This window comes from Ranitomeya variabilis, chromosome 5, assembly GCF_051348905.1.
Source record: "Ranitomeya variabilis isolate aRanVar5 chromosome 5, aRanVar5.hap1, whole genome shotgun sequence".
Lineage (NCBI taxonomy): Eukaryota > Metazoa > Chordata > Amphibia > Anura > Dendrobatidae > Ranitomeya > Ranitomeya variabilis.
Window position 1 is genome coordinate 209186249 of NC_135236.1, and position 60948 is coordinate 209247196.

Here is a 60948-nt window from a genome sequence, read left to right on the forward strand (position 1 = left end):
CAAAGTCTGCATACCAAAACGTCACTCCTTCCCTTCCTAGCGCCCTAACGGTGGTTTTCCCTAATATATGGGGTATCAGCATACTGGGTTGAAATTGCACAACAATATTTGGGGTCCAATTTCTCTTGTTACCCTTGTGAAAATAAAACATTTGGGACTAAAATATCAATTTTTATGGAAAAAAAATGTTTGTTTTTTTATTTTCTCGGCTCTACGTTATAAACTTCTGTGAAGCACCTGGGGGTTCAAAGTGCTCACCACACATCTAAATAAGTTCCTTGTGGGGTCTAGTTTCCATAATGGGATCACTTGTAGGGGGGTTTCCACTGTTTAGGCACATCAGGAACTCTTTAAACGCGACATGGCATCAACTAATGTTTCCAGTAAATTTTGCATTCAAAAAGTCAAATGGTGCTCCTTCCCTTCCAAGCACTGCCATGCGTTCAAACAGTGGTTTTCCCCCACATATGGGGTATCGGCATGTTAAGAAGAAATTGCACAACAAATTTTGATGCAACAGCAGTCATCAAAGCAAAAGGTGGCTACTTTGAAGAACCTAGAATATAAGACATAATTTCAGTTGTTTCACACTTTTTTGTTAAGTGTATAATTCCACATGTGTTAATTCATAGTTTTGATGCCTTCAGTGTGAATGTACAATTTTCATAGTCATGAAAATACAGAAAAATCTTTAAATGAGAAGGTGTGTCCAAACTTTTGGTCTGTGCTGTATATATATATATATCTATATATATCTATATATATATAGATATATATATATACACCACATTTGCTATGCGACAGAGCTGTGGTATATGGAGATTGTAGATTGTAAACTCTTATGAGCAGGATTGGCATTGTCTTTGCTTTAATTATTGAAATATCTATTGTAGTGATGAGCGAGTATACTCGTTACTCGAGATTTCCAGAGCATCGTCGGGGGTCCTCCGAGTATTTTTGTAGTGCTCGGAGACTTAGTTTTCCTCACCTCAGCTGAATGATTTGCATCTCTTAGGCAGCTTGATTACATGTGGGGATTCCCTAGCAACCAGGCAACCCCGACATGTACTTATGCTGGCTAACAGATGTAAATCATTCAGCTGAGGTGAGGAAAACTAAATCTCCGAGTACTAAAAAATACTCGGAGGTCACCCGAGCGTGCTCGGGAAATCTTGAGTAACGAGTATACTCGCTCATCACTAATCTCTAACGTTGTTACTTATGACTTGTATATGAACTGTTGAAGCGTAAAGCGCTGCTAAATATGTTGGCGCTATATAAATATAGATTATTATTATATTGAATCTGTGAATATTAGAAGTAATGTTTATCATGGTACTTATTTCCTGTAGTATTTGGGGTGTATGCTATCCTGGCCCGGTGACTTGTCTACTTTAGTGTTTTTGTGGTTACACCGCACTTGCTGCTGGGTTAAACAGGTGAAATTTAATGGAAAATGTAGGCTATTCCTGATCATGTCATCACTCATGAGAATATCATGTGTAAATACCATAGAGAAGACTTTTAATAAATTGACTCTTTCCTCATCCTCTTCCGTTATTTCGCTTAGTTTTTTTTATAATGAGGCCATTACTCATTTTTTAATCTCTTACTGTTTATGTTGTTGAAGAATATTTTTGGATTATTTTTACTTTCTTGACCCCCAATACATTAGTATTGCCTCTTTTTGTGCCCTCATACAGTATTTAAAATTAGTTTACTGTCCATCATAAATTAATAATCTATGGAGGGCCCAATTTAGAGGACTTGTAGGATCTTCTGCTGACGTCTTGCTCCAGATACCACAAGACTCGCTCAGTAGACAGTCTTCAAACAAAGCTTTTTATGTCATTTTTGAAGTTAAAGGGAACCTGTCACCCCGTTTTTTAAAGATTAGATAAAAATAGTGTGAAATAGGGGCAGAGCTGGGCTTTACATTAGTGCCTTTTTGGTGCCTTTACACCCCCGTTAGGCTGCCGAAATACCTTTGTGAAGTGGCCGTTTTGTCCTGTCACTCAAGTTGGTCAGGTCGGATGGGCGTGGTCACAGCGCTGTTTCTCCCCCAGATAAGGCTCATCATTACGTTGGTGGCGTAGTGGTGTGCGCATGTCCAAAGAGAAGATCCACTGCCCAGGAGATTCAAAACAGCGCGGTCTACGCTATTCGCCGTTTACCGGTGGGCGCGGCCATCTTTCCTGTGGCTGCGCGTGCGCAGATGGAGCGCTCTGCTGCCCGGGGCTTCAGGAAAATGGCCGCCGCGATCTCCATCTGCGCACGCGCGGAATCCCGCGGCCATTTTCCTGAAGCCCCGGGCAGCAGAGCGCTCCATCTGCGCACGCGCGGAATCCCGCGGCCATTTTCCTGAAGCCCCGGGCAGCAGAGCGCTCCATCTGCGCACGCGCGGCCACAGGAAAGATGGCCGCGCCCACCGGTAAACGGCGAATAGCGTAGACCGCGCTGTTTTGAATCTCCTGGGCAGTGGATCTTCTCTTTGGACATGCGCACACCACTACGCCACCAACGTAATGATGAGCCTGATCTGGGGGAGAAACAGCGCTGTGACCACGCCCATCCGACCTGACCAACTTGAGTGACAGGACAAAACGGCCACTTCACAAAGGTATTTCGGCAGCCTAACGGGGGTGTAAAGGCACCAAAAAGGCACTAATGTAAAGCCCAGCTCTGCCCCTATTTCACACTATTTTTATCTAATCTTTAAAAAACGGGGTGATAGGTTCCCTTTAATGGCGCTTTCTTGAAAATGCAGAATGTTCTAGGTCTGCGTTTTTTTTCTTCTGGTGTTTCTTCCATGGTCTTCTCCATAGGAATTGATTAATACATGTGCAAAATGTTTACAAATAACTAAATAAAAAGCTGCAAAACACATTGAAGTAGCCCTCTAGTTTTATATTTTCGTAGAACTTTTCCAATGTTCCTGTAATATAACCTAGGGGTTAAAATAAAAATATCCTTTACTATAAACTCATTTGCTCCTTAGTAAATATTAGCAGAGTGGAACACACCTAAGAACCTTGCTGATTTGCCAGTCTAATATTTGGGTGGTTTCTCAAACAGTTTTATGGGAAAATGCCAATGCAATTTTTGTTCCAAAGTCAAAAATGTATTTAGAAGGAAGACATAGTAGTAGTAGAAATGCTTCCTTTATGTTTTCCATTATAACAAATCCACGTTTAGTTTTGGCTGTAAAAATAATGTCGTAAAATTCAGTATAACTTCCAGTTACGTCACAAATAAAACTATGATGGGAGTGTTGTTTTTTGCCTTTCTAAGAAAAAACTAACATTCTTCTGCATAACATTGAAAATAGCAATCAATAGCCAAATAAATTATTTTATTTGTACTTAGTATTAAATAGCAAGCGCTATGTTACACCTGAAAATGATGCTCAAAAAGGCCGTACTTCCTGATAAAAGGGGCATATTACAAAATAGTTCCCAGCAGAATGAAGAACAACGTCCCATTCCTTTTCAGTACTATGAAACCGCAGGCCAACACTGATGGGCAATTTTCCGAATGTATGTGGCCAGTGGTCTTGTGTAGTATCACTCTACTGTAGTTGCAAAATACCTTCATAATCCTATTACTAATCCATTTCTGTCCTCAAGTTAGATAATAGTGGAATACTATGGTAGTTGAATACATGTGTTTATCAACATCAGCTTTGAAGTTGATATTTCCATCTTTTGTTGAGAATTCTCCATACACTGGGCGAACAGCACAGATACAAAGCTTTGGCACCTTCTCTGCAGCTATTAATCGCTGGTGGCCAATTGAGAGTATGTTTATGACAGATAGACTACACTACTCCCAGTCCCACCCCTGTAAGAATTTATTGGGCATAAAAACAGAGCAATAGAACATAATGCAGTAATGATGGCTGTGAACAATCTTGAATTAGTTTGCTTGTTTCTCAAAGTCAGCTAGTTCCCAGCAAGGGACACCAGGCCTACTTGCACCAAGATACTCAGTGGGAAGGCAGTAGAAGTAAAAATGAAAGAACATCTACTCTGAGAGGGTCAATGCAAATATGTGCCCAACAAGGGAGGAAGATGTGACATCCTATGCAGACTAATTGAAATAGACTTAATGGTACCAAAAATCCTCTTTTCTTTGCAGCCTCACTGGGGCATTGCCGAAAGCAGACCTTTCAGGCTGACATTCGAGCGACTAGTGCTTTAAGTAACATTCTGCCAAGACTTGCGTCTGCCGACGAAAAGCTAAGTCATCTATAAAGCTTTAAAAATATGTGGACTGAACACAAAGTCGCAGACTGTTACAGAAATGATGAACTGAAGCCAGATGTAAAACTGCCTAGAAGGCTCCCACCGCCTGGGTGGAGCGAGCTATGACCTTGAATAGAGGAGCTCTGGCTTTAACCCGATATGCTTCTAGAATTGAACCCACAGAGCAATAGTAGCATTTGAGGTGGCCAGACCTCTGCAATGACGGTTCGGAATAATTAACAAGTCTCTGAATATTTGAATGGGGTTGTGAAAGACAGGTGGAGACACAAAGCTCTGATCACATCCAGCCTGTGTAAGGACCTCTCAGAAGGATGACAGGGCTAAAGGTAGAAAGAAGGATGGAAAGAAGCAATCCTCCCATGAAAGTTTTTATCCTCTTAATATATTGCAATCACCATGCCATATGGCACTATGTACTTACAGTTGCTCATTTTGCCTTTCTACCCAGATAATTCTTCTATTTTCTCTGTGCTATGAAGAAACACGAAGTTTCTTGTCCCTGCAAAAATCATCCCCCTCTTCCCCCTCAAAACCTCCTTGTCTGGGTGAAAGACAAGGAACCTGTGGGCCACATCCGGCCCTCTGGCTGTCTCAGTCCGGCCTACGAACCTAGACAGCCGTGGGGCTGAAAACCTGAGGTCCGTGGGCCGCATTGTGCCCGCCCGCTCACTGTCTCCTGCAGTCAGCATTGGTGGAGGAGGGGCATCCGGCCACTTCCACCAATCAGCGTGTGAAACAGCTGACGCGATGACGTCATGTCATCGCGTCAGCTGTGTACCACCGGAGAGTCAGCGCATCGGAGACAGAAGCAGAAGCAGGGCGCCTGGGAACGGGACTGAGGTGAGTATGTGGTGTTTTGGTGTGTGTATGTGGTGTGGTGGTTTTTTTCATGTGTATGAACATGGGGATTCTATAGGGTGAACATGGGGATTCTATGGTGGTGAACATGGAGATTCTATGTGGGTGAACATGGGGATTCTATGGGGTGAACATAGGGATTCTATGGGGGTGAACATGGGGATTCTATGGGGTGAACATGGGGATTCTATGGTGGAGAACATTATGGGGGTGAACATGGGGATTCAATGGGGGTGAACATGGGGATTCTATGGGGTGAACATGGGGATTCTATGGGGTGAACGTATGGGTATTCTATGGGGGTGACATGCAGAACATGGGGAGGCTATATGGGTGACATGCTGCACATGGGGATGCTATGGAGGTGTCATGCTGCAAACGGGGAGGCTATGGGGGTGTCATGCTGCACACGGGGAGGCTATGAGGGTGTCATGCTGCACATGGGGAGGCTATGGGAAGGCTGTATACTGCCATGCAATATATGGGGAGGCTGTGTGGGGCTCAATCCGTATATGGGAGGCTGTATGGTGCCTCATTCTGTATGTGGAAAGACTGTGGGGCTCATGCTGTATATAAGAAGGCTGTGTGGGGCCTCATGCAGTATATGGAGAACGTGGGACTCATGCAGTTTATGGGGAGGCTGTGTGGGGCTCATGCTGTACATGGGGAGGTTTTGTGGGGCTCATGCTGTACATGGGGAGGCTGTGTGGGGCTCATGCTGTACATAGGGAGGCTGTGTGGGGTTCAAGCTGTATATGTTGAGGCTGTGTGGGGCTCATGCTGTATATAGGGAGGCTGTGTGGGGCTCATGCCGTATGTAAGGAGGCTGTGCGGGGATCATGCCGTATATAGGGAGGCGGCTGTGTGGGGCTCATGCCGCATATGTAGTAGGCTGTGTGAGGTTCATGCTGCATATAAGGGGCTGTGGGGGGGGTTCAAAGATATATAGGGGGTGTCAGAATTCTTAATTATGCTCAATATTGATACAATTAATATTAATAAATTAATATTGAGTAGAATTAATTTCAAGCTATTAGTTCGGCCCTCCACAACAGTCATGGTCTCTCATGTGGCCCCTCGGGAAAATTAATTGCCCACCCCTGGTCTAGATCACTGTTCTTCAACTCCAGTCCTCAAGGCCCACATCAAGATTCACATTCAGCATTTCCTTAGTGTTGAACAGGTGAGTTGGGGAACAGGTAAGTTGGAGAACACTCGCCTTAGTATGTGTCCACGTTCAGGATGGCCGGCGGTATGGACGGAGCGGCAAACCCGCTCCGCCCTAAGCCCCGCCCCCTTCTGTGATGCGATGACGCCGGATGTGTTCACTGCACACATCCGGCATCATCGCACCCAACTCATAGGGCCCTGTGTTATACCTTGCGGCGCCGCAAGGTATACGGACATGCTGTGATCTAAAAAGACGCGCAGCATGTCCGGAATCGCAGGGCTGCCGGGTGCGTGTTACCACGCATAGTGGAGACGGGATTTGATAAAATCCCCTCCAGTATGCTGTAACATCTGGACGCTGCGTGTTTGACGCTGCGGCTCTGCGCAGTGTCAAACACGCAGCGTTTCCTGCACGTGGAAACATACCCTAAAAAACCTTCAAGCCGCTAATGAAATGGGCCTGCTCAGGATTAAACAAAGAAGGTGAGGAGATCAACAACACCACAACTATTCTCTGACCCAGACATTCAGGATTCTAGGAAGAAAATGGTAAGATTAGGTGGAGATCGCCTTAGAAGCATAGATACAATGAAGGCTGAATGTACACACAGACAGAGCCATTCTCCTCAAGGGGAGGCCTCTTCAGGAAATCAATGCATCTGTTAAACATACCTTAGAAAAGGGACACAGCATCTATACGAAGGAACAGTTGTGGAGACCCACCCAAAGAAAAGGCTAACTAGGTACAGTAGTGTTCAAAATAATAGCAGTGTGTTCAAAAACATGAGTTAATCACAAAATCTTTATACTTGTTTTTATTTCCAGCATTGGGAACATTGCACACTGTTTTATAATTTAAGACATGAAGAGAAATGTATATAATTTTAACTACTATACAGAAAATAACAAAAAATTTACATTGGGCTGATCAATAAAATAGCAATATCTGCATTTGTCGTTGTAAACTCGCAATATGTACTATTTTGTGGATTTAGCATTCCTGAGAATTACTAACCTAATATTTAGTTGTATACCCACAGTTTTATAGAACTGCTTCACAGCTATGTTGCACAGAGTCAACAAACTTCTGGCACCTGTCACCTGTTATTCCAGCCCAGGATGCTTGGACGACATCCCACCATTTTTTGCCATTTGTTAGCTTTGCCTCAGAAACTGCATTTTTGTAGTCACCCCTCAAGAGTTCTATCGGTTTAAGGTCCAAGCATTGGGCTGGCCACTCCAGAACCTAACATTTTCTTGTTGAAACACCCATTTCAAGAGCATATCCTCTTCAGCGTAAGGCATCATGACCTCTTCAAGTATTTTAATATACACAAACCAGTCCATGATCCCTGGTATGTGGTAAATAGGTCTGGCACCATAGTAAGAGAAACATGCCCATATCATGATGCTTGCAACACCATGCTTCACTGTCTTCAGAGTGTACTGTGGCTTGAATGCAGAGTTTGGGGGTCGTCTGATGAACTGTCTGTGGCCCTTGAAAGTAAAATTGTTCTTTTTCGGTCCATCAGTCCACAAAAAGTTTCTCCATTACTCTTTAGGCCAATTGATGTGTTCTCTGGCAAATTGTATCCACTTAAGTACATGTCTGTTTTTTTGTTTTTTTTTACTTAAGGCCGGGTCACACTTGCGAGTGAAATGTGAGAAACTCGTGCGAGTCTCTCACATCAATACCCATCACAAACGCCGGCACTCAGGACCGGAGTGTGCGGCTGTATGTATTTCTATGCAGTTGTGTTATGGAAATTTGGTTTGGATAAATCTATCCCTGTGTGTGTTGCAGCCGTTCCCAATAAGACTGAGTATTTTGAGCGCTCATCAAGAATGGACTGTACACCATTGTGACAGAAAACATTCCATCAATACTGATGATTTATTGTACATACATGGATTTATAATTGCATATAGAAAGGAGGTGGTTAGGGTTGGTTAGTTAATTACCATATTGTCTAGCTCCTCTGTTATTGGTTATCTAAATATATATGGAATATTGTGGTTAATGCACATATGAATGCTGATTAAGCAACTAAAATGTAGCTGTCACATTTATCCTGCTATTCAGCAGGATTCTTAGACATTAGTTCAAGACATCTGGCCTAAGTTCCGGTTTTTGGGTGTCTGGAAAATACCGAGGAACCATCTGGCCTAGCTCATGTGGTCAAGTTGAGCAATTGATTATAAACTAGCTGAGTATATATATATATTTGCGTTTATATGATTATAAAGGAGTATACATGCAAGTGAGCTCTACATGATATATATATTTCTATCACAGTTGAACGCTCCATTCCCGAGTGCTGGCGGCAGTGCCAGGTATTGATGCGAGAGACTCAAGCGAGTTTCTCGCATTGCACTCACGAGTGAGACCCCGGCCTAACAGTGGGACTTTGCGGGGACTTCTTGCTAAGAGATTCGCTTCATTTAGGCGTCTTCTGTCACAGTACTCACAGGTAACTTGAGACTGTCTTTGATCATCCTGGAGATGATCATTGGCTGAGCCTTTGCCTTTCTCGCTATTCTTCCATCCATTCGAATGGTAGTCTTCCTTCCATTTTCTTCCACGTCTCTCTGGTTTGCTTTCCATTTTAATGCATTAGAGATCATTTTAGCTGAACAGCCTTTCATTACTTGAACTTCTTTATAAGTTTTACCCTCTTCAATCAACTTTTTAATCAAAGTATGCAGTTCTGAAAAAGGTCTCGAATGACCCAAATTTCTCAGGCTATCAAGGAGAAATGCAGGTACAACATGTCCTGTCCTCCCCTCTGAATAAGGGCCACCTGATTCACATCTGTTTCTTCGCAGAATAATTGACCTCACTATTTGAACACGCCCTTCAATTAACCCCTTCCCAACCTGTGACGCCACGTAGGCGTCATGAAAGTCGGTGCCAATCCGACCTGTGACGCCTATGTGTCGTCATGGAGGGATCGCGTCCCTGCAGATCGGGTGAAAGGGTTAACTCCAATTTCACCCAATCTGCAGGGACAGGGGGAGTGGTACTTTAGCCCAGGGGGGTGGCTTTGCCCCCACGTGGCTACGATCGCTCTGATTGGCTGTTGAAAGTGCAACAGCCAGTCAGAGCAATTTGTAATATTTCACCTATGAAAAGTAGTGAAATATTACAATCCAGCCATGGCCGATGCTGCAATATCACCGGCCATGGCTGGAAACCCTGATCTGCTCCCCCCCCACTGCCAACGATCTCCTCCCCAGTCCTCTTTCCTGTGCTCCGCTTCCCTCCGTCCGCCTGTCCGCTCCTCCGTCCTCCTGTCCGCTCCCCCGTGCTCTGATCCCCCCCTCATACTTACCGAGCCTCCCGGTGTCTGTCCGTCTGTTCCATGGGCGCCGTCATCCAAAATGGCGGGCGCATGCGCAGTGCGCCCGCCGAATCTGCCAGCCGGCAGATTCGTTCCATGTTCATTTTGATCACTGTGATAAAACCGTATTCTGGTCCTCTGCGGATTTTTCCGCAGCGGATTTGATAAATCCGCAGTGCAAAACCACTGCGGATTTATTGCGGATTTACTGCGGTTTTTCTGCGGATTTCACTGCGGTTTTACAACTGCGGTTTTCTATAGGAGCAGCTGTAAAACCGCTGCGGAATCTGCAGAAAGTGACATGCTGCGGAATGTAAACCGCTGCGTTTCCGCGCAGTTTTTTCTGCAGCATGTGCACAGCGTTTTTTGTTTCCCATAGGTTTACATTGAACGGTAAACTCATGGGAAACTGCTGCGGACCTGCAGCTGCGGAAACGCTGCGGATCCGCAGCATGTGCACATACCCTTAGAATTAGGCTATGTGCACCCGCTGCGGATTCGTAGCAGTTTTCCATCAGGTTTACAGTACCATGTAAACCTATGGAAAACCAAATTCGCTGTGCCCATGGTGCAGAAAATACTGTGCGGATTCCACAGCATTTTACACCTGTTCCTCAATAGAAATCCGCAGGTGAAATCCGCAGAAAAAACACTCAATCCGCGGTAAACCTGCAGGTAAAATGCAGTGCCTTTTACCTGCGGATTTTTAAAAAATGCTGCGGAAAAATCTCACACGAATCCGCAATGTGGGCACATAGACTTCGGGTTAGGGTTGGAATTAGAGTTAGGGTTGGATTTAGGGCTAGGGTTGGAAATAGGGTTAAGATTAGTGTTGGAGACAACATGAACAATGCACGTATCATAGAAATCACTGAGATATATTGAATTATGAGATAAACCAGATACAAGACTGTGTAAAACGTATTTTGCAGTCAGGCCTGTGTTCTTTTGTGTGATGTCCCTTGTTTTAGTGATAAGGCAGAGGTTCATCTACATACTGAATGAATATTGGCCCTAAAGCCTAATGGAGGATATAGGTGTACACTGTGAAAATCTTGAATGAATAGCCTCTGTCCTGTTTGTGACCCATCATTATCTACATATGTACACAACTCCTGTGGGTTTCCATTATAAGCCAGTGGTCCTGAGATAGACATCCTGTCTTCGGCCTATGGATATGTATATTGATATACAATGCCTGTGGTGTTTGGGTGATAAACCATTGTTCTTTGAATGGACATGTTGGAGCCAGCCCAAATTGAGTTTAACCTGTCCTACACAAGAACTTTCTTCCCAAGTATGAGGATGCCATCTGCAAGAAGGTGATGATTACTGCAGCCAATGACAGTGTTCACATTGCCAGAAGACGATTGGACATTTGCCACAGAAGATACCAGAAGCAAGGGTGGAGTCATGGCTTGTATGTGGGTGTGGATGTGTATTGGTTTAATATATATGTAAGGATCAGTTATGATCCTCTCTCCTTCCCACATCCCAGTTTCCTCTACCCTCTCCCATTACCTTTTCCCTTTAATTTACCCTTGTCCCTTAGTTAGACTTCCCTTATGTATGTCATTGTAAATACCCTGTTTGTAATAAACCCCCTTTTAAAGATCCAGTAGTTCTTGTTAATTAGTATTAACTGGCACCCCAAAACTCAGCAGATTCTACATTTGGCACCCCCAGACGGGACTGTGATTAAATTCCACAGAGAATCCGCAAGAAATTAATCTGCTTTATTTCACATTTGGAAAAAGTGTGGAATCCAAAGAATCGAGGAGTCTGGATCTTGATTTAAAAGAAATATTGGTGAGTAAAGAATTTCCTTGAAGATTATTTTGTGTGCTTGTGTATATTGTGTTGTATTGACAGTTTGTTGTTGAATGCATTTAGCAAAAGAGAAATATCTTTTGTAGATAGGACAGTATTTTAGATCAGAATTGGATCTGTGTTTTCTAAGTGTAGTAGTATTGGAGCAAAGAGTTTAGACTTTTGGGAAGATTGTAGTGTAAGGTCTAGTTTTTAGTTCTTTTCACTTTGTAATTTTGTTTTGTAAAGTATTTGCAGTTTGTTGCTGAAAATGGAGTTTGTGGAAAAGTTTGTGATGAAGTATGCCTCTGCTGTTTACCATGTCAGTGTCGATAAATCTTTGGAAGACCAGTACAATGACTTGATAGCCCAATGTAAAATCTTTAATAATAAGTTGAATAGTAAAGTGCTGAGCAAGAATTTGAAAAAGGAAAAGTTAAGCAATGAAATCTGTGTTGCTGAAGATGAAAGAGTTGGCTGAATTAAAAGAAGCAAGTTATTTGATGCAAAAGATACAAGTCAAGGAGGATATAGACAAAATTAGTGATTCTGTTATTGGAATTTCTGATAAAACAGCTAGTAAAATACATGGTTTGCAATCAGATGTAAATGAATTAGCTGTGAGAAATAGACAGTTGGAGGAACAATTGAAGGAGTGTAGACTGAGCCTCACTTCACATGCTGCTCAGGTTTATTCTTTAGAACTGAAAAATAGTCAAATGGAGAAGTTAATTGCAACACTGGAGGGTCAACTGGATAAAGCTAATTGTCAATTGCATAACAAAGAGCAATGTATACAGTCACTTGCGTCAGAGAAATGCAGCACTGAGACAGTCAATGTATGTACTCTTTCTAATGAGGGTACAATGGATGCCAGATATAGATCTCCATTGATTGATAATTCTCCATTGCTCACTATTTCTGAGAAGCTTCATCTGTGTCAACTTCTTGGTAAATTTGAGTCACATATTTCTCCAGTCATTCTGTCCAATAGATTTGAACATGTTGTCCAACAGTATAATCTGAACAATAAAAATGCTTGGTCTCTATTACAAGTTTGGCTTCCAGGGCCAATTGCAGGGCAACTAAAAACAGAACAAATGGGTGATGGTTGTAATGGTGCAGAGATAAGAAGGAAGGAATTACAACGCATCATAGGTGGACGAGACATTAGAGGTGAAAATGCCCTAGCAATGACCAGATTCAGGCGATATGATGATCCGTTGCTCTTTTGTAATAATTATCTGTCCCTATATAGGACTGTTTACAACTGTCTGGAAATGTCTCAGGATGATGCTAATTTCCTATGTTCAATGGCAAATCATTGCAATGTAGATTACGCCACAAGAATGACTCTAAGGAATACTAGCTCCTATGAAAACTTTGTGAATATACTTAGGGACTGGTGTAATGAGTCTAAAGAGCAATATGAACCGTCGGAAAATGTATCTGCTGTATACAGACCCAGGAGGCAAGGATATGTTAGGTATTGTTATAAATGTGGTCAACCAGGACACATTAAACGGTATTGTAATACACCTAACATGTACCCAGAAAGAAAAAGTCATTTGTTGCACCAAGAAATTGATAGTGTAGAAACTGAAGAGGAAAGTATCTCCTACAACACAGAGTTCATAGAGACATGTGAGGAGATAGGTAATGTAGAAACTGACCCTGATACAAATGCACCAAAACCAGAAACATTGCGGAGCCCAAATGACAAAAGTAAGACAGGAAAACGCCAGATGTCACATAATAAACAACAAAAGGAAGGTGCTAATATCCCTATGGTCGATCCATGGGTATCTCTACCATTCTGGTTATTTTGGAGTTGGTCACAAATTGCCCTACCGCTGTTGCTAAACTGCCCAGCACCATTTGCCAATATGGTTAGGTAAACATAGAGGGACTTTGGCTGCCATGTTAGATGTGAATCAATTAGGATATGGATAATGGACGGGATAAAGTTATGTTTTGTGTATGGTTTGAATTTGTCTTCTAACTATGTCTGTGTTTCTTTTTAGACTGGAGACCATGTATCACGTGATATTAAAGCAAGGAGATTAACCAATGTGTTTTGTTCAACAGGCCATATACAGCACTGTATCCATAAATGAAACAGGCTATTTCTCTGTAATAATTAACTACATGAATGCATTCATAAGGCCAAATTTAAATCCACGTGGTTTAGACAATGAGCTCAAAGTTAAAGGTTTAAGTAATTGTTTGCAAACAATTAAACGAAGTAGTCGTCCCATTGTGATGACTGTGTATTGTATTTACCTAATGCATGATTGTTTGTTGTGTATGTATGTTCTTTATCTTGTTTCACAGGTAATAGTCTTCAATCAGCACCTGAAGTTGGATGGTTAATTTACATGATAGTGCCAACTAGTGTAAAGCTGAGGTTTCTATATGAAATCTGCAGATCCAGCCTTGACCACTTTGTTCATCTTTAGTACTCATGAGACAGATATAAAGTTGAGTTGCCCTAATTGTTTTATGTTTGTCTGTTTTATGTCGGCCTGTGCAATGCATTGAATCACAGTATTATTATTTTTTCTTTTAAATATTCTTGCTGCTCAGAATTTTTTTTTTACATCCAGAATCATTATTTTGAAAATTTTCTTACCTCACGTTTAAATTCTATTTTTTGGTTTTTTTCTATCCCTTTCTTTTTGTTTGATACCAAGATTTGGTATCAAAGGGGCGTAAGTGTAACAATTACCATGCAATACCATAAATGCAATGGTGTTCAAATTTTTGTAATTAAGATTTTATATTTTGGAATTTATTTATTTTTACACGTTTGATATTTATTTATTTTTTTTATTCTTGTAAAAGAAACAATATATAGATTACAACTGCTAAGAATCTGATACTGCTCTTGTTCTTTATTTCCAGGATCTATGATGGAGCATAAATTTGCATCCTGGATGAGCTATGATTTGATGGCAATTTGATTCATAAACAAGTTTTATGGAACATCTTCTTGACATGGATTAACCTGTATCTAAAAACTCGTGAAAGGCCATGTTTAACCGGGCATTGGATACCCCTCATATACTGATACCATGTGCAGCAGCAGAGTCTACATTGGCAGCATGAGTCGCATGTGATATATTGTTGTAAACTATTCATGTTCTGAATTTATTAGATATATTCAAAGCACAAGGGGATTATCTAAAAGTATGACTAGCAAACATCATGATCAAAATGAATTAAAGGAGGTTACCCATCTATTGGAAAACAATGCTAAGGGTTATTGGTGGGGGGTAATATTTTGTCATTCAAATGCAGCAAACGGCATTCTGAATTATTTAATCCATCTGATTTTTTGTACTATTCATTATTTTTCTAATTTTTCCCTGCTACTTCTGATTTTTTGTACTACTCATTATTTTTCTAATTTTGTCCCTGCTGTAAAATATACATGTGCTATATAACCTGTTACTTATATAAGACGATTCAGGTGTTAAATGTGAATGAACAAACCGCTGTTAAAATTGCATCATGGGAGACAAAATGTACAAAGTCCCATTGAGTTAGAGGAAATTGTAGTATCTGAGAACTGTGACAGAAGAGGGCACAGTAGGAAAGACTGTATGATTCCAGAATGAAACAAAATAGGAAAATCCTAGTGGGAATAGAAATCAAGCTATAACAAAGTAAATTTTTTTTGAGTGAATGTTGACAGATTGTGAAGTGAATGTGTCAAGACTCCTTGCCCTAAGAAGAATTGACTACAGTGGTGAAGAGGATTATGGAATGGTAGACTCTTACAAGTTATGTGTCATTCAGACACAAAGGGGCGTATGTTGGAGACAACATGAACAATGCACGTATCATAGAAATCACTGAGATATATTGAATTATGAGATAAACCAGATACAAGACTGTGTAAAACGTATTTTGCAGTCAGGCCTGTGTTCTTTTGTGTGATGTCCCTTGTTTTAGTGATAAGGCAGAGGTTCATCTACATACTGAATGAATATTGGCCCTAAAGCCTAATGGAGGATATAGGTGTACACTGTGAAAATCTTGAATGAATAGCCTCTGTCCTGTTTGTGACCCATCATTATCTACATATGTACACAACTCCTGTGGGTTTCCATTATAAGCCAGTGGTCCTGAGATAGACATCCTGTCTTCGGCCTATGGATATGTATATTGATATACAATGCCTGTGGTGTTTGGGTGATAAACCATTGTTCTTTGAATGGACATGTTGGAGCCAGCCCAAATTGAGTTTAACCTGTCCTACACAAGAACTTTCTTCCCAAGTATGAGGATGCCATCTGCAAGAAGGTGATGATTACTGCAGCCAATGACAGTGTTCACATTGCCAGAAGACGATTGGACATTTGCCACAGAAGATACCAGAAGCAAGGGTGGAGTCATGGCTTATATGTGGGTGTGGATGTGTATTGGTTTAATATATATGTAAGGATCAGTTATGATCCTCTCTCCTTCCCACATCCCAGTTTCCTCTACCCTCTCCCATTTCCTTTTCCCTTTAATTTACCCTTGTCCCTTAGTTAGACTTCCCTTATGTATGTCATTGTAAATACCCTGTTTGTAATAAACCCCCTTTTAAAGATCCAGTAGTTCTTGTTAATTAGTATTAACTGGCACCCCAAAACTCAGCAGATTCTACAATTAGGCTTGTGGTTAGGGTTATGGTTAGGGGTGTGTTGGGGTTAGGGTTGGGTTAGGGTTGGGAATAGGGTTAGGGGTGTGTTGAGGTTAGGGTTGTGGTTAGGGGTGTGTTGGGGTTAGGGTTGTGATTAGGGTTATGGCTAGAGTTGGGATTAGGGTGTGTTTTGGTTAGTGTTGGAGTTAGAATTGAGGGGTTTCCACTGTTTAGGCACATCAGGGGTCTCCAAACGCAACATGGCGCCACCATTCATTCCAGCCAATCTTGCGTTCAAAAAGTCATATGGTGCTCCCTCCCTTCCGAGCCCCGACGTGCGCCCAAACAGTGGTTTACCCCCACATATGGGGTACCAGCATACTCAGGACAAACTGGGCAACAACTATTGGGGTCCAATTTCTCCTGTTACCCTTGCGAAAATAAAAAATTGCTTGCTAAAACATCATTTTTGAGGAAAGAAAAATAATTTTTTATTTTCACGGCTCTGCGTTGTAAACTTCTGTGAAGCACTTGGGGGTTCAAAGTGCACACCACACATCTAGATAAGTTCCTTGGGGGGTCTAGTTTCCAAAATGGGGTCACTTGTGGGGGGTTTCTACTGTTTAGGCACATCAGGGGCTCTGCAAACGCAACGTGACGCCCGCAGACCATTCCATCAAAGTCTGCATTTCAAAACGTCACTACTTCCCTTCCGAGCCCCGACGTGTGCCCAAACAGTGGTTCCCCCCCACGTATGGGGTATCAGCGTACTCAGGACAAACTGGACAACAACTTTTGGGGTCCAGTTTCCCTTGTGAAAATAAAAAATAGCGGACTAAAAAATCATTTTTGAGGAAAAAAAAACGGCTCTGCGTTATAAACTTCTGTGAAGCACTTGGGGGTTTAAAGTGGTCACCGCACATCTAGATTAGTTCAATGGGAGGTCGTTTCCAAAATGGGGTCACATGTCGGGGAGCTCCAATGTTTAGGTACACAGGGGCTCTCCAAACGAGACATGGTGTCCGCTTGGAGCTAATTTTTCATTCAAAAAGTCAAATGGCGCTCCTTCCCTTCCGAGCCCTGCCATGTGCCCAAACAGTGGTTTAATGGATCCTAAAATTTATTGGGCAATTTCTCCTGAGTACACTGATGCCTCACATGTGGGGACATGTGAGGCATCAGTGTACTCAGGAGAAATTGCCCAATAAATTTTAGGATCCATTTTATCCTGTTGCTCATGCGGAAATGAGCAAATTGAGGCTAAAAGAAATTTTTTGCGAAAAAAAAAGTACTTTTTCATTTTTCCGGATCAATTTGTGAAGCACCTGGGGGTTCAAAGTGCTCACTATGCATCTAGATAAGCTCCTTGGGGGGTCTAGTTTCCAAAATGGGGTCACATGTGGGGGAGCTCCAATGTTTAGGCACACAGGGGCTTTAAAAAATGCGATATGGTGTCCGCTAACGATTGGAGCTAATTTTTCATTCAAAAGTCAAATGGCGCTCCTTCCCTTCCGACCCTGCCGTGTGCAAACAGTGGTTTACCCCCACATATGAGGTATCGGTGTACTCAGGAGAAATTGCCCAACACATTTTAGGATCCATTTTATCCTTTTGCCCATGTGGAAATGAACAAATTGAGGCTAAACTAAATTTTTTTGTGAAAAAAAAAGTACTTTTTCATTTTTACGAATCAATTTGTGAAGAACCTGGGGGTTCAAAGTGCTCACTATGCATCTAGATAAGTTCCTTGGGGGGTCTAGTTTCCAAAATGGGGTCACTTGTGGGGGAGCTCCAATGTTTACGCACACAGGGGCTCTCCAAACGCGACATGGTGTCTGCTAAAGATTGGAGCCAATTTTTCATTGAAAAAGTCAAATGGCGCTCCTTCCCTTCCGAGCCCTGTCGTGCGCCCAAACAGTGGTATCGGCGTACTTAGGCCAAATTGTACAATAACTTTTGGGGTCCAGTTTCTCTTTTTACCCTTGTTTCTAAAAATCATTTTTGTGACTGAAAAGTTAAATGTTCATTTTTTCCTTCCATGTTGCTTCTGCTGCTGTGAAGCACCTGCAAGGTTAATAAACTTCTTGAATGTGGTTTTGAGCACCTTGAGGGGTGCAGTTTTTAGAATGGTGTCACTTTTGGGTATTTTCAGCCATATAGATCCCTCAAACTGACTTCAAATGTGAGGTGGTCCCTAAAAAAAATGGTTTTGTAAATTTCGTTGTAAAAATGAGAAATCGCTGGTCAAATTTTAACCCTTAACTAGGGTTGAGCGAAATGGATCGGTCAATTTCATAAGTCGCCGACTTTCGGCAAAGTCGGGTTTCGTGAAACCCGAGCTGATCCCAGCGTGGCATCGGCCATGCGGTACACGATCTTCGCGCCAAAGTCGTGTTTCGTATGACGCTTTAACCGCCATTTTTTCAGCCAATGAAGGAGTGTGGGCAGCGTGATGACATAGGTCTCGTCTTGCTTTCTGCGGCGTCACAGGGGGTGGGGGTATAAACGCCATCTTACCGCTTTGGATATAGCGATTTACACAGTCCGAGGGAGAGGGAGGGGGAGGAGGAGGAGGAGAAGAAGAAAACCCCATTGACTTGCATTGGGTTTCGGTCGGCCCCCCGACTTTTCACAATAATCGGCCGATTTCACACGATCCGACTTTTGAGAAAGTCGGGTTTCACGAAACCCGACTCGATCCTAAAAAAGTAAAAGTCGCTCAACCCTACCCTTAACTTCCTAGCAAAAAAAAAATTTTGTTTCCAAAATTGTGCTGATGTAAAGTAGACATGTGGGTAATGTTATTTATTAACTATTTTGTGTCACATAACTCTCTCGTTTAATAGAATAAAAATTCAAAATTTGAAAATTGCGAAATTTTCAACATTTTTGCCAAATTTCCATTTTTTTCACACATAAACGCAAACATTATCGACCTAAATTTGCCACTGACGTGAAGCCCAATATGTCACGAAAAAACAATCTCAGAACCGCTAGGATCCGTTGAAGCGTTCCTGAGTTATTACCTCATAAAGGGACACTGGTCAGAATTGCAAAAAACGGCCAGGTCATTAAAGGGAACCTATCACCCCGTTTTTTAAAAATTAGATAAAAATAGTGTGAAATAGGGGCAGAGCTGGGCTTTACATTAGTGCCTTTTTGGTGCCTTTACACCGCCGTTAGGCTGCCGAAATACCTTTGTGAAGTGGCCGTTTTGTCCTGTCACTCAAGTTGGTCAGGTCGGATGGGCGTGGTCACAGCGCGGTTTCTCCCCCAGATCAGGCTCATCATTACGTTGGTGGCGTAGTGGTGTGCGCATGTCCAAAGAGAAGATCCACGGCCCAGGAGATTCAAAACAGCGCGGTCTTCGCTATTCGCCGTTTACCGGTGGGCGCGGCCATCTTTCCTGTGGCTGCGCGTGCGCAGATGGAGCGCTCTGCTGCCCGGGGCTTCAGGAAAATGGCCGCCGCGATCTCCATCTGCGCACGCGCGCAATCCCGCGGCCATTTTCCTGAAGCCCCGGGCAGCAGAGCGCTCCATCTGCGCACGCGCAGCCACAGGAAAGATGGCCGCGCCCACCGGTAAACGGCGAATAGCGTAGACCGCGCTGTTTTGAATCTCCTGGGCAGTGGATCTTCTCTTTGGACATGCGCACACCACTACGCCACCAACATAATGATGAGCCTGATCTGGGGGAGAAACAGTGCTGTGACCACGCCCATCCGACCTGACCAACTTGAGTGACAGGACAAAACGGCCACTTCACAAAGGTATTTCGGCAGCCTAACGGGGGTGTAAAGGCACCAAAAAAGCACTAATGTAAAGCCCAGCTCTGCCCCTATTTCACACTATTTTTATCTAATCTTTAAAAAACGGGGTGATAGGTTCCCTTTAAGGTCAAAATAGGCTGGGTCATGAAGGGGTTAATTATTCTAATACACAGACTCAAAAACATGCAGATCATGAATGCTGAGTGTTGGTTTTCCTAGAATCTACTGCACCAACTGGTAAATTGTTTGACATGTGTCAATATACTTTATACCAAAAACAGTGATTAATCATCTGGTTAGTTATAATGGACTGCTATTTTTTTTGAACACTACTGTAGGTCAGATGGAAAAGAGGATATGAGCGGATCTGAAAACAGGGACCATTTATTCTGGTATCTTTAATCTGTGGTCAAAGATCCGACAAATAGAACTCTTAAAAGGTTATAGAAGCCTCTAAGAGCTCATGACCACTCACTGCCAGGTAAAATAATTGAGTGAGACAGGTGCCCCTGTTCTTAGAATTAGACAAATGGACCCTGATAAAGCCAGAATGAATAAAACAAACAGGATTTATCCTATGCCAGCAAGAAAATTTGGAGCAAGGCTACTTTAACTGCTCGAGGGCTTCTCAATGCAATGTCTAATGAAGGAAAAGACTCACGCTGGTGGTTAAGGATTTGAACTTGTCTTGTGGATTCACCAAACTGAGAGGTCTCTGTTGGTAGGTCCGACTTTTCCCTACGAAATAGTCAAGAGTTCTGACTGGTCGACTTGCACGGTACACCCAAATGAGGGAATTCTGTTTGTTCATCTGACCCACTGTGTAAAGTGTACTGTCCTGTCTAGATTGCTTATTATGAGCAATTTAAGAGCAGGTGCTGTTGATGATACTAGTTGAATGTTTATAGGTGTCAGAGGACATCTGAAGTGAAGAGGATTTGCCCTGGATTCCAGGATCTAGCTCCTCCAGACAAAGCAATGCTCTGGGAGGCCATGTGGGTGACAAAGGCAAAAGGACTGTCTATCCAAGTACCCGAGCACCAACTATGTCAGGCAATAAGATTCTGCCAACCAGACGAGAGAGGATACAGCTCTACCACTGTAGACTGTTATCTTTGTCAACAGTGATGTAAAAAGAGTGGCCAAGGTGAGGGTAAGAACAATGCAGGAAAAAAATTAATAGGTAAAAACATGTCAGGATCCAAGAAGGTAGAGGAAGAGCTGACTTTTTTTTCTGGTTGGTGCTACGACGGTGTTAACTTCCTGGTGGCAGCAGACTCCGCCAAAAGGTTTCCTGTGTACAAGGAGACAAGAGAAAACCTGTATTGTCTGATACAATCTGACACAGTCTGTCAAAAAATAAAAGAGACCATTTACATTACAAATGATCAAATAATGGATAATTCAAGGTCATGGTCCTCTGTCTAAACATTCATCTCTAAAATTGATTACTAGTCAAATAGACAGCATTTGCAAACGTATAACATTTTAAATGTATGTAATTCACAACCACCACGCCCATGGAAGAAGCCCTGTCACTCATGCAAAAAAAAAAGGCAAAAATACCATACCGTATATACTAGAGTATAAGCCAACCTGAGTATAAGCCGAGGCACCTAATTTTGCCATGGAAAACTGTGTAAGCTAATTGACTCAAGTATAAGCCAGGTATGCATTGTCCACTCATCCCTGTCCTGCTACGCATGCTTCCTAATACAAAAAAAAATCCTACACACCTTCCTCCTCTGCGCCATCACAGTATCTCGTTCCGGCTTCCAGCAGCTCTTCCTGTGCTGAGAGATAACGTGGGACCGCTCATTAATCCCTTTACCCCCAAGGGTGGTTTGCACGTTAATGACCGGGCCAATTTTTACAATTCTGACCACTGTCCCTTTATGAGGTTATAACTCTGGAACGCTTCAACGGATCCCGGTGATTCTGACATTGTTTTCTCGTGACATATTGTACTTCATGATAGTGGTAAAATTTCTTTGATATTACCTGCGTTTATTTGTGAAAAAAATGGAAATTTGGAGAAAATTTGGAAAATTTCGCAATTTTCCAACTTTGAATTTTTATTCTGTTAAACGAGAGAGTTATGTGACACATAATAGTTAATAAATAACATTTCCCACATGTTTACTTTACATCAGCACAATTTTGGAACCAAATTTTTTTTTTGTTAGAGAATTATAAGGGTTAAAAGTTAACCAGTGATTTCTCATTTTTCCAACAAAATTTACAAAACCATTTTTTTAGGGACCACCTCACATTTGAAGTCACTTTGAGGGGTCTATATGGTAGAAAAAAACCCAAAAGTGACACCATTCTAAAAACTGCACCCCTGAAGGTACTCAAAACCACATTCAAGAAGTTTATTAACACTTCAGGTGTTTCACAGGAGCAGAAGCACCGTGGAAGGAAAAAATGAACATTTTACTTTTTAGTCACAAAAATGACATTTCAGCAACAATTTTTTTTATTTTCCCAGGGGTAAAACGAGAAAATGGACCTCAAAAGTTGTTGTCCAATTTGTCCTGAGTCCACTGATACCCCGAATGTGGGGGGGGGGAAACCACTATTTGGGCGCACGGCAGGGCTCAGAAGGAAAGGAGCGCCATTTCACTTTTTCAAGCTAAATTTTGCTGGAATTGAGATCGGACGCCATGTTACGTTTGGTGAGCCCCTGATGTGCCTAAACAGTGGAAACCCCCCACAAGTGACACCATTTTGGAAACTAGACCCCCTAAGGAACTTATCTAGATGTGTGATGAGCACTTTTATGCCCCAAGTGCTTCACAGAAGTTTATAATGCCCGGGCGTGAAAAAAAAAATCCTATTTTTTCCACAAACACGATCGTTTAGTCCCCAATTTTTTATTTTCACAAGGGTAACAAAAAATTGGACCACAAAAGTTGTAGTCCAATTTGTCCTGAGTACGCCGATACCCCATATGTGGGGGGGAACCACTGTTTGGACGCACGGCAGGGCTCAGAAGGGAAGGAGCGCCATTTGACTTTTCCAAGCTAAAATTAGCTGGAATTGAGATCGGACGCCATGTCGCGTTTGGTGAGCCCCTGATGTGCCTAAATAGTGGAAACCCCCCACAAGTGACCCCATTTTGGAAACTAGACCCCCTAAGGAACTTATCTAGATGTGTGATGAGCACTTTTATCCCCCAAGTGCTTCACAGAAGTTTATAACGCCCGGGCGTGAAAAAAAATAAATCCTATTTTTTCCCCACAAAAATGATCTTTTAGTCCCCAATTTTTAATTTTCCCAAGGGTAACAGGAGAAATTGGACCCCAAAAGCTGTTGTCCAGTTTGTCCTGAGTATGCTGGTACCCCACATGTGGAAGAAAACTAATGTTTGGGCATACGTTGGGGCTCGAAAGGGAAGTAGTGATGTTTTGGAATGCAGACTTTGATGGAATGTTCTGCAGGCATCATGTTCCGTTTGCAGAGCCCCTGATGTGCCTAAACAGTAGAAACCCCCCACAAGTGACCCCATTTTGGAAACTGGACCCCCTAAGGAACTTATCTAGGTGTGTGGTGAGAATTTTGAACCCCCAAGTGCTTCACTAAAGTTTATAATGCCCAGGCATGAAAATAAAAAATCCTATTTTTTCACACAAAAATGATCTTTTAGTCCCCAATTTTTTATTTTCCCAAGGGTAACAGGAGAAATTGGACATCAAAAGTTGTTGTCCAAATTGTCCTGATTACGCTGGTACGCCATATGTGGGGAAAAAAAACTGTTTAGGCACACGTTGTGCCTAAACAGTAAAAAAAAACCACAAGTGACATCATTTTGGAACCTAGACCCCCAAGGAACTTATCTAGATGTGCCCCCTTTTTGGAACTAATGTACGGTTTCCTGTGAAGTAAATTAGTAGTACATGGAGGTGTGGTACAATTTGAAGCAATCCTTCATACACAGGCCAGGTTTTTCGGGGCAGGTGTCGCATTGATAAATGGTGTCCTTGCGTATTCCCCTTTTGTAACACACTCGGCACCTTTTTTGCGGCTTACCTTTTCTGCCAGTTGGCGGGACCACCCCCGGAAAATGCTGGCCTGGTACGATACGAGCACCTTCAGTTCCAGAAGTACTGGGGCCCTCTCCTGCCGGAGTGCCAAATATCAGGGCCTTAACCACTACCTCCTGGAACTGAAGGTACAACGTATCGGTGTGGCGTGCACATCGTGACATCAGGAAAGCGTTCAGCATTGCCATTTGTACAATGTGCACGGCCAGCTTTTTGTACCACACCTTGGCCTTTCACAAAGCACTGTACGGTTGGAGTTGATCAGAGAGATCAACGCCCCCCATGCTTTTGTTGTACCCCAGTACACAGTCCGGTTTGAAGACCTGTGTGGAGGTACCCCGTACAGTGCTGAGGGCGCTACCATCACCATGTATGGTGGTCAAGAGAAGGACATCCCTCTTGTCCTTGTACTTGACCACCAGCAGGTGGTCGCTACATTGGGCTTTGCTCTCACCTTTTCTGAGCATCTGCCCAAGTAGCGTCTTTGGGAGGCCTCTCTGATTTTTGCGGACAGTACCGCAGGCTGCGGTACCTCGCACAGAGGGATTTGTAGAGTGGGATGCTGGTATAAAAATTATCGGTATAGAGGTGATAACCTTTATCCCGCAGTGGGTGCACCAAATCCCACACAATCTTCCCACTCACTCCCAGGACAGGAGGATACTCAGGGGGTTCAATCCTGGTGTCCTTCCCTTCATACACTCTAAACCTGTGGATGTACCCTGAGGTACTCTCACACAGCTTGTAGAGTTTGATTTCGTACCTGGCCCTTTTGTTGGGCAGGTATTGACGGAATCCGAGCCGCCCCTTAAAATGGACCAAGGACTCATCCACGCAGATGTCCCTTTTGGGCACGTACACTTCAGAAAATTTTTTCTTGAAGTGTTCGATGACCGGCCGAACTTTGAACAGACGGTCAAAGTTGGGGTCATCTCGTGCGGGACACTGTGCATTATCGGAATAATGCAGGAACTTATGGATGGCCTCAAAACGCTTCCAAACCATGACCATTCGGAACACTGGAGTGTTATATAAAATATCTACACTCCAATATTGCAGAATTTCTGGCTTCTTCACGATCCCCATGTGGAGGACCAGGCCCCAAAACTGCATCATTTCAACTGCGTCTACAGGAGACCAGTTGGAAAATGATGAACCGGGGTTTTGCTCCAAAAATTGACAAGCATACCATGAGGTTAATAAAATCCTCAGAGAAAAAGACTTTGAAAAAGTCTGTTTCTGTGAGGCCGGCGGTGTCAAACTTGATTCCTGATTCTGCCACAAAATCAGGAATCAGTGGCTCGTAATTTTCAGGGGGCGAGGTCCATATGGGGTCCGCAGTGGGGAGCGCTGGTTCAGGAATGGTGGGCGATGCCTCATCTTCTGTCCTGGGGCGTCTGCGTGGCGGTTCCGCAGGACCCAAGGAGGAAGATGGAGGAGGGGAAGAGGATGAGGATGAAGAATCAGAAAAGTAAAGAAAAGTGGGATCCTCTCCCTCGCTATCAGTGTCGTAGGCAAGGAAAGCATATGCCTCCTCCAATGAATAGCGCTGTTGAGACGAACGGAACATTTTTGTGTGAATATGGTGCTTGGGTGCACTTTGATAACTGTATGTGTGGGGGGATAGTGATTTGTGCAAACTATTATCTGAAAAGAAAACGCTAAAAGGAGAATAAAAACCTTTGAAAAGAAAAGTCTAAAACAGCAGGCCCTAGCTCTGATAAGTGATCTTGCGTCACTTATCAAAATTCGGCGGCTGCTGGATGTGCGCACGGAGATGACAAAAAAAAGTAAAAAAGTGTCTAAAACAGCAGGCCCAGCTCTGATAAGTGAACTGTTTCACTTATCAAAGTTTGGCCACTGCTTGATGTGCGCACGTGGGTCGGGCAAGGGGGGGGGGGGGGGGGGTAAAAAAAAAAAAAAAAAAAAAAAAAAAGAACGGCAGGCAACAAAGTTTGGCGGGTTCGGGATGTGTGTACGGATGTTGCACAAAGGGGCTGAGGGAAAAAAAGGGAGCGCGAGAGTTGATCGGTGAACTGCTTCACCAATGAACGCTCGGCGGCTGTTAAATGGGTGCACAGAAAGAGGTGCAAAGGGGGGTAAAAACAGGGGGAAGGGGGATGGGGGTGGATGTGGGGATTGGGCAGGGATCAGTGATCAAAACGTACGGTTGTAGTCAGGTGGCGCAAAGGGGAGTGAAAAAAAAAAATAAGGAAAACGGCAGGCACAAACTCTGGTAAGTGAACTGCGTCACTTATCAAAGTTTGGCGGCTGCGGGATTTGAGTACGGAGTTGGCACAAGGGGGCTGAGGAAAAAAAAGCGAGCGCGAGCGTCAATCAGTGAACTGCGTCACCAATCAACGCTCGGCGGCTACTAAATGTGCGTGCAGAGGCGGCGCAAATGGGGGTGGAGTGGGGTAAAAAGAGGGGGATGGGGGGGATTGGGGGGTATGTGGGGATTGGGGTGGATGAAGGGGGATTGGGCAGGGATCAGGGATAAAACTTACGTTGAGTTGTCTTCTTTCTTTAGCAGGGATTGCGGTGCTACAGGCTGCTGTGGCACCACAATACCCAGCACAGCAGGGAGATCCAGGCACAAGATCCAGCAGTATGACCGCTCTGTAGGAATCCTCAGCTAGAGTGAGGACCCCTGCAGAGCGGTCATACACAGGTCAGGCAGGTGACGAGACAGGTCACAGAGCGGTCATACTGCTGCTGTGACCTGTCATTGGTGGGATCGACCATAACATCGATCCCATCAATCAGGGCTTACCTCGTCACCCTGGCAACTGCTAGTGACCTGGCTGTGACCTGCCTGGATCGGAGCTGCTAGCTCCGATCCTAGGCAGGTCACAGCCAGGTCACCTGCAGGGCACAGAGCGGTCACCGCGTGACTGCTGCAGTGCCCTGTGATTGGCGCGATCGACGATTACATAGATCGCGCCAATCAGCTCCTGCAGGCCCTGCTGGGCCTGTGCTACATTCTATCCTAGGATCGGTGCTATTAGAGCACCGATCCACGCAGGTTTCGGCAGGGCACAGCGCGGTAATACCGCGCTGTGTCCTGCGATTGGTACTCGATCCTAGCCTGTGACCTCATTGTTTCAGCAGCTCCGATTGGCTGAAACAATGAGAATGGCTGTGATTGGCTGTTCAGAATTGAACAGCCAATCACAGCGATCGGGAGGCCGGGGGGGGCGGTCACAATGCCCTGGATGCTGACACCATCTTCCCTAAGGTAAGATGGCTTCGGAATTTTAATGCGATCACCGCGACTTAAGTCGCGGTATCGCATTAAAGGGCATGACGTACTATCCCGTCGAGGGTCAGATAGGCCCAGGTCACCTCGACGGGATAGTACGTATAAGGTCACAGAGGGGTTAAGGTAATGAATATGCGCTCCACGCCTATGGGAGTGGAGACATGTGCATATTCATTACCTTAATGAGCAGTGGCAAGTGATCGCTCAGCACAGGAAGAGCTGCTGGAAGCCAGAACCAACGAGATGCTCCGATGGCGCAGAGGAGGGCGAGTAGGATGTGTTCTGGAAGCTGTCACTGTGCGCTATAAGAGAAATGAATATTCATTTCTCTTTAGCAGTTGCAAAGTTACAGTTACAGCTCCCTTGTTTGTAATTGGACAAAGATCTGTAAGGGTACGTGTCCACGGTCAGGATGGCCGGCGGTATCGCCAGAGCGGCTAAGCCCCGCCCCCTTTCTGGGACGCGATGATGCCGGATGTGTTAACTGTACACATCCGGGATCATCGCACCCTCGCATAGCGCCCTGTGATATTACTTGCGGCGACGCAGCGTCGCCGCAGGTAGCACGGACATGCTGCGATCTGAAAAGACGCGCAGCATGTCTGGAGTCGCACGGAAGTCGGATGCGTGTTTCCACGCATAGTGGACACGGGATTTCATAAAATCCCCTCCACTATGCTGGAACATCTGGACGCTGCGTGTTTGACGCTGCAGCTCTGCGCAGCGTCAAACAAGCAGCGTTTACTGACCGTGGACACATACCCTTAGGCTCTTTTAAGGTATGTGCCCACGTTGCGGATTTGTGTGTGGATTTTTCTGCAGCGTTTTTGAAAAATCCGCAGGTAAAATGCACTGCGTTTTACCTGCGGATTAACCCCGGATTTCACACCTGTGGATTCCTATGGAGGAGCAGGTGTAAAACGCTGCAGAATCCACACAAATTGACATGCTGCAGAAAATAATCCGCAGTGTTTCTGCCCGGTATTTTCCGCAGCATGTGCACTGCGGCTTTGGTTTCCCATAGGTTTACATGGTACTGTAAACCACATAAAAAACTGCTGCTGGATTGAATGTATATTGCTTTTATTTTGTTTTTGTATCTTATTTATTGTATTGATTTTTGTTTCCATCAATAGGTAAATATGTGTATATATACAGTACAGACCAAAAGTTTGGACACCTCATTTAAAGATTTTTCTGCATTTTCATGACTATGAAAATTGTAAATTCACACTGAAGGTATCAAAACTATGAATTAACACATGTGGAATTATATACTTAACAAAAAAGTGTGAAACAACTGAAAATATGTCTTATATTCTAGGTTCTTCAAAGTAGCCACCTTTTGCTTTGATGACTGCTTTGGTAGTCATCGGGAATGGTTTTCACTTCACAGGTGTGCCCTGTCAGGTTTAATAAGTGGGATTTCTTGCCTTATAAATGGTGTTGAGACCATCAGTTGTGTTGAGCAGAAGTCTGGTGGATACACAGCTGATAGTCCTACTGAATAGACTGTTAGCTGCTTTTTTCTTGCCATAATACAAATTCTAAGTAAAGAAAAATGAGTGTCCATCATTACTTTAAGAAATGAAGGTGTCAGTCCAAAAAAATTGGGAAAACTTTGAAAGTGTCCCCAAGTGCAGTTGCAAAAACAATCGAGCGCTACAAAGAAACTGGCTCACATGAGGACCGCTCCAGGAAAGGAAGACCAAGAGTCACCTCTGCCTCTGAGGATAAGTTTATCCGAGTCACCAGCCTCAGAAATCGCAGGTTAACAGCAGCTCAGATTAGAGACCAGGTCAATGCCACACAGAGTTCTAGCAGCAGACATCTCTACAACAACTGTTGAGAGGAGACTTTGTGCGGCATGCCTTCATGGTAAAATAGCTGCTAGGAAACCACTGCTAAGGACAGGCCACAAGCAGAAGAGACTTGTTTGGGCTAAAGAACACAAGGAACGGACATTAGACCAGTGGAAATCTGTGCTTTGGTCTGATGAGACCAAATTTGAGATCCTTGGTTCCAACCACCGTGTCTTTGTGCGACGCAGAAAAGGTGAACGGATGGACTCTACATGCCTGGTTCCCACCGTGAAGCATGGAGGAGGAGGTGTGATGGTGCTGTGCTGGTGACACTGTTGGGGATTTATTCAAAATTGAAGGCATTCTGAACCAACATGGCTTCCACAGCATCTTGCAAGCGCATGCCATTCCATCCGATTTGCGTTTAGTTGGACCATCATTTATTTTTCAACAGGACAATGACCCCAAGCAGCTCCAGGCTGTGTAAGGGCTATTTGACCAAGAAGGAGAGTGATGGGGTGCTACGCCAGATGACCTGGCCTCCACAGTCACCAGACCTGAACCCAATCAAGATGGTTTGGGGTGAGCTGGACCGCAGAGTGAAGGCAAAAGGGCCAACAAGTGCTAAGCATCTCTGGGAACTCCATCAAGATTGTTGGAAGACCATTTCCGGTGACTACCTCTTGAAGCTCATCAAGAGAATGCCAAGAGTGTGCAAAGCAGTCATCAAAGCAAAAGGTGGCTACTTTGAAGAACCTAGAATATAAGACATTTTCAGTATGTATAAATATATTATCCTGGAATGCCAAATTTACTTTATTCTATTACGGGATCTAACTCAGGCTCTCATTCTCAGAATTGCCGTGTTAATCTTAAAACACTCTCCCCCCGCCTTTCCCCAGCCTCTGCTCTCTGTCAATCCCTTCACTGGCTCCCTATTACCCAGTGATTCCAGTCCAAAACCCTAAGGCTATGTGCACACGTTGTGGATTGGGGTGCAGAATTTTCTGCACAAAATCTGCATCTCTTGGCAGAAAACGCAGGTGCAGATTTGATACGTTTTTTATGCAGATTTTGTGCATTTTTGTTGCAGATTTGAGGCACATTGTGCGTTTTTTGCCCCTGCGGTTTTCTATAATGGAAGGGTGCAGAAACGCTGCAGATCCGCACAAAAGCAGCGACATGCTCCTTCTTTCAATCCGCTGCGTTTTCCATGCGGAATTTTCTGCACCATTAGCACAGCATTTTTATTTTCCTATTGATTTACATTGTACTGTAAATCACTGTGGATCTGCAGCGTTTCTGCGTGGCGCTCATAGCAATCCGGCTATGACAAACGTAGAGTTCTGCTGGAGACCTCTGGTTGTCATGCCAACACATCGGTGACCAGCAATCACGTGACGGTGTCACCGATGGGTGGGATTTCCAGCGCGCTCCCTGGAAGAGCGAGTTACCGTAAATGCCACTGTCAGATTGAGAGCGGCATTTAACTAGTTAACAGCCGCGGGTAAATTGTGATTCAACCCGCGGCTGTTAAAGGCACATGTCAGCTATTCAAAACAGCTGACATGTGCCAGGAAAACTGAGGGCTCAGCGCCACAGGGAGGGACACAACATGCACAGTACTAGTATGGTACATGTCGTGAAGGGGATAATGATAGAAAGTGAATGAATGACATGAATTAATCAGGTACAGAATGAATGTGGTGATGTCCTGAAATACAAACATGAGCCTACAAGAACAGTTGCAATCTTTATTAACAATATTCATAAATGTTCAGTATATCCAGCATTATTGGAGGCTTTATGCAACATTAAACTACTTGTAAATGTCGATACCAGTTAACAACTGCAGGACATCAATAAGCACAGTAATATTATACACCTCAAGGGTTTAGCAGAGAAACAAACTGGGGAGTTTTATATCGTGAATTGTATTTTTTATATATATTTTTTTCATTATCTATGCCCCAAATGTAAATTCACATTGGTTATTTCATCCGCTGGTCACAACCCTGATACAAACTTAACTTTGCATGAGGCAATGTATAGGTCACTGGGACACATGCCTATTGTGGGATGGATAAAATTAGTCTTCTCATCAGTTACTGAACACTTCCAAAGGAGCTGTAGATTAGCAATACCTACAATAATGATGGTCGCCCCTCAATGACATAGCAAACACCTTTTACTGCCACAGATGGAAGCATGTGGATCTCAACAGTGACATGCAGGTCCTTAGTAAAAGAGGTCATCACATGCAATTCTGGCATGCAAATCACTCTCCAGCATGTCTACAAAATGTGTGCCAAATACAGGGAGAGGATATCCACTTCACCTCCATTGCAGCAGCAAGGCAGAAGTCTTCTAATTTGCCAGACTTGAAGTACATGGAAGGTTGTTTGCCCCAATAAAACAAAATCATGCATAAATTCACGCAAAAGACATGAATCTAGGATGATTAAGAAAAGCCTGGAAACAGAAAACCACTGCTGGGAATTTAAAAGGAGCTAAAATGTGCTACAGATTTACACGTCAATATTGTAAACTGTAAAAGTTAGTACACATCTGCAAAAAGGTTGTGCAAAACTTTTGTATTTACAAAATGGCACAGAAGTGAATTCAACAGTCTATGCACATGCGCACTTCATCCGAGTCTTCAACAGAAGGATCTATGTTACTAACCAGGAAAAACACCAGATTCAACTAGGGGTATCACTTTCATAGTGTACTAGGTTCACAACAGGTTACAGCAGTGTGAGCAAATATTGCCCAAGTCAAATCCTATCGTTAAAGCTGAGAAAGGTTTAAGGCCATTCAAGTTAAAAGGGCAAAGTGAGGAAAAACCTTTGAGAACCCAGTTTGATTTGACAGTTTTGCTTTACTCCCTCTCAAAACATAAGATTGTGGTCTTAACCTTCAAATTAAATGTCAAAAAGGAAAAGAAACCTTAAATTAAAAAAGTAATACAGTATGAGAACTAGAAGATAGAGAAAAGAAAAAACAAACAGGCATTAAAAATGGTAAAACTCAAGTGTCCATTGTTCACACCAGTCCTACCGCTAGGAAATAGGCATTATGTACATTTGTCTTGATTTCAAGTAAATGACTTTACATTGCTATACCAAAACAGATCTGTTCATCAGTGCATCGGTTTGAAACTACTAATCTGAACCTACAGAATTTCACACTCAAGACAGCAGCTTGCACTACTATGGCCTGCTAAGCTGCCAGACTGACTATTAGTGTACGGGGAGGAGGAGCAGAGAAAACAGAAGGTCTAGAAAGGAAGAGAGATGGAAATGAGGTGGTGTTCATGCACACGAGCCGGCTCATCAACCAGCCAGTTTGCTGGCCACAAGAGAAGGTTTCCTCTGGGGCAGGTCTTGTGGAGTAGGAATATGATCTCCCGTGACCTCAGTCTTGTCTGGAGCAGCAGCAGTAGGAAGTTGCTTGTTCTTGATCTTTGCTTTAGCCATATTGTAGTCTCCAGAGTCAAAATACTTTTGCTATCACAAGAAAAGACAAAGTTTTAGTTATTTCACAGTAGGGACAATATTCACAATTATCAACACTTCTAAAATCTCGATATAAAAAAAACCAAAACATGAAGATATTCTACTCTTCTTCCTGTATATTCTGTAACTAAATAAGTAAAGACAAACCTTGTACAATGTTAAAATACCAACATGCACTATACAATTACAGCAACCGCAATTGGTCAGGTTTGTGGCTAAATGTATGACCCAAGCTAAACTGTAAAGCGTACGCAACACTTTTCTTAACTGAAGCAACCAAGTGAGATAATGAAGCCCTTGTCTCCCATGCCAGCTCCAGGGCAACGTTTTTGAAGGTCTCATACTACTTACCCACTCCCCGGAAGCGGAGTAATTCTAGGATCTTTACCTAAGAAATGCGGCTCCTCATCACCCCCTCTACTATCTGGGACAGTAGACCACTCCGGCGGCATGGCATGATTCATGGCTGCCCAGTCTGAATGTCATCAGTGTGTTACCCCCTCCACAAGAACACTAGTGTGTGACATGCACGCAACATGCCAGTGTGTAGTGTATATGTGATTATCACTGCAGCACTATCGCCTACATGTGGGCACCATCTAATAAAAGCACTCTGTGGGAGGTGGGGGGAAACCAGCGTGGTGGAAGGGAAAAGACTGAGGTTTATGGAGCACACCTTACTGTGTGTCGGAGGAAAGAGCACACCTGTGGGAAAAACAAGTGCTGCACAAAATGTAAAGAGGCAATTTGCACAAGAATATCAGAATTTTTAGCTCATGGAGCAGGTTTTCCCAAATTCCAGTCCTCCTGGCCCCTAACAGGTCATGTTTTCAGGATTTCCACAGAGTTGCACAGGTGAGAATTCGTGATACCTTTATGATACTTCCAACACCTGTGGAATACAAAGGAAATCCTGAAAATGACCTGTGGTGGCAGTGAGGCCTGGGGTCTGGGAAACGCTGGAGGAAAGTGCCATGCTGCAGGAGTGAGAACTCAGCAGGAAGGAAGGGTTTTCACAGACACAAGGAAACGTGGTTAGAGACTGAAATAAAGGCAAAAATTAAGTGACAGGGCACCAACAACAATCACACACACCTTTACAGATACTTGGCAAATTTATTTTTACACTTTGTTTTTTCTTCCTCTACTCCCACTCTCCCCCCCCCCCCCCCCCTTCTTTTTTTTTTACGCTTTCAAGTCTTCATTTTCCCTTGAATGACTCTTACACATATCCCTGTTCCACTTATCCTATAGCTCTGGACAGTGCAAGACCAAGCAACAAGTTTGGATTCAATGGCATTTACATCTCGTGCTGGGTTATGTATAGTTTTGGACATCACCAATGACAGTGAGTCCAGTTGGATGTCCCATACAGCAGGAGTGTAGTATACTCTGGGCTGTAAAATTATCCAAATAAGGGACATTTCATATCTTACTACTATATTTGGATTCCTTGGTCAATGCCTGGTGGGGGTCACGAGCTTCTACCATTATACTGCCTTACACAATAATCACACTAGGAACATATACCAATCAGAATTAAACCTCTACCATCGAGTTCTCTAATGACCCTGATAATTGTCAGGGTTTACGCATTGGAATCAGAATAGAGGCCTCTGGGTTCCCCCAGTGATAGATAATTGTTTAATGGTTTTTTTATTTATTTATTTTTTGCTACCGCATGATGGGAATTGTTATTGTCCTTTATCCGTTTTACATCTATCCAGATTGTGTGTGGATTAGTGATGAGTGAGCGTGCTCGGATAACGTCTTCTCTTGAGCATGCTCGGGTGTTATCCGAGTATCCCGAGTCCCGGCGGCTGCATGATTTGCAGCTGTTGCCTGTTAGAGAATCCCCACATGTGTTCAGGCTGTCTAACAATATGAACATTGTTTTCCAGTAAGCTATTATGGGGGTCTTTATTAGGCATGGGGGACAGAAGGTGCCAGATATTAGGATAGTTTTTGACTATGGTATCCTTTTTGTGGATGACTAGTCCTTCTAATAAGTTTTGCTCACTGGATTACATATCCAGGATCAACAGGCCTAAAAGGTGATGAATGTTGGAGCTACAAGCACATATTCTTATGGTGATTTTATAAAGGTATGTGCACTTATATTTAAAAGGCAACATAAAATCAAAAATCAACAGACAGCCCTGGCACACCAGCCTGACCAAAGAACTGAGGCGAGCTTCCAGGGCTGCTGAGCGCAGATGGAAAAGATCCCACTCCAACGAGCACTTCATCACATTCAAACAGTCCCTCACTACTTTCAAGACCACACTCGCCACAGCTAAACAAACCTACTTCTCATCTCTCATATCCTCCCTGTCTCACAACCCTAAACAGTTATTCAACACCTTCAATTCTCTCATCCGTCCCCCAGCACCTCCTCCCTCCCCACTTATCTCAGCTGAAGACTTTGCCTCATTTTTCAAGCAGAAGATTGAGAACATCAGAGACAGTTTTGGTCAACAACCCCCAGAGCCCTTCCTCCTGACTTCCCAGCCCTCCACCTTCAAAACCAACTTCTCTACCATTACAGAAGATCAACTCTCCACTCTACTCTTAAGATCGCATCTCACCACCTGTGCACTTGACCCGCTCCCATCCCACTTCATCCCAAACCTCACCACAGTCTTCATCCCAACCCTAACCCATCTCTTCAACCTATCACTAACAACTGGTGTTTTCCCCTTAAGCTTTAAACATGCCTCAATCACACCTATCCTCAAAAAGCCCTCTCTTGACCCATCCTCAGTATCTAGCCATCGCCCTATATCACTTCTCCCTTATGCCTCCAAACTACTGGAACAACACGTCTACCTTGAACTGTCCTCCCATCTCTCTTCTTGCTCCCTCTTTGACCGCTTACAATCTGGCTTCCGGTCACACCACTCCACTGAAACTGCCCTAACTAAGGTCACCAATGACCTCTTAACCGCCAAGAGCAAGCGACACTACTCTGTCCTCCTCCTGGACCTGTCGGCTGCCTTTGACACAGTGGACCATTCCCCATTATTACAGACCCTCTCATCCCTTGGCATCACAGACTTGGCCCTATCCTGGATCTCATCATACCTAACAGACCGGACATTCAGCATCTCCCACTCACACACCACCTCCTCTCCTCACCTCACCCCCTATCTGTCGGAGTCCCACAAGGTTCAGTCCTTGGGCCCCTGCTCTTCTCCATTTACACCTTTGGCCTGGGACAGCTCATAGAATCTCATGGCTTTCAGTATCACCTCTATGCTGACACACAGATCTACATCTCTGGACCAGATATCACCTCCCTACTAACCAGAATCCCTCAGTGTCTGTCCACTATTTCATCCTTCTCCGCTAGATTTCTGAAACATAACATGGACAAAACAGAAATCATCTTTCCCCCATCTCACGCGACCCCCCAACGAACCTATCCATTACAGTACATGGCTGCCCACTCTCCCCTGTCCCACAAGCTCGCTGCCTCGGGGTAATCCTTGACGCTGATCTCTCCTTCAAACCACATATCCAAGCCCTTTCCACTTCCTGCTGACATCAACTCAAAAATATTTCACGAATCCGAACATTCCTAAACCAAGAATCTGCAAAAACCTTAGTCCATGCCCTCATCATCTCTCGCCTTGACTACTGCAACCTCCTGCTCTGTGGCCCCCCTCTAACACTCTCGCACCCCTCCAATCTATTCTAAACTCTGCTGCCCGACTAATCCACCTGTCCCCCCGCTATTCCCCGGCCTCTCCCCTCTGTCAATCCCTTCACTGGCTCCCCACTGCCAGAGACTCCACTACAAAACCCTAACCATGACGTACAAAGCCATCCACAACCTGTCTCCTCCATACATCAGTGACCTCGTCTCCCGGTACTTACCTACACACAACCTCCGATCCTCACAAGATCTCCTTCTCTACTCCCCTCTTATCTCCTCTTCCCACAATCTTATACAAGATTTCTCTCGCGTATCACCCCTACTCTGGAACCCTCTACCACAACACATCAGACTCTCGCCTACCATAGAAACCTTCAAAAAGAGCCTGAAGACCCACCTCTTCCGACAAGCCTACAACCTGCAGTAACCACCGATCAACCAAACTGCTGCATGACCAGCTCTATCCTCGCCTACTGTATTCTCACCCATCCTTTGTAGATTGTAAGCCTTCGCGGGCAGGGTCCTCTCCTCCTGTACCAGTTATGACTTGTATTGTTTAAGATTATTGTACTTGTTTTTATTATGTATACCCCTCCTCACATGTAAAGCGCCATGGAATAAATGGAGCTATAACAATAAATAATAATAATAATAATAATAATAATAATAATAATAAAAGCAGATAGATGCTGCCCGACCACAGCCAGCATGTATAAGGCACTGGCTTCAAGAGTTCAGCCACTCGTTTGACTCCAAAATGCTGTGGCATTTCAGAGAATAACAGTAAAACCCGCAGCGGACCAAGCTACACCGTAAACTAGTCAAAAAGGTATGGGCTTCTCCCGCCCACTACCCTTGAGTGACAAGTCCCTCTATACATGCAGAGAGAGACCTGTCACTCAAGGGGAGCGATTGTAGATCAGAAAAAAAAGTTTCTGAACTCCCATGCTTTTAGGGAAAGGTGGGGAGAGCACAGTAACAAGCTATGATCTTTCTTTCTGATGTGACTTCCTGCTATTCCCATCCACCTCTTCCTTACAAATACGGGAAGGAGTGCTTTCCATGCTGTGCCCCTGAATATTGCACATAAAATATTAAGCCTGGTGACATTTGAAATCTAAGACTTTGGGTTTAACAAGGTAGCTAGCTGGCATTTACAGGCATGAAACATTACATACGTTCTCGTCAGTAAAAGGGTTAACGCAAGAAAATGTACAGAACCAGCCAGAATATAGATAATCTTACCCCTTTCTGTAGCCGTTTTCTCAAGAAGTCTGAACCTCCTGGTTTAGGACCAAGATGCGGATATCTTGCTTTTAATTTGGCCTCTTCTGCTTTTTCTGGGCTTATCACCTTATCCTCCATCTCCTTCAGAAGAAAAGTCAACCATAATAATAAGAATTATAAGTACAATGCACATCCATTTCCAACACCAGGTGCACTCATCTATAGTTAATTTTTATTAAAACACTAAACTAAAACTTTACTTTGTTTTATTATTGTGAATCAATTGAGAATGATGGATCACGTGAAAATATATATTGTATTTACATACACATATACATGTTAGTTTTTATTGTAATCCTTCCTGTGATTAGGTTATTAAGAAGTGAATGCTCCAGAACAGGCAATATTACATACGTGTACATTAAATTAGTGTGTGTACTAAAATTTGTACAGTAATAGATTGTGTACTCAGAAAATTACATTTTTTCTTTAAACTGTTTTTAATTTAAATGTGCTTTTTAACCCCTTAGTGACAGCCAATACGTCTTTTAACTGACCTGAGATATAAGAGAATAGCCTCCCCATACAGGTGACAATCCAGCAGCTGTCGGCTGTACACTATAGCTGACAACTTGCTGTATCAGCCAAGATCAGTGTTTGCACCTCCCAAATCTGGTTAACCCCTTAGATGCTGCTGTTAATAGTGACTACATCATTATAAATGGTTAACAGAGTGTGGAGGTTTTCTCTTTATCCAAACTGGTGCCCTCAGATCATGATTGTGTGGTCCTGATGTTTGCCATGGCAATTCACGACCAAGTAGCGGCCTTAGAGTCTGACGGCTGTTGTAACCTGTTCAGAAGTTAGAGGCATTTAGGTGGTAAAAATACCTATTTTCGTTTCTGTCATGTCACTTTGCATTAATTCCTGTAAAGCACCTGAAGGGTTAATAAACTACCTGACAGCAGTTTTCAATATGTCAGGGGGTGCTGTTTTTAAAATGGTATCATGTTTTGGGGTTTCCCAATATATGGGACCCCTAAAGTCACTTCAAACATGGATAGGTCCATAAAAAAATAAATTTTGTAAATTTTCTTGAAAAAATGAAAAATTGCTGCTACATTTTTAAACCTCCTAAAATGCTAAGAAAGTAAAATAACATTTTACAAATGGTGCTGATGTAAAGCAGACATGAGGGAAATGTTATTTATTAATGGTTTGGTTTGATGTGGTATGGCCATCTGGATTAAAGGGATAATCATTCAAATTTAGAAAATTGCTAATTTTTTTTACATTTTTCTCATTTTTGATATTTTTTATAAATAAAAACAAAACATATTGACCTAAATTTACCATTAACATAAAGTATAATGTGTCATGAAAAAACAAATCTCAAAATCACTGGGATTTGTTGAAGCGTTACAGAGTTATTACCACATAAAGTGACACTGGTCAGATTTCAAAAATTTGGCTCTATCACTAAGGGGTTAAAAATGTTTGATAATCTTTTTCATTGAGTTTACATATCTATATTGATACCTAACAAGCACCACATATGGTGGATATTGATATCTAGATAGATCTCTAATGTGAATGGTGGATCCTATATATGCGCTTCTACAATGAGACTTGTTGACAAGTCATTTGCTCAGAACAGTACGAATCTAATATTAGGGCTAGTGGCCAATGAGAAAATCGGAAGATACAAGAGGCAGAGATCACTAAGGCTATGTGCACACGTTGCGGATTCGGCTTAGGGATTTCTGGTGCGGATTCTGTCTCTCCTGGCAGAAAACGCACCTGCGTTTTTTTGTGCGGTTCCGCAGCGTTTTTTGTGCGGATTTGCTGCGTTTTTTACCCCTGCGGTTTTCTATAATGGAATGGGTACAAAAACGCTGCAGATTCACAAAAAAGAATTGACATGCTATTTCTTTAAAACCGCAGCGTTTCCGCAGCAGATTTTCCGCAAAGTGTGCACAGCATTTTTTTTTTCTCATTGATTTACATTGTACTGTAAATCAATTGCGGATCTGCAGCGTTTCTGCACTGCAAAAAACGTTGCGGATCCGCAGAGAATCCGCAACGTGTGCACACACCCTTATACAGCCCCTGCTCTCTCCCTGAAACGAAGTGTCAGTGACATCCATTTCAGGGGCTGGGCTAGTCTCAGCACCATGTGCACAAAAACAGCATTTTGGGTTACCTGCTCAGAGCACCAATAAGGAGCCGGCGACAGATCATCGTCAAAATATCCGACATGCAGTGACTTCACTTGCAGGGCAGCGCTCATCTTTGCATGCCAGGTATTCAGACAACGCTCTCTGCTGCCGCCTCTTTATTGCTAATCTCAGAGTGCAAACAGAGTGGTGTGTCACTGTGCACATTGTACAGAGAAACAGCAGGGACTAGCCCAGACCCAAAAACAAGCACCACCGATGGCTCTTCTTTTAGAGAAGGGTGCCACTTCGTTTGAATATCCCAGCATTCACAGGGATTCCCAGATTCATCCAAAAAAAAAAAAAAAAGGGTGGCACAAAAAACCAAAACAAAAAAACCCATTAAGATTGTGATTTTAACTACACTATCAGGAATAAAAGCAAAATAAAATATCTTTTCACTTTTAGTACAACGTGCCTACAATAAATTAAAGGTTACCTGTCACCAGGTTTTTCCCATATAAGTAGGGCCAGCACCTGTTGGCACTGTGATATACAGTATTCTAGAATGCTGCATACAAGTCACCAATATATTCGCCAACAGGGCAGTCCAGTCCGATGGACGTCATTGTTCATGAACTGGTGTCTCCTCTCTTCTGGCTTTGTGTGGATGACATCTTCTACGTCATCCACACAGTGCCCCAATCACGCTCATGTGCAGGCACACTACTCTGCAGTGCCGAGTGTAGAGCAAAGCACTGTAGTGCACAAGAGCTGGCTCTCTTTGGCCTTTCCCCACACATGCTTTACTCTGACCTGAGCAAGGCATAGAGAAGTGCGCTTGTGCAGGAGTGCGATGCTGAGGACACTGTGTAGATGACATAGGATGCGTCATCCACATGAAGCAAGAAGAGAGGACACTTGGGATCACAGTGACGCCCATCAGAATGAGAGTTCATCAGCTCCGATGCGCTCACTTACGGCACCGCTGCTTGAGAACTTTCCCATGCAGCAGTGGCGCCGTAAGGGAGATCACCGAAGCAGATAAGCTGATGAACTCCGGTGAACTCTCTCAGGGCAGCTCAGTGATACACTGTGGGAGCGATTACCTCCTGTCACTGTATTGCCGACTGTCTTTGAGAGCAGTCACATCAGTGGTCAAAAATTTACAGTCAGTTGGCAATATATTTAATTACTTCAAAATTCCTGGGATAGATGCAGAACAGTATGCAATGATACACAGCTCTGCTCTCCTAGCAGCTGTAATCACAGTATGTGCTGTCAGTGTATCCTGGCGCCTCAGCTGCAGTCAGCACATTAGAGCCAGCTGTCAGTCAGGTGCCAGGTGTGCGGTTACAGCTGCTGCTCACTATACACTGAACGGTGACTGAAAGCCCGGGGATTCTGGTACGAATGAAGTTCATTTAATCCTGGCAGTAGGGCTCTCCGTGTGAGCGCCATGAAGCTTCAGAATGCTATTAACCATTAGGTTATTTAATTTTTTATTTTTTTTTAAACGACAGATTCCCCTTAAAGTATATATGCTAATTTCCACTATAACCCAATATCTCTGCAACAGAGATAGTACAAAAAATACGTTATTCAGATCTTCAGCTACTTATGATGTGGCCAGTTCAGCATGTAAAAAATGGTAATAGCTCCTCTTCTTTACATTGTAAATAGTACAAAAGGGTTTTCATAAAAACGCTGCAAAGTTCTAGGAACTCAGAACTTCTGAGACTAATACATGCTTGTGTGGGCAATGAGTAAGACAAAAGATTTAACAAATTGATTCTGTTTCCCAGATGTCTCATTAAATTCTGTATATAACAGGCACTCTTTAGGGGTGCTCCTACATACATATAGAACAAGCCATCAAATGTGGACCACGAGCCAGTTCGCTTATTGCCAGGGGTCTTGATCACAATAACCCTAAGAAATAGCTAATTTTGCAGGTCAAGAAGCAGCAACCAGATTGAAATTTGTGCTGCAATGACCGAAATGTCCACCAAGATCTCCTTTAGACCAGCCGCACGCGCAGCACAGCCTCAAGCCGCACGCGCAGCACAGCCTCCAGCCGCACGCGCAGCACAGCCTCCAGCCGCACGCGCAGCACAGCCTCCAGCCGCACGCGCAGCCCACAAGCTGCACACGCAGCACAGCCTCCAGACGCACGCGCAGCCCACAAGCTGCACACGCAGCACAGCCTCCGCGCCTCCAGCCCACGAGCTGCATAGAAGTGAAATATTCCCCCCAGTGTTAGTTTCAGTCCCAGGGGCGGCACCGGCTAAGTCACCGCTCTGAGTATACAGAGCAGCGGCTATAACAGTGCCCCCAGCACTGACTGACAGTCCCTCTGCATAAGGACCGGTGGTCAGCCAGTGCCACGGGTGTGGTTACCATCGCCGCTCTGTATATTCAAAGCAGTAACTGAATCAGCACGGCCCCGTGACAGAAAACAGAACGCTGCAGGGGGAATAAAGTTAATTGGAGTGTTCAGCCAAGTGCAGGTGCTGGGCAGGATAGTAATGCTATTAACCTGAAGATTAACCCCACACGTGCATATTAATAGCATTTTTTTTCTGGTGACAGGATCTCTTTAATATGTCAAATGAACATATCACAGTACACCCTGCTCCCCCACCAGTTTATGAAAAGACCAGAGTCATCTACTGACTCCAGCCAATTTTAAATGCACTTAAGTTGGCACAGTACTTATAGATATATTAAATAGGAGCATCTACAAAACATCCATAAAAAAGTTAAAATGGGGATGTCAGCAGCTGCTATCACACAGCTGCCAGAACAGGTTTGTATACAGCTGCTTTATTCATAGAAACGGTTTTCCACGGCTAAAACGGATTTTTGATAATGGGGAATAAACCCTAAGGATGCCTGGAGACAGACAAGGCCCCGGCCTCCTCTGAAATCTCAGCAGTGACCTGTCACCAGTCCTGCCCCTGTGCACCGAAGCTAATTAGCAGACAACTCAAAATGGTTATTAATGAAGAACAACAAAGCGGATTTCTTCACCAAAAGTATCACTAATCTGTATTACAGCACCATTACAGACAGGTCTCTACATTCTAAATTTGTGCCGACAAGTTCACTTTAAATTGGAGTTTGTTCAGTGAGCAATGAGTGCAATAACAGATTCAGGGAGGCACCATGTGGTCACAGTAGAGCCTCCGGCCATGTCCTGGACCATGTGTCAGCAGCCCTATCAGTTATTGGCATCCAGTGCCCACTTTTGAACAGCACCAGCTGACAATTTTTTTTTTCTACAGGCTCACCCCACTGGAGATATGTGAATTAAAGGCAATATAAAGAAGGACAGACATTTTTCCGCATTACTGTCAGTTCCTATTAGGGCATGTGCACACGGATCAGTAAGGCTAGTTTCACACTAGCGTTTACCTGATCTGCGTCAGGCTGCGGACTTCCTCCGTGAAGCCCCGCCCTCGTCCGCACCTCCGCCGCTAGCTCCGCCTACTTCTGCATGCAGCCCACATACCTATCTTTAACATTAGGTACGCAGGTCGTGCGGCTGTATGCGGATGCTGCCGCATGCGTCGTTTTGACGATGCAGTGAAAAAAAAAAAAAAAAATGATAATTACTTACGGGTAATTTGATTTTCCAGATCCATGACAGCACCGGTACATGAGAGATGGTCCCGCCCCCAAGAACAGGAAACCTGCATAGGAGATAAAAGATGGGGGCGGCACCTCTCTCCTCAGTTTGTTTACAGAGAAAGCAAGGTAACCGCTACGTCAGTCTTAGTCATATATACATTATATTAAACTCTAAAGACTATATATTAAGTGGTTATTTCCCCATCTTATGTATATTATTTATTTATTACTTATCTATATAAAATTTTTTTTTTTTTTTTTGTGAATCACACAACCATCACCAAGATAGGGCGGGAATTAGAGCGGTGCTGTCATGGATCTGGAAAATCAAATTACCCGTAAGTAATTAGCATTTTTTCCCTTCCCCATGACATCACCGGTACATGAGAGGAAGAAATAGAAGGAACCTCTAGGGTGGGACAACGGCAGATATCTCGCCTTTGGGAGAAAAGTGCTATGATAGGCCAAGATTTAATCTATAATGGCGGAAGAAAGTAGAGGGTGAAGACCATACTGCTGCATTACAGATTTGCTCTATCGATGCATTTGCCCTCTCTGCCCAAGATGTGGAAATAGCCCTAGTAGAGTGGGCCGTAACACCAGGTGGAGGGACCTGCCCCGCAGAGGAATAGGAAAGTGATATAGCCATACGGAGCCACCGTGCAATGGTTGATTTTGTGGCCTTTTTTCCCCTGTTTGCCCCGAAAGGAGACAAAAAGGGCTGAAGACTGTCGCCATGGATTTGTCACTTCTATATATTGAAGCAGGCAACGTCTGACGTCCAAGCAATGGAAGGTTTCTTCTCCCTGGGATTTTGGATTGGCACAAAATGAGGGCAAGACTATCTCCTGGTCCCTGTGGAATTTTGAGTTGACCTTTGGTAAGAAGGCCGGATCAGATTTTATAATTACCCTGTCCTCTAGGAATGTAGTGTAAGGAGGGTCTATAGATATAGCCTGGAGCTCACTAATGCGTCTGGCTGAGGTAAGGGCAATCAGGAGAACCGTTTTTAAAGTTAGCGCTTTCACCGATATGGAGGAAAGAGGCTCAAAGGGAGAGGTGGTCAAAGCATTTAAAACCAAATTTAAATCCCAGGGAGCGACCTTTGGACGAGGTTTGAATGGTCTGGCTGTAAAGGAGGCCCGAATGAACCTACACACCCAGGGGTGATCAGCCAATTTTTGGTCAAACAGGGCGCTAAGCGCCGAGACTTGCACTTTTAGGGTGCTGGTAGATAATCCTCTCTCCAGACCCTTTTGGAGAAATTCTAAGATTTCTGATATAGGGACTTCCTGAACGGTATCGGTTATCCTTCGGCCTGAAAATTCTAAAAATTTTCCCCATACCCTTTGGTATTTATCAGCTGTGATCTTCTTTCTACTGGACAGCAGAGTAGTAACTAACGGATCCGAGAATCCCTTCGCTAGCAGAAGTCCCCTCTCAAGTTCCAAGCAGTGAGGTGTAGACTGTGAACCTGAGGATGTGTCACTGGACCCTGGTGCAGAAGATTTGGAACACCTGGAAGTATCCATGGGTCCGAGATGGACATACGTCTGAGCCAAGTGAACCAAGCTCTCTTTGGCCAGAAGGGTGCGATTAAGATTATGCGCGATTTCTCCTCTCGGATCTTCTTCAGAACTGTAGGGATTAATGGGATTGGGGGAAACGCGTAGGCTAGTTGGAATCTCCATTGGAGCAGCAACGCATCTACTCCTTCCGGGTTCTCTTTCGGGTTCACAGAGTAGAATCTTTCTACCTTTCGATTCTGCCTTGTGGAGAAAAGATCCACTTGAGGAAGCCCCCAGATGGCACAGATTTCTCCAAAAATGTTTTGATTTAGTGACCACTCGCCCTGGTGCAGGACGTGACGACTCAAAGTCTGCGACGAGGTTGTCCGACCCTTTTAAGTGTGTACTTGTAAGAGATAAGAGATGGTTTTCGGCCCAACGAAATAGCCTTCTTGCTTCTTCCATTAGGGGACTTGATCTCGTTCCTCCCTGTCGATTTATATACGATACCGTTGTGCTGTTGTCGGACAACACTACCAGATGTCTTCCTTTGACGTCCTCTTCCGTTTGAAGAATCGCTTGCCTTACCGCTGTTAATTCCTTCAGGTTTGAGGAGGCTAATTGCATTTGTGGATCCCATAGACCCTGTAGGATCCGATCTGATATGGGTGCTCCCCAACCTAACGGGCTCGCATCCGTGGCCACTACCACCGGATTCTGGATTGACCATGGGACCCCTTTTTTTAGATTTTCGGAATCTAGCCACCAGCTTAGAGAGTCCCGTACATGTTGTGACCATACGATTTTTCGATTTAAGTTGTAGGGTATTTTTGTTTGTTCTGACAGAATCTGCCACTGTAGGTCCCTTGAATGCAGTTGTGCCCATTGGACCGCCGGAATTGTTGCAATAAGCATACCTAGGAGGGACATGGCTTCCCTCAACGAGACGGATTGGGCCGTCTGTATTTGTCTTACTCGCTGTTTTATGGCCTCGATCTTTCTGTCTGGAAGGACACAGTCTTGTCTGATTGAATTTAACTGAATTCCCAGAAACTCCTGTCTCTGGACCGGAATCATTCTTGATTTTTTTAAGTTTATTATCCACCCCAGCCTGGTTAGTAGCTCTCGTACTTTCGTAACTGCTTTTGTGCAATCTTCTTGATTGTCTGCTATAAGGAGGAAATCGTCTAAATAGGGCACTAGTAGAATATTTTCTCTCCTCACGAAGGATGCTACTTCCGAAATTATTTTCGTAAAGATACAAGGAGCCACTGATACCCCGAAGGGGAGACATTGGTATTGTAGATGGGTGTAGACCTGTCCCAGCTGCACTACTAACCTTAGAAATTGTTGATGCTCCATGCTGATTGGTACATGATAGTAGGCATCTGTAAGGTCTATCACTGCCATGTAACATCCCGGATACAGCAGTTTTACTGCCGTTCTCAGAGTCTCCATTTTGAATTTTTCCACTCGGATGAACTTGTTTAACTCTTTTAGGTTGAAAATTGTTCTTAATGACCCATCCGGTTTTGGTGTGAGGAAAAGGGTGCTGTAAAAACCCTTCCCTATTTCCTGTGGAGGTACTCTTACCAGGACTTTTTTGTCTAGAAGAAGATGAACTTCTTTTTCGAGTACTAATTGGTTCTTTTTGGCCACACGAGTAACTTTTATTCGGTGAGGAGGCAGGGAGATAAAGTTTAATCGTAGGCCGTCGGATAACAAGTTGATTATCCATTGAGACGGCTGTAAGCTTACCCACTGATGGACAAAAAACCGTAACCTTCCTCCCACCTGGAATATGGCGTCATTGTTTGGGATCTGGTTTTGGAGGTTTACTGAAAAGGAAACCTCTCTCTTCTTTCACCCCAGGTTTTTCCCCATGTGGCTCTATCCGTTGGACGGCCCCGGACTGCTCTACCCGATCCTCGAAAGGACCGACAATTGTCATACCATCGTCGTTTAAAGAAGGGAGGTGGAGGGAAGTGTTTCTTCTTGTCCGCCGCTTTTTCTAAAATTTCATCTAATGCCCTCCCGAATAAATATTGCCCCTCACAGGGTACAGCACAGAGCTTCACTTTTGACTGAAAATCAGCATTCCAGTTTTTTAACCATAACGCTCTTCTGCCCGAATTAGAGAGGGCACTTGCCCGGGCAGCAAACCGTACAGAATCAATAGCAGCGTCCGCCAGGAACCCTGCTGCATTTTGTAGTGAAGGGATGACTTCTAGAAGTCTGTCTCTTGGACACTTGTTTTTTATATGGTCGCTTAGTTCGTCTAGCCATTTAACCATGGCACGGGCAGTGCAAGTAGCCGCTACTCCAGGTTTGAACACCCAAGTTGAGGCTTCCCAGGCTGATTTTAGAAAGGCATCTGCCTTTTTATCTAGGGGGTCCTTTAGAGCACCCATATCCTCGAAAGGAAGTGCTATGCCCCTGGAGGTACTTGCGATAGCAGCGTCCAACTTTGGCGCCTTTTCCCACTTTTCGCAAATTTCCTCATCAAAGGGATATTTACGTTTTAGGGCCTGGGGAACCAAAATCTTTTTATTCGGTTTTTTCCATTCCTTTTTGATAAGATTTAATATGTTATCATGAAACGGAAAAACTTTCCGCTTTTTCCCCTTCCAAATTGCTGAACATGGAGTCCTGAACCGTTTGTTTTTCTTTTGGTGTCTCCACCCCCAATGTGGATCTGACCAGTTTTAGCAATTTCCCCACATCTTCTGACAACACATATGGGCGACCACACTCTTCATCCGAAGAGTCCAGGTCCGAGAGTTCCTCGGCCGGAAGCTCTCCTGGTTCACCCTCAGATTCTATATCAGATGTTTGGGGCGCAGAAGGCGGCTTTACGGAGCTCTGCAACTCATGATGCTTTAATTGCTCCTTTACTGTGCTCTGCACTTCGTCTCTTACAATAGCTTTTATATTCTGAAGAAATGATGACGATTCTTCAGTTATCGTTTCCTTTATACATGAGCGGCACATACGCTTCTCATATGTCTTGGGAAGGCTTTTATTACAGAGTGCACATACTTTATTCTTTTGCTTAGAGGTAACTTTCCTTCCCTGCATATACACACAGAAACACAGTGTTACGGATATGTTGTTTGCCTTACAAAGGCACTCACCCACCGGACCCTCAGTACCACGACGGGCTGTGGGGTGTCTGCAGGGATCGCTGATTCCACAGGATCTGCCATCTTTGTAGGAGGCTGTTACCAGCGTCTCCTTGCCGCCATGCAGTTTAAATAAGTGTGGGCAGGAGACGGTGTGTGCGCCCCTGAACATCCTCCCCCCCGGGGAGTGTCAGCACACCGCTCCTTCGGCATCTAGCGTCACTTCCGGTATACAAACCGGAAGTTCTCCCATTCACTTGGCGCCAGCGTCGTGATGGGTACGCTCTCTCTCTCTTCCTCCCCCGGCCCAGCCTCCGGCCAGGAGCGGACGCCGAGGAGTCCGCAGTGGGGAAGGACGCACATGCAGCCAGGTATGTGGGCGACGCGCACACGCTGTCGCCGCTGCTCCCACCGCGGACCTCGGTCAGTGACCGGTTAAACAAAGGAGATCCCCTCCGCTGCAGCACCGCAGGTTCCCCGCAAGAACAGGAAACCAAACTGAGGAGAGAGGTGCCGCCCCCATCTTTTATCTCCTATGCAGGTTTCCTGTTCTTGGGGGCGGGACCATCTCTCATGTACCGGTGCTGTCATGGGGAAGGGAAAAAAATGCTACAGGCTGCGTCCTACGCTGGTCGCCGCATCGTCAAAACGACGCATGCGGCAGCATCCGCATACAGCCGCAGAACCTGCGTACCTAATGTTAAAGATAGGTACGCGGGACGCATGCAGAAGTAGGCGGAGCTAGTGGCGGAGGTGCGGCCGAGGCTTCACGGAGGAAGTCCGCATCCTGCCGCAGATCAGGTAAACGCTAGTGTGAAACTAGCCTTAACGCTGCGGGTTGCACACTGCGTACTTGCGTAGTGTACGACCCACAGCATCCAGATGTTACAGCATAGCAAATGGGATTTCAAGAAAACCCATGCCCAGTATGCGTCCAGAGATGCCAGCGAAGATGGACATACAGCGCATGTCTCCAGACGGCAGCATGTCTATTTATTTTGCAGAGACACAGGTAGATAGATTTCACCCGTACAATGTACCTGCGGATTCACCTGTGTTCAATAGCAGGCAGCTCTTTGGACGCAGCGGACATATGCTACATCCAAAGCGCTGACAATTCCTGATCGTCTGAACATACCCTGACTAGTACCCCGACTGCTTCCAGAGAACAATAGCCTGCCCAACAATCCTACTAGAATAATAAATAGAACTAAATAACGTTCCTCCGGAAAAAGCAGCCACCTATTCAACACAAGCCAAGTAATTGCTCTACACTAATAGTAAAGTCCCGAGCGGCTCATCATTACAATAACTGACACCCTATCAAAGCCAAGTGAGATTGTCAGAAAGCAAAAATGCTGAAGCAAGGAAGGAACGCTCCAACATGCAGTAGGTGGTCAGACATGGGTATACAGTATACACAGGTGCGGGTGAGGACAGGAATCCTCCTGCACATATACACACGGTGAGCCCAGGGGCCGGGGATCCTCCTGCTTGTACACACACGCGCGCACACACACACACACACGAGGAGAGGCCGGGGGAGCCTCCTTTATACACACACACACACACGGAGAGGCCGGGGAGCCTCCTTTATACACACACACACGAGGAGAGGCAGTGGGAGCCTCCTTTATATATATACACACACACACACACGAGGAGAGGCCGGGGGAGCCTCCTGTATATAAAAACACACAAGAGGAGGGGCCGGGGAGCCTAATGTATATATACACACACGAGGAGAGGCCAGGGAGGGGTGGAGGGGTGTGTGTGTGTGTGTGTGTGTGTATGTATATACTCGAGTATAAGCCGAGATTTTCAGCCCACTTTTTTGGGCTGAAAGTGACCCTCTCGGCTTATACTCGAGTCAGTGTCGGCTGGTGAGGGAAAGCGGCGGCTGTCACATACTCACCTGCTCCTGGCGCGGTCCCTGCATGTCCCATGGTCTCTGGGCAGCTCTTCCTGTGTTCAGCGGTCACGTGGTACCGCTCATTAAAGTAATGAATATGCACGCATATTCATTACTGTGATGAGCGGTACGTGACCGCTGAACACAGGAAGATACCGCTGGCTCCCGGAGACCATCTGACAGTGAGACGCTGCCAGGGACCGCGCCGGGAGCAGGTGAGAATATCAGGGGAGGTGAGCATTGCGCGAGTCACCTTCCTCGTTCCACCGCTGCGCGCCGCTGTCTCCCGTCCTCTGGCTGTGACTGTTCAGGTCAGAGGGCGCGATTAGTGTGCGCACCGCCCTCTGCCTGAACAGTCAGTGCAGAGGATGGAAGTCAGAGCAGCGCGCAGAGATGGAACGAGGAAGGTGACTATTACAAGTGCCGGGAGCCACAATGTGTGGAGCATCTCATGGGGCCACAATGTGTGGAGCATCTCATGGGGCCACAATGTGTGGAGCATCTCATGGGGCCACAATGTGTGGAGCATCTCATGGGGCCACAATGTGTGGAGCATCTCATGGGGCCACAATGTGTGGAGCATCTCATGGGGCCACAATGTGTGGAGCATCTCATGGGGCCATCAACCTTTATGCAGCATTGTATGGGGCAAATGTTTCTATGGAGCATCTTATGGGGTCATTATTTACTGTATGGAGCATTATATGGGGCTCCTGATTCAATATGGATATTCAAAAACACTTAACCTACTGATGTCTCAATTTTACTTTTATTGGTATATATTTTTATTTTTGACATTTATCGGTAGCTCCTGCATTTCCCACCCTAGGCTTATACTCGAGTCAGTAAGTTTTCCCAGTTTTCTGTGGCAGAATTAGGGGGGTCGCGTATATACGGTACATACATACACACACGGAGAGCTGTATGTATGTATGTATGTATGTATGTATGTATGTATGTATATATATATATATACACATACATATATACACACACACACAAACACACACGGAGAGGTCGGGGAGCCTCCTGTACATACACACACGAGGAGAGGCCGGGGAGCCTCCTGTATATACACACACACACACGAGGAGAGGCCGGGGAGCCTCCTGTATATACACACACACGAGGAGAGGCCGGGGAGCCTCCTGTATATACACACACACGAGGAGAGGCCGGGGAGCCTCCTGTATATACACACACACGAGGAGAGGCCGGGGAGCCTCCTGTATATATATATATATATATATATATATATATATATATATATATATATATATATATATATATATATATATATATATATATATATATATATATATATATATATATATACACACACACACGAGGAGAGGCCGGGGAGCCTCCTGTATGTACACACACACACGAGGAGAGGTCGGGGAGCCTCCTGTACATACACACACGAGGAGAGGCCGGGGAGCCTCCTGTATATACACACACACGAGGAGAGGCCGGGGAGCCTCCTGTATATACACACACACGAGGAGAGGCCGGGGAGCCTCCTGTATATACACACACACGAGGAGAGGCCGGGGAGCCTCCTGTATATACACACACACGAGGAGAGGCCGGGGAGCCTCCTGTATATACACACACGAGGAGAGGCCGGGGAGCCTCCTGTATGTACACACACACGAGGAGAGGCCGGGGAGCCTCCTGTATATATATACACACACACACACACACACACGAGGAGAGGCCGGGGAGCCTCCTGTATATACACACACACACACACGAGGAGAGGCCGGGGAGCCTCCTGTATATACATACACGAGGAGAGGCCGGGGAGCCTCCTGTATATATACACACACACACACACACACACACACACACGAGGAGAGGCCGGGGAGCCTCCTGTATATATACACACACACACACACACGAGGAGAGGCCGGGGAGCCTCCTGTATATTCACACACACACACACACGAGAGGCCGGGGAGCCTCCTGTATATTCACACACACGAGGAGAGGCCAGAGAGCCTCCTGTATATACACACACACGAGGAGAGGCCGGGGAGCCTCCTGTATATATACACACACACACACACACACACACGAGGAGAGGCCGGGGAGCCTCCTGTATATACATACACGAGGAGAGGCCGGGGAGCCTCCTGTATATATACACACACACACACACACACACACACACACACACGAGGAGAGGCCAGGGAGCCTCCTGTATATATACACACACACACACACACGAGGAGAGGCCGGGGAGCCTCCTGTATATTCACACACACACGAGGAGAGGCCAGAGAGCCTCCTGTATATACACACACGAGGAGAGGCCGGGGAGCCTCATTCATGTATGTATGTATGTATGTATGTATGTATGTATGTATGTATGTATGTATGTATGTATGTATATATATATACACATATATACATACATACACACACGAGGAGAGGCCGGGGAGCCTCCTGTATATACACCAGGCTGGAGTGACTGCGGTGATCGCCCAGTCTGCACCCACTGCAGGCAGACACACCAGGGATGGGCAGTACTTCCTTGTGAGCGGATGCAGAGCTCATCCACCTCCATTACGATATCCCCTTCTTCATGTAGGGCGCACATGTCACACCGCGGCCATGTGCCGGGCCTGGGCGGCTGCAGCTGGCACCGCTGACGGGCGGCGTATACGGGTGCAGGCACAGTCAGTCCCTGGGGACGGGGGCGCCGGGCTCTGCAGCCACCACATGAGTCATCCCTCCGCACCTCGCTGAGCGCGCTTCTCCCTGCGCCACTGTGGTGCAGCCGCCATCTCCCGCACACTCACCTTCTGCTCGTCAGAGGCGTTCTCCTCATGTGCTCTGGTCTCCTGGTTATCCGCGGACATGTCGGGAAGATACGGCGGACTCAGAGCACCGTCTGACACTACACTACCTCCAAGCTCCTCCTACTCCAAGATGGCCGCTACGCCAGATGCGTCACTCTTACGTATCAGCGACGTCAGGACGACCAGGGAATCCTCTTCTAGCGTTCTGCGTCATGTCGACTACAGCAAAGCATTGTGGGGGCTGTAGTTTATACTACTCGGAATCGGCTGCAAACACATGAAAAGTTCGAGTATGTGTATGTCTCGCACAGCGCGGTCCCCTCGTGTCCCCCCTAGCAGGACTAGCGGTTTATACATAAATAATTAGTATTATTTGCAAATAGATTCAGGTTATTGGAACACATTTACCAAAACTGGCAAAAAAAAGGGCACTGTTGCTTGTAACAACCAGCCTTCAAAGGAAAAACTTGGTGTTTTTATATTAAAAAGGTTGGCCACTTTTCGGGATGCTTGTACATACATGCATGAAGTTGGGGGCTAAAAATAATTTTTGCTATTGGGTTTGAGTAAGAAACCTGAACCATTTGCCTCCTATTTGCTGTGTTGTGCTGTGTATTGTTGGCGGCAGAATCAGTCACTTGTAAATCCATCAGTCAGCCGCTGTGTGACTGGCTGCTTCGGAGCTCGGCCGTAGGGCGACTCGTATGTAGGGCGACTCGTATGTAGGGCGACCCGTATGTAGGGCGACTCGTATGTAGGGCGACTCGTATGTAGGGCGACTCGTATGTAGGGCGACTCGTATGTAGGGCGACTCGTATGTAGGGCGACTCGTATGTAGGGCGACTCGTATGTAGGGCGACTCGTATGTAGGGAGACTCGTATGTAGGGAGACTCGTATGTAGGGAGACTCGTATGTAGGGGGACTCGTATGTAGACTTCCATGATGATATGGATGTCTAATATCCTACTGTTGACAGGGCATCACTTCCAATGTCATCCAGATTTGAGAGCCGGCTCCCCGCTTTCTAACTGCGGGGAGCCGGCTGCAGACCAGCCTGATGTCGGCAGTGATGCCTTGACAACAGAGAATACCGAAGAGAAGGCAGTGTTCTGTTGATATGAGGCAAAATTAATAAGGAGAGTCACCGCCAGTGATCAGCACAGGGCAGAATAGGCTGGCAACTGCCTGCCTATAAGTTCTTAGCCCCACAGATAATAAATAACCCCAATAAATTATTAGTAAGGCTCTAATAAAAAGCAGTCACCATTATAAGCTCTCACAAGCAGGGTCGTCTTATTTTGCTTTATTATTGTATTGCTAACATTGTTACCTATGATTGTTGTTTGAAACTGTTAAACTGTAAAGCGCTGCGGAATATGTTGGCGCTATATAAATAAAGATTATTATTATTATTATTTATCTGAGAAATAGATGGAAAATAATGAATTGGATTTTTTCTATACAGCGCCACACACATCTGACCGCGCGATGTGGAAGTGAAGAGCCATGAATGCAAGAGACACATGACATGCAACAGGCGGTAGTGGGCAGCTCCTGCATGTCCCCCTGGATCTGGCATGGTTGGGAGGAGTGCAATGTGACCCATGAAACATCACATCGATGCTCAGCAGCCCCAATGGGATCTCGGGAGAAGGCTGCTGCCTATGAATAGCAGTGTTTGAGGGCAAATATCGTGGTCTCGTTGTAGAGTACAGTACACCCTGTAATACAACATCTAGCACAATGCCAGCATCCATTTAAAAAAGCACGGAGAACTTTGGGCTCAGCAACTTTTCATGTTTTTTTTTTTTTTTTTTTTTTGCAGTGGTCTGACTACAATGAAACCCAGAGGACCACTCACAATGTTGCAGTGTTTGGGTAGTAGGCGGCTATCACTCACCCATGCACAACCTTCAGCTCCTAAGGCCGGCGTCACACTCGGCGTAAGACAATACGGTCCGTATTTTACGGCCGTAATACGGCCGAAATACGGTGAAATGTTCCCAAAATAGTGATCCGTAGTCAGGGTGTGTCAGCGTATTTTGCGCATGGCATCCTCCGTATGTAATCCGTATGGCATCCGTACTGCGAGATTTTCGCGCAGGCTTGCAAAACCGACATCTAATGGATTTATGTGCTCAAATGTTCGGGAAAACATATATACAGTATATATATATATATATATGTCATTGAGACACATATATATATATTCTGTATTTAGATTTCATTCAGCGCGATATGTGTTAAAAGCCGGTAATTCAATTGCCGGCTTCTCATTTCTCCTGCACAAACCCGACAGGATATGAGACATGGTTTACATACAGTAAACCATCTCATATCCCCATTTTTTTTGCATATTCCACACTACTAATGTTAGTAGTGTGTATGTGCAAAATTTCAGCGCTGTAGCTGCTGAAATAAAGGGTTAAATGGCGGAAAAAATTGGCGTGGGCTCCCGCGCAATTTTCTCCGCCAGAATGGTAAAGCCAGTGACTGAGGGCAGATATTAATAGCCAGGAGAGGGTCCATGGTTATTGGCCCCCCCTGGCTACAAACATCTGCCCCCAGCCACCCCAGAAAAGGCACATCTGGAAGATGCGCCTATTCTGGCACTTGGCCACTCTCTTCCCACTCCCTGTAGCGGTGGGATATGGGGTAATGAAGGGTTAATGCCACCTTGCTATTGGAAGGTGACATTAAGCCAGATTAATAAAGGAGAGGCGTCAATTATGACACCTATCCATTATTAATCCAATTGTAGGAAAGGGTTAAAAAACACACACATACATGATTTAAAAGTAGTTTAATGAAAAAAACACAGCGGTTGTTGTAATAATTTATTGTTCTCTCAGTCCATCAGGAACACCCTCGCTTGGAAAAATAATAAACGCACAAGATACATACCTTCTGCTGTCAGATCAGGTCCCACGAAGTAATCCATCTGAAGGGGTTAACTAATATTACAGGCAGAGCTGCGATAATCCACTCGCTCTGCCTGTAATCCCCGGGTGCTGAAAGGAAAGCAGTGATCTATACTTACATTCAGTTGCGGTGATGCGCCCCTGCTGGATGTTCTCATGAACTGCAGCCTGGGAACTTTTTCCCACGCTACAGGTCATATGAGGACATCCACCAGGGGGCGCATCACCGCGACTGAAGGAAATGTAGGTCATTGACCTACATTTCCTTCAGTCGCGGTGATGCGCCCCCTGGTGGATGTCCTCATATGACCTGTAGCGTGGGAAAAAGTTCCCAGGCTGCAGTTCATGAGAACATCCAGCAGGGGCGCATCACCGCAACTGAATGTAAGTATAGATCACTGCTTTCCTTACAGCACCCGGGGATTACAGGCAGAGCGAGTGGATTATCGCAGCTCTGCCTGTAATATTAGTTAACCCCTTCAGATGGATTACTTCGTGGGACCTGATCTGACAGCAGAAGGTATGTATCTTGTGCGTTTATTATTTTTCCAAGCGAGGGTGTTCCTGATGGACTGAGAGTACAATAAATTATTACAACAACCGCTGTGTTTTTTTCATTAAAATACTTTTAAATCATGTGTGTGTGTGTTTTTTAACCCTTTCATACAATTGGATTAATAATGGATAGGTGTCATAATTGACGCCTCTCCATCATTAATCTGGCTTAATGTCACCTTCCAATAGCAAGGTGGCATTAACCCTTCATTACCCCATATCCCACCGCTACAGGGAGTGGGAAGAGAGTGGCCAAGTGCCAGAATAGGCGCATCTTCCAGATGTGCCTTTTCTGGGGTGGCTGGGGGCAGATGTTTTTAGCCACGGGGGGGCCAATAACCATGGACCCTCTCCTGGCTATTAATATCTGCCCTCAGTCACTGGCTTTACCATTCTGGCGGAGAAAATTGCGCGGGAGCCCACGCCAATTTTTTCCGCCATTTAACCCTTTATTTCAGCAGCTACAGCGCTGAAATTTTGCACATACACACTACTAACATTAGTAATGTGGAATATGCAAAAAAAAAGGGGATATGAGATGGTTTACTGTATGTAAACCATGTCTCATATCCTGTCGGGTTTGTGCAGGAGAAATTAAAAGCCGGCAATTGAATTACCGACTTTTCACTAACACCGCTGCGTATTTCTCGCAAGTCACACTGCTGGTCAGTGTGGAATCCGTATTTTTCACGCCCCCATAGACTTTCATTGGCGATTTTTTTGCGCAGTACGCTGACAAACGCAGCATGCTGCGATTTTGTACGGCCGTAGAAAGCCGTATAATACTGAACCGTAATATACGGCTAATAGGAGCAGCCCCATTGAGAATAATTGTGCCGTATGTTATGCGAGTTTTACGGACGTAGTTTCTGCGCTCTTACGTCCGTAAAACTCGCCAGTGTGACGCCGGCCTAAGCCAGGGTGTCAAACCCTTCCGGTCTACACATCTGCAACCTCTAGTAGCCGAAATGCGAGACTATGCTGCTGGATTGGAGACAGTTTGGGGGAGGCACATACCATTACCATAGCAACAAATGAGGTTGTTACCCTTGTTCTCAGATACATGCTCCCTGACATGTTATGGGCGACTGCTTCACCTCTGTTCTGAAAAATTTCCTGTTCACAGTAATCTGTTCATTTCTGCTCAGTGGATGATTTCACAAACTCCCCGCTCTCTGACCACAACCTTCTTTCATTCTCTATCAAGAACTGCCATCCCGCTCAGGTCACCCCCACTTTCCACACTTACAGAAACATACAAGCCATTAACACCCAGAAACTTATGAAGAACTTGCTGTCCTCATTGGCCCCAATCTCCTCCATCTCATGTCCTGATTCTGCTCTGAAGCATTACAATGAAGCCCTGCAAAGTGCCCTGGAGGAAGCTGCTCCTCCTATACATAGAGCAACTCGACACAGACGGCGACAACCGTGGCACACGCTGCAAACACGTTTCCTGCAGCGGTGCTCCAGGTGCGCCAAACGTCTGTGGAGAAAATCTAATCTACCCGAAGATTTCATCCATTATAAGTTCATGCTAAAAACATACAACTCTGCCCTTCACCTCTCCAAACAAACCTATTTCAACACCCTCATCACCTCACTGTCCAATAACCCTAAACGTCTCTTCGACACTTTCCAGTCACTACTCAACCCAAGAGAGCAGGCCCCAACCACAGATCTCCGCGCTGACGATCTGGCCAATTACTTCAAAGAAAAAATTGACCACATTTGACAGGAAATCATCTCCCAATCTCTTCATACCAGGCACTGTCCTCCCTCCCCCACTGCATCTAGTTCACTCTCTGACTTTGAACCAGTTACAGAAGAAGTAAGCAGGCTCCTTGCATCTTCTCGCCCGACCACTTGCACCAGTGACCCTATTCCGTCACATCTCCTCCAGTCCCTTTCCCAGCTGTCACCTCTCACATAACAAAAATATTCAACCTTTCCCTCACTTCCGGTATTTTTCCCTCCTCATTTAAGCATGCCATCATACATCCATTACTTAAAAAACCCTCCCTCGACCAAAACTGTGCCGCTAATTATAGACCTGTCTCTAATCTTCCCTTCATCTCTAAACTCCTGGAACGCCTGGTCCACTCCAGTCTTACCCGCTATCTCTCAGATAACGCTCTTCTCAACCCTCTTCAATCTGGCTTCCGCTCTTTACACTCTACTGAAGCTGCCCTCACTAAAGTCTCTAATGACCTACTAACAGCTAAATCTAATGGTCACTACTCCATGCTAATTCTCTTGGATCTTTCCGCAGCATTCGACACTGTGGATCATCAGCTCCTCCTCACTATGCTCCGCTCCATCGGCATCAATGACACCGTTCTCTCTTGGTTCTCCTCCTATCTCTCTGACCGATCCTTCACTGTATGTTTTGCTGGTTCCTCCTCCTCTCCCCTTCCCCTTACTGTTGGGGTTCCTCAAGGATCAGTCCTAGGCCCCCTCCTCTTCTCTTTGTATACTGCCCCTATTGGACAAACAATCAGTAGATTTGGTTTCCAGTACCATCTCTATGCTGACGACAACCAATTATACACCTCTTCTCCTGCTTTCACTCCGACCTTCCTAGAAAACACCAGTGATTGTCTTACCGCTGTCTCTAACATCATGTCCTCCCTCTATCTGAAACTGAACCTGTCAAAAACTGAACTCCTCGTGTTCTCTCCCTCTACTAACCTACCTTTGCCTGACATTGCCATCTCCGTGTGCGGTTCCACCATTACTCCCAAGCAACGTGCCCGCTGCCTTGGGGTCATCCTTGATTCCGAGCTTTCATTCACCCCCCACATCCGATCACTGGCTCGCTCTTCTTATCTGCATCTCAAAAATATTTCTAGAATTCGCCCTTTTCTTAATTTCGACTCTGCAAAAACTCTTACTGTCTCACTTATTCATTCTAGTCTGGACTATTGTAACTCTCTACTAATCGGCCTCCCTCTTACCAAACTCTCCCTGCTCCAATCTGTCCTGAATGCTGCAGCCAGGATCATATTCCTCACCAACCGTTACACCGATGCCTCTACCTTGTGCCAGTCATTACACTGGCTACCCATCCACTCCAGAATCCAGTACAAAACGACTACCCTCATCCACAAAGCACTCCATGGCTCAGCACCACCCTACATCCCCTCTCTGGTCTCAGTCTACCACCCTACCCGTACCCTCCGCTCCGCTAAGGACCTCAGGTTAGCATCCTCAATAATCAGAACCTCCCATTCCCATCTCCAAGACTTTACACGTGCTGCGCCGATTCTTTGGAATGCACTACCTAGGTTAATACGATTAATCCCCAATCCCCCCAGTTTTAAGCGTGCCCTAAAAACGCATTTGTTCAGACTGGCCTACCGTCTCAACGCATTAACCTAACTATCCCTGTGTGGCCTAATAAAAAATAAATAAATAAATAAAAAAAATAAAAAAAAAAACAATCAGGTTCCTCTCATCATGTTCTCATACACTTTATGCAGTTAATAGCCTCTGTGTCTGTACTGCTACATACTTGGGCAGTTAACTGGTTCATGCAGCTTTACATGAACACCCGAGCCTTACACTATGGCTGGTCCAAATAACTAAAGCAATTGTTACCATCCACCTCTCGTGTCTCCCCTTTTCCTCATAGGTTGTAAGCTTGCGAGCAGGGCCCTCATTCCTCCTGGTATCTGTTTTGAACTGTGATTTCTGTTATGCTGTAATGTCTATTGTCTGTACAAGTCCCCTCTATAAGTTGTAAAGCGCTGCAGAATATGTTGGCGCTATATAAATAAAATTATTATTATAATGACGTACAGACGTACAGACGGTCAGTCCATCTGACCGAAAAACGTGACGTCCGATTCCTTTTGCTATGGCGAATGCAAATTTTATTTACATTCTCATTTTGTGTGGGAATCTATTGGGATTATCCACTAGAGAGAAATGCATCCTGTATCTTACTATTGTAGATTGCACTAGCACTTTATTTTTTGATTATGGTGGCTCATTTCCATTAGAAACAGCCTATGAATCTGGAAGTATTCTTTTTTGTCTTATATTGATTGTGCTTGTGATTAATTGTGTGTGTGTTTTATCCCTTGGATTCTTCTATGTGGCCAGTGATCTCCCTTTGTTTTGGAGGCCCATTGCCCTGTCTTTTCATTTTTGTTAAGTTTAATTAATACAAATTGTTATTTTACATTTTTTCTGGAATCTCTACTTATTTTTGTTAATATAGTTATTTTTAACTAATTACCGTATTATCTTACATATACTTTTTTTGGTAATGTATCAAAACATTCCTAGTTCTGGGAGTACAATAAAAGCCGCTGCCTTTGTCTGTGAGGCTGTGTGCACACGATGCGGATTTAGTGCGGATCCGCAGCGTTTTTGTTCCGCGCAGAAACGCTGCAGATCCACACTGTGATTTACAGTACAATGTAAATCAATGTGTTAAAAAAAAAAAAAAAAAAAAAGCTGTGCGGAAATGCTGTGGATTTAAAAGAAGCGCATGTCACTTCGTTTGTGCAGCTCTGCAACGTTTCTGCACCCTTCCATAATCAAAATCCACAGTGGGAAAAACCGCAGAAAATCCACATCAATTCCACGGCAAATCCGCATAAAAACCGCAGCTGCAGATTCTGCCAGGAGATGCGGATTTTGTGCTGAAAATTCTGCACCCCATTCCCTACGTGTGCACATAGCCTGAGACAGACAAGATTTGTACACTGACTAAGGCTCCTGTGTATGCTCATCTCCAATATGTCGCTCCTAATTTGACACCCCTGGTGTCTCACTTCAAATGAGCTTTTTCAGGAAAGGGGTTTCCACAGCAATTTCAATTACGAAGAATGTTTTTATTGACAATAGAAATATAATTATTTTATCTGTAGATTACATAAGGTCCCTGGTGCATAAACCCATAGAGTAGGTGGACATTAGAGAGGAGCAAACATGCTCAGATAAGATGTTGTCCGAGCACGCTTG

At 44.7% G+C, this 60948-nt stretch overlaps 2 protein-coding genes across 2 annotated transcripts; one reads left to right on the forward strand and one right to left on the reverse strand.

The window, feature by feature from the left end:
- The first annotated feature begins 11940 nt into the window (after positions 1-11940).
- On the forward strand, positions 11941-13406 carry LOC143773548 (posterior protein-like). Its single transcript, XM_077260957.1, has one exon. The coding sequence runs from the start codon at positions 11947-11949 to the stop codon at positions 13339-13341; it is 1395 nt and encodes a 464-aa protein (XP_077117072.1). The 5' UTR covers positions 11941-11946; the 3' UTR covers positions 13342-13406.
- A 17290-nt stretch (positions 13407-30696) lies between these two features.
- On the reverse strand, positions 30697-52661 carry ARPP19 (cAMP regulated phosphoprotein 19). The gene is made up of 3 exons (XM_077263761.1): positions 52498-52661; positions 37378-37500; positions 30697-32465 (listed from the first exon to the last, which is right to left on the reverse strand). Exons 1-3 carry the CDS (start codon positions 52555-52557, stop codon positions 32292-32294), a joined length of 357 nt encoding a protein of 118 aa, XP_077119876.1. The 5' UTR covers positions 52558-52661; the 3' UTR covers positions 30697-32291.
- Positions 52662-60948: the final 8287 nt, after the last annotated feature.

Bases quoted from the DNA above. Each gene is read 5' to 3' on its own strand.
- ARPP19 (XM_077263761.1), bottom strand. From the start codon at position 52,557: ATGTCCGCGGATAACCAGGAGACCAGAGCACATGAGGAGAACGCCTCT. The intron at 37,501-52,497 runs GTGAGTGTGCGG...TTTCTTCTGAAG, and splicing joins ACGCCTCTGACGAGCAGAAG to GAGATGGAGGATAAGGTGAT. The intron at 32,466-37,377 runs GTAAGATTATCT...TTCTTGTGATAG, and splicing joins GAAAACGGCTACAGAAAGGG to CAAAAGTATTTTGACTCTGG.
- LOC143773548 (XM_077260957.1), top strand. From the start codon at position 11,947: ATGCAAAAGATACAAGTCAAGGAGGATATAGACAAAATTAGTGATTCT.